Genomic DNA, 72,089 nt, shown 5'->3' on the forward strand with positions numbered 1-72,089 from the left:
AAATAAAAGTATTTTTTCTGCACTTATGAAGAAGAATATTTTTCTTGAACAGTGTCATATATGGAAAAATGGAGGTTGTATTAGAGATGCAGTTGGATCAGTTACTTGTATTTCTACCAAGTTTGGCATGTACTTGCACCCAATTAATGGTCGAATGTGAAATTATCAATCTTCAAAATTTAGGGAAATATGTGGCTGGGGCTGTCTGGCAGGTTGTACTTATACATAACACCACATGGGTGCTGGTTGTGGAATCACATATAGGTGGTAATTTGCAATTAGCACCCATTAGTGGTATTGGTGGGGAAAAAATATCAAAGCTGTCGTTTCGGAATCAAAGGTTTCATGAATGAAAAAAAAGTCGGGTCGATGCATCGACTCGAATTGAGCTGATGCTTCAAGCGGCCCCCATCTCCCCAAGATCGATTCATCAAGAACAAACACACATAATCATAGAAGCTTCATCGCCCGCGAAATTGATCCACATACCAACTGACACATATATCAATAATAAAATCAATAGTCAAGAATACGATCACGTAAACTAATATTCAAGGACAAAATTGATATCGACATATCAACACATCAAAATCGAAGAACATGTACAAAGAGCAGGACGTCGAAGGACAGAAGGCCATTGCCGCTAGTCCTCCACCTCAGCATGGTTGAAGTCCACCATCGAACCGACTGCATCATCTAGAACCAACCACCCTCAAGCTCATGGCGGCCAAATCCAGTGCCCGTGGAGGTCGGATCTGGTGGTTCTTGAGCTCCAGATGGTCACTACCACTTCCTGCCCATCAAGCCATTGTTGAGTTCCAGGCAGCCAAATCCGCTGCCTCCCACTCATGTGCCGGTCTCCCACAGTGGAAGAGTACCGGGAGCCCTACCGATAGAGGAGACGTTGCAGGCGAAGAGGTGTGCTGATGGTGGTGGAGAATAAGGGGTGAGCGAGAGAGAGGGCTGGAATTAGAGAGGGATAGAGTGAGCGAGAGAATAAGGACTCCAACTTCAAGAATGGAGTGAGACAGCCTGCTGGTTCAGCTTGGCACCATCCCTAAATGTACCTTTTTTAAAAAAATCTAGTACTTTTATCCTACATATGGGAGTCGGTTTATTAGAAAAACCAGTATAATTAGGTGCTAGTTGTTTCATGAACCGACCGGCACATATAAAATATTATAGTTCCCAATTTTTAATTTTAAACCTGTGTGAGGGGTCGGATAGGGAAAAAAGCCCTATAGGTGCTAGTTTTGTTTGGTTCATGGGCAATGTTGGATGGGATATGTCAATCCATATTTAGTTGGATAGAATGATCTACGTTGATTGTTTGGTTGAGTAGAAGGGATAAACCAATTTTTTGTTTAGTTAGATGAACGATGATGGTTGGAATGGAAATAGTAAACTACATTAAAGACAAAATATATTAATTATTACTAATCTTACCATATATATCAGTATTGATTAACAACAAAATATACAAATTATCCCTAATCATTCCTATTCTTAAAATGATAGTCACTAAATAATAACAAAACATGCTAATTTTCATTAATTAGTTGCTAATGATTGTTGTTAGCAAAGGTGGATAGCCTCTTCTGGACAATTTGACAGGATACACCCATCCGTCATCTTTGAGGAATATTATTTGGGTGGCCGCCCTATCAACCCCTTGCCTGTGAACCAAACTATATAATAAACCTGACGGTCATATCCCATTCATCCTCATCCATATAACTAAACACACCTTTAGATGGACCGATAACTATTAGATCGGTCCATAAATGATGGTCCTATTAACACCCAAATTTTGCACCTAGAAGGAAAAATAGGAAACATGGACAAATTTGGAAAGTGACCTAGCTTGCCATGCGAGGTCGGTCTAACCGATGTTCTTCGCCCAGTCAGACGGGCAGAGTCCGACTCCAAGTCCAATTTATTGATTCTCAAGTTTCCTTATTCAGGATTGACTTTTCTTTTGTTTTAATTGGTCTTTAAACCTAATAGAACATAGAGAAGGCCCTGCGGAGTCAAAACCAACCCAATTATAAGGGTTATGACGACCGATTCGATTCTAACCCCGACCACAATCCCTACAATTTATCGAATCATTCTTTTACCTTTATTTTTCAGCCATATTTTCTACTTTGCCCTAGTTTCGTCCATCTTTATCAATTTGTGTCGTAAATCACCCGTCTTCGCTATGAGAGTACGATACTCTTTGTAGGTTTGTCCCGTAAACCTTCCGATTCGCCTACAAGATGCGTGTTAATCTTCAAATTGATCTAAATCGGTTTAGAGGTTGATTTGATCTCTAAATCGGCTTCGCTAGCTAATTTAGTATCTTAAACCCATCTTTTTTTAGAGTTTTCTTGATCGAAGTGGTTGGTTACTCCGTTAACACCGTAAATCTTTAGATGAGTCCATGTTGATTGAAAAAAGTGCCAAAAGTTCTGTACTAGTGTTGTTATGAATTCAATGAAAACCAACTAGTTCAATAATACTCCCTCCATCCCAAAATATAAGTCACAACCACTTTTCTTTCATACTCACTCCATCTACTTTTGATAGTCATATTTCATCTTGGAACACAGACCAAGGATGAGTAATTCTACTTATTATCCATTTAAACATACTACTAGTCATTCGTCGTAAACAAGCGATACATTAATATTTACATTTCTCGATGCCCATGTAGCCAATCTTGTGTAGAAAAATGGAGAGTTATGCATTAAATCCGAGAAAGTCATTAAGAGGATAGGTTGTTGAATTGAAATATTCCTATCAAAAATAAAATTTTCAGATTTAAAAATGTGACTGTCAAAAGTAGATGGAGGGAGTATCTCATAATATAAGGCGTGCATGCATGTTGCATACATTAATCAGTACCTCTTGGTCCAATAGAATTGATTTGTTTTAAATCCTATACCATCAAACCTCCCAATCATATTGCTTGCATGCATCAAGATGATCAAAACAAGAAGGTGATTATTGTTTTCTTGGTCTTTATGTTATAAGTGGTTGAGCCTTATATTTTGGGATGGAGGGAGTATTTTAAAGGGCTAATTATATATGACGTGTAATTAATGGACCGGGGTTTAATTAGGCCAGATGGAACAGTTGTTGAAAACTACTTACTATCGGCGACGCCTGCGTGATCAACTTTTGGTTTTAATTTCTCCGTCATGTGTACGAGTCTATAAATACTAGTAATAAATATAAATACAAGCGCTCTGGTACTGTCCGGATATCGTATGCTACAGAGGTAAAATCTGTACATGCAGAAGTGCACAACATATCTTTTGACACGTGCATTTGCAATGTTCTTGTTGTTGGATCCAGGAGGTTTATACGTACCTAGGAAAAATGTATGCAAATGCGTGGGACAGATGGTCTTTACTCTGGGTACAGACTGCGAAGTCTAAGAAGGAGATTGTTTCAGATGAAAATGTACGCACAGGCATGTGGAACTTTCTCATATGTTGTAACATACATCTACGGTAAAGCTGACTTTGGATTCGGAGTAACGTCCATCAGTCCCATCATGCATGTGCATACATTTTCTTGTATATGCCTCTCCTAGATCAAAAGAAAATATTGCACATGTCAAAACATACGTACGTTTGTATGCATATAAAGTTTTTACTTCCTCCGTCCCAATACAAATGCAGTAATAGGTTTCAGTGTCCAAAGTTTAACCATCTGTCTTATATAAAGAAAAAATATGATTAGTATTTTTATTGGTATTAGATGATAAAACATGAATAGAACTTTATGTGTGGCTAACTTTTTTTGAAATTTTCATAAAATTTTCAAATAAGACTGATAGTTAAACGTTGAACACGGTAGCACATGTTATTTTGTTCGGACCGTATCACGCTCCGTAAACTATGTACACAAAGTTTGAGAAAATTTTCAAAAAAAATCTATACCTAATAAAAAATACGCAAATCTTCCAGTTTATTTTGGTCCTTTTGTTTTTGTTTCCTTCCGTTTTTTTTTAGCTGTTTTTTTTTCCCGAATCTAAACTGATCTGTTGTACCATGCTCCTCCCGCCGCCACCCGAGCCGAATCCACTGCCATCATGTCGATCGTGCGTTTCCTCCTCCAATTGATTGCAAAAAATTGATTCTCCGCTCCTCCCTCACCATTTTTTCCATGATTTGCCTTTGGATTCAGCTTTAATTCGCCATATTTAATCTCTCGTTGTAATATCCCGTGTTTTAGAGTATGATTGGGTGAAATTCGAGGGCGAATTCGATTGAAGGGGGGAAGAATGTAATGTCCCGAGTTTCGAATTACTATATTTCAGGAAATATTAGCACAAACGCGCAAAAGTTCAACTTTTAAACCGTTGTTCGAATAGGCGATCAGGAATTGTGGGTGCGTAGAGCTCGCCGAGTAGTGCAAAATAGACTATAAGCTTATAGAAATCGGAGTCCGAGCGAAGTCCCCGGAATTGAAACGAAGTTGGCTGTTGATCTTTTTTTTTAGTCTCTATATAACAAAAAAAAACCGAAAAAAAGAAGAAAAAAAAGGGAACGCTCCTGCAGCCAAACCTTAACCGCCACCACGCCTTCTGTCCTGTGCCCTTGCCATCTTTGCCACCGCCACGGCCATAGCCGGAGACCACAGCCATCGTCATCCATCACAACCGGTGTTTCCTTTCCGTTTTCCTTCTTCCTGGTGAGTTCCTGCTGCTGCTCCTTCTTCTATCGTTGCCGATCTGTTTTGCTGCGGCTTGTGCTGCTGCGGCTGCTGCCGAGCTGCTGTTGCTGTTGCTTGTCCCTTGCTGCTGCTGCTAACCTTTTCCTTGCTGCTGCTGCTGTTGCTCCTAACGTGGCCCTGCTGCTGTTGCTGCTGCATGATGAGAGAGAAGGGTACCGAGAGGGTGTACACGAGGAAGAAGGAAAGGGAAAGCAGAGCAACGTTGAGGAATTTCAGTGATTTAGTAAATTAGAGAAATTTGTCGCAAGGTAGTGCTCCGCCCCTACAAAGGCAATTTCTCTTTAGTCCCTACAAGTATAATATTTAAATAGAATTTGATTCGATAGCTGCTCGTGCAATTTTTGAGGTGCTTGAATTTAGGCTGAAACCGTATTTTCAAATTTGGCGTTAAACCATCAGGATTCTGGTTAGTTGTCCTAAATAAAGATTGTAGTCAGCGTCGATATCTTTCCAACGGTGCTGGTTTCACTTGATTCCGATAAAAGGTTTAGGAGAAACAGGAAAAAATAGTACTGCTGACCGGGTCCGGAAATCAGGACAGCAGTTCGTTTTCTTTAATCTGGGATTTTCAGAGGCATAATCTGATTTTGTGCTCAACATGAAAGTTATAGACAATTTTGTCTAGATGTCCAAAGTTATATTATTTCCTAGATTCCGTTAGACAGTTTGCGAGTTACACATAATGTTGGAAATATGGTCATATATCGGCATATTTTAATCCAAAATGTTAAGACAATAATCATAGCATGAACATGTTGACGAAAAAAATCGAACACACCGGCCTAGGAGATCTGCTTAACTCCTGTGCAGGTCCAAAGATTGATAAGATGCGGGCATGCCAGTCAGTTTGATCCTGCAACTGACAAGATATGCAAATAGTAGATCAAAACAGCCGATCAGCTGATAAGCCGATGGAGTAGTTCCAGCCGATAGCCGATAATAGCCGATGCCGATACCGGTAGATAGCGATAGGGTTTAAGCAATCAGCTATATGTCCAATGTAGATGATGATATAAAGGCAATCGGCTGATGATGATATAATAAAATAGCAATATAATCCAGGATAAACCAATCGCCTAGCAATGATATGATAAATAAGCATCGATCCGAAGGTTAAAACACACATCGGCTGGAGGTCCGATGTCATGAAATCCACAAGATTAGATTAAATAGTGAAACCTTTGTTGTCATCGGCTAAATCCAACTTATATGTATATGCAATCCTTATGAGCTGATGCAATGTCCAGATAACTCACCGGCTGCAACCCCGATAAAACCCTTATTGGCAGTCAAAAGAAGGCTAGAGATCATGGTTCTAAGCATGACTTAGTAGATCAAACTTAACTGATGCAGCACTAAGTATGAAAAGAAACACAATATCTAGACAATCAAGCCGTTGATTGATTTTCAGGGTGGTAGAAGCCTAGGCTAATCTAATCTAGCAAGGCGATTTAGCCAATACCGGTAGAAACCCTAAAGCGAGAGACAGCCGATAGAGCTAAATTGAGATGCTAGGACTAGATTAACAGAGACATATGATAAATAGGTAGGCAAATATATCATCCAAACCAGAGCAATCCAAGAGGTCGAATGTACTGATGCAGCCTTGAACGACGCCGACGTAGACGATACAATTGCCTGGACCAGCGGAACATTGGACTTACCCCTTAGCCGGAGATCGAACACCGATGCAGCCCCGTGTCAGGTGCCAAGTCCCGCCGGATGATAAAATAAAGTAAAAAAGGTAAAAGGTGGCGATACGCCGAATTGTATTGATCGTGAAGATATATTACATAGACCTCGGGTGTACATATTTATACCCATGGGTTGACACAAGTCCTTGTCGGACAAGAAAGAAACTTTTCTAAAGGTAAAAGGAAAAGATAAAGTCTTTATAGGACACTAAACACACTTTCCTAAAGATAAAAGGAAACTAACAAACTATTCCTAATTAATAGATAACTTGCCATGCCGCATTCTCTTTGAACTCGGTCTCTTCTGGATAAGCTTCCTTTAGTAGATCAATTTCCTTAACCGAATATAGCAAGAATCCGACAACTAACTACTTAATAACTCTCATCGGCTAATCTCAGGACTTAAAAGCCGATGCTGACTCCAAGCCGATGACTACACCGGGCTTACCAAATTTCACTGTTAACAGAATAGTGTGGGGTGATCTAGTGATAACATGTAGCATAACCAGAAGCATGCTTAAAGAATCATAAGCATCATGAACATACCAAGAACGCAATGGAATTGCGACTAACAGGACAAACAAACAGAGGTATCAAAGAGTGAGTTAATAGTAGGAGAATGACATACCCCGAGAATGGCCCTCCACTGGATTGTGAGGCAGAACTGCCTCCGTTGATGTTGACGTTCGCAGCGGGCTCCGGCTCCCGGCACGCCATCTCCAGAGATGGCGGCAGCGGCTCAGGCTCCAGGCACGCCATCTCCAGCGGCGGCGGCGGCTCCAGGTGCAGACATGGTGGAGGACGAGGAATAGAGAAGAAGTCGAGAGCAGTCGTGCGGAAGAACTCCCCAAAAACCTGATCACCCGCCTACCCGGTGCAAATCTCAGGCGAAGGTGTGGTTCCGGAGGCCCTGCTCGTTCCGATCTCTTGTGCGCGCGAGCAATCAGAAGCGAGGAAGCAGAACAGAGGCAGCAAAGGCGCGTGGAGGAGGAAGAACACCAGCGAGAGGAAGCAAGCGAGAGATTCTGATCGGACTAGCGGCCTCCTTATATAGTAGGAGTGATATCTGCCAGTTGCCGCATGCGCATCGTGGGATCGTACCGGTGTAGATCTCAGGCGCAGGTGTGGTTCCGGAGGCCCTGCTTGTTCCGATCTCTTGTGCACGCGAGCGATCAGAAGCGAGGAAGCAGAACAGAGGCAGCACAGGCGCACGGAGGAGGAAGAACACCAGCGAGAGGAAGCAAGCAAGAGATTCTGATCGGAATAGCGGCCTCCTTATATAGCAGGAGTAATATCCACCAGTTGCCGCATGCGCGTCGTGGGATCGTGGGATTGTGCACGCGCCGTTACGGAGGCAATCGTGGGATCGTGGTTGCAAAAAGGATAGAGGCAGACGCACGCAAGCAAGAGATTCTGATCGGACTAGCGGCCTCCTTATATAGCAGGAGTGATATCCACCAGTTGCCGCATGCGCGTCGTGGGATCGTGGGATCGTGCACGCGCCGTTACGGAGGCAATTGTGGGATCGTGGTTGCAAAAAGGATAGAGGCAGACGCACGCACGCCCACCACGCCATGGCTCGCCCGGCCGGCTCAGCTCGGCGTGCGCGCGCGTGTGGCTTTCCGATTCCCACCTCAACTGGTCAACAGGGAGCCTCCAATAACTCCCTATTTAAGTTGAGATACTCCTCGCTTAATTCCTGAGGTGGTATTATTATCCTTCACACTTATTATGGGCCTTTGAGATTTAATAGAATAAATCGGGCCTAGCCCAATTATTCTAATACATAAAATAGTAAGGTAACTGCTATAGGTTATGTAATACAAATCGGTAAAAAGTCTATATGTTCTAGGTTATCGATTTTAGTAAATATCCCTTGTAACTGTCATTAGTTGAGTATAGTGGTTTATGCGTAGTTTTGCTCCACAGGTGTGGAGGGTTCCAACGTTGAAGGAGTTGAGTCAGATTATCTAAGGAGTTAAGGCAAGTACAAGACGGACTTATGTGATGGACAAACTGAGTTGTTTTGTTTGGTTTACTTGCATAATTATTATTCAATTGCTTGATATTATTGATCTTATGGCTCTGATGTTATGCTACTTATTCGTGTTTCAATCCATATTCAAATTCACGACGTTATTCATGTTTCATTATTTTGGATGTTCTATTTATATTATTGAAGAACCATGCGTAGTCATGGGAGTGCAATTGGGTCTTTATTCATGGTCCTTGAGAAACGCTGATCACGCTTGTTCGGCTTACCGGTAATGCTAAGAGGATATTCATACCTGCCCGAGAGGGAACTACTATCTTTTGACTTCTTTGGTTTAAAATAAAGTAAATCCAGCCTTTCATATTGGTTTCTTATTGCATTAATCATGTGTATATTTTACTAGTTTAATATTATACTTGCTGAGTATTCTTTACTCACTCTTGTGTTTAATTTGATTTTTAGGTACCTAATGACATTGATTGGCATGGGGCGGGAGTAGCACCCTTGGACTACACTTTATTATTGCACACTATTGAAATTTAGTTTTAGACTATGTTTCTGCTTAGCACAAGTTTTGCGTAGAACTTGTAAAGGTCATTTAAAGTTCTGGTCCTTATTTTCACATGGAATTTGTGGAGCTAGGATGGTTTGGATTGTGTGAGTTATATCGGTATTGACTTTTTTATAACTGCCTGTCGTGGATGTCCGTATTTTTAGGGGAGACTCTGCCGAAATTTCTAATAATTTTGGGACTTAGTTTTTGAGTGTATTTTGGTGTGGCACTCTAGGTACGTGGTTACCTAGGGTGTTACACTCGTCACCGTTGATGACCGATCGGTGATCTTCCCTGTCTTTTTCATCCTGAATTGTACGCTTTGATTTTAGGAAAACGGAAAGAGGAGATCAAGTGCATCAAAAGCATTTATCCAATTTTGGAAGATCAGGAAAGATTCGGCTGGATTTGATGAGGAAGATCTGCTCTGGCATCGTATAGGCACGGGACTATCTTCGGAGGTTGAAGACAGAGTCTATTGTGGGAGCTAGGCCTGCGGCTCCACTTGGGAACTGCGCCGAAGGAAAGCAGGCCGTGCGGAGAGAGGTAGCATACTAGCTTAGGGCTAAATAAGAAGAAAGGAATGGGTTCAGCCCAAAACCAAAAATAAATTTCTATTAAGTTTTAAATTATAGTGTAATTATAGTGTATAGCGATTTCAATATTAGGATTTTCATTAATGTTTTCAATCGTAATGTATAGCGAGTGAGACAAGCCTATCTGACTAGGCAACCGATATTTTTTAAAAAAAAGTACAATTCTAGTAGACTTGTTAATTGTGGTCAATTTTCTAGATTTTGCTAATCCACCGATTAGATTTTTGTTGAAAACTAATTGTTAAGGTGCACGTACATACTTTACTTTACAGACGAGTGATATTTTTTAACTATTTTTTATTGTTGACCTCATAATCATCGTAACTTTTGCTTTAATATTTGTTTGAGATAAAAATTTCCATGAGACACAACATATGAGAATCTACACATTATATATCATCCACGTGTCACGATCGGTTTCTGTGTGAGTCCACTTAAGACTTTGGAAACGAGATCACACGCTTGCAACATGAGAGTTGATAGATTGAGAAAGCACGCGTCACCACTACGATACTATGGGTATATAAGCAAAAGTATTTTTCTTCCGTCCTGGTTATCATTAGTTTTATAATAAACTTACCTATTTTAAATACATGTGTTTTTAATCACACCAATTTTGGTCCATCTACTCTGGCGTGAAAGTGACCCAAGGCATTCACCGTTTGTTCCTCCTATGACACAATCGTTATGCTAACGCGTCAGGAATATAGTTCATATCATACACGTACATGTGGAATAATTGTCCAAACAAACAGAAAACCTTTGTCATTAAAAAAATCGTTCAGTTAAACTTTATCTAACACGACATTAGCCTGTGCAACACACTGGCATTTTGCTAGTAATATACATACACGGATACACCAGTTGAAAAACGATTTTGGCAGGCATATCACTCTGCATGTGGATCAAATTTTTGGACCAAAACCCCCACCTGTCATTTCACCCTTTCTGTTATTTTTCTCTATTTCAACTCGGTTCTCGCTTGAAGAATGAGCTCAGCTCACTATGCACGCAATGGCTGCATGACCTTGGTGGGTTTTATCAATAAATAAATAAACATTAAGAAATCGTTGCTTTTTAACTCTTATATATTTAACTAGCTAAAATATATGTGCATTGCAACAGTTGAAGACAATTTTCACGATGAATAAAAAAACTATATCAATTTAATCAACAAATCGAAACAAGACAAAAAAACAATAGCAAAACAAAGTCGGAGATCATATATAATATTGAACCCGGTTGCGCTCGCTTCATGCATCATCACACGAAGAATCCCTTATGTGCATTTGCAAAGTAACAAAGTTACCATATACACGCCTTTAACAATGATAAATTCAAAAGAAAAATATTTATGAGAGAAATTTGGAAGAGAAAATGAGGAGAAAAGAGAGGAGATTGGAAGGAGAGGGAGAGGATTAGGATTATCGGAGAAAACAAAAGGACAAAATGAAAATGAGAAAAAAACGGAAGAAAAAGAAAGACGTCGATCGAGATGGGGCGTAAGCAGCGCCGAGTGGAGATGTGTGGGATGGGGCGGCAGGATGGTGTGGGCCGGTTGGGTTGAGCTTGGAGGGTGAGTGGTTGGGCTGGTATAGAGGTGTACAATAGGTATTCTAGACTCATGTCGAATTGGAGCAACATATAACCAACTCAAACACGGAAGGCGTACCAAAATTTTGGCGGACACATTTTCAATTTATATAATAGTAGAGATTCATATATACCGAACTGGGAAACAGTTATCTACCGAACTGGACTTGGGTCGGGGCGAACGGCCTCTGCCAGGGTTCGGCCGAACCTGGGACGGCTCCGTTCGCTCCGGTTTTCGTCCTGGACACTCATTTTCGGCCCCTCAATTCATTGGTATGAATGCTTGGCCCATTTGGAGGTGTTTAATTGGGTTTATGGGTCCAAAACTCCTTAAGTTCGGATACGAGTTTGATTCTCATCCTCCTTCATGTATATTTCCTCTCAACCTTGGTAGTTTGTCACCTGCATACGAATATATACCAACACTCATAAAAATCGTTAGAAATAAACCCCACCACTATGTTGGATGTTTTATATTTATTGTTTATGTAGATATTGACGGCGTTAATTTGGTACTTAACAGCCGTCAACATCTATTCGAACCATATTTTTAATCCATCTACTATATCCTTATAGGCAAAAGTCCATTTTAGACCTCAGAACTCTTATGCTTGTCCAAATACACGCCTAACTACAAAACCAGATATAATGCACCCCTCAAAAGTCAATACCAGATATTTTAAACCCTAAAGCGGCAATAGAGTAGTTTTGGTACAGTTGAACACCACTTCAGCATGGGTCCCACCAGTCATACCATCTATCTCTTCTCCTTTCCTCCCTCTTTGGGTAAGCTTGCCAATGAGTGGAAGCAGCCGACAAGCTCCCTCCCTCCGTCCCTGGCCTCCTCCTCCCTCCCTCCCACCACACGGAGCTCTCTACCTCTCTCCCACCGTAGGGTCAACCCTCCTCCATGGAATCTAGTGGCGCACAACTAGCACAACCGTGGCACGTGCCGAGGTCGCTGGGCCGATGGCATAGGTAGGATCCAGACGATGTTGGCATTGAGGGCGCTTGCACCGGTGTTGACGTACATGCACAAGGTGTGTGTGGCACCATGGGGGAGAAGCTGCGGGGAGTGGCGGGGTGGGATATGACAGGGCGAGCGGCAACATAGGCTCTAACAGAGCAGTGCAGGATCTAACAAGATCTTGGGGCTACGATCGCCTGTTGGGCCTTCCATCGCCGCTTTGGAGAGAAGGGGGCGGAGCCATATGCCTTTCTCTGTCTTTTGCATGGCTTGTTGGCTTCTCCACCGTCGAAGATGCCATGAGCCCCGTGTTCCAGCGCCATCACCATCACCACTCATGACGAGGGAGGCGGAGCTTGATCTCGGTGGAGAGGAGTTGAAGCTCAAGTTCAACCTCGCCTACTGACCTCCGGGAGCTCAGGGAGGCAATACCGCTACCCTCTTGGTCGAGCTAGGGAGGCTGCCGTCGATGTCGCTCTCCTTTGGGAGCTTGGGAAAGCCGCCACTACCACTCCACTGCCGCTCTCCTCGCCAATCTCAGGATGGTCGCCGCGAGCTCAAGTGTGGATGTCGGTGGGGGCGGAGGAGATGGGTATGGAGAGGAGAAGGATGGAAAGAAAGATTAAGGATAGAAAAGAGATAGGAGATGTGTCGAGGGAGGATATCCCGACCACGGTATTTGTAGAATATGGGGATCATTGGTCCTAGGGTATACCCGAGATTGAGGTAAAAGAGATGGGAGACAAGGACTTTTATATAGGTTCGGGCCCCTTAACTGACAGGTAACAGCCCTACTCCATTTGACCGAAGCCGGTGGTGCCCTTATATATTAATATCTCTCGAGTACAATATTTGAGATGATCTAATATATTCTTTGTCGGCTTGGTGGTATGGAGCTCTCACATGTAGTCGACAGTTGTTATAGTCGTCATCCTTGAATATGAACACGGCGTGATTGAAGGTAGTTCTAGATCCCTTATGTCAGCCTTTATGGCGCCTACATTGGGTTTGTCTAGATCTGTATTGGCTTGTTAGCCTCTCTGACTTGGCTTCCCTTGGTTTGCCCCCCTCCTCCTAGGGGTCTTGTATTTATACCCTCATATGCCACCTTGTCGAAGTAGATCTTGGGAACACAGGTATAGATATGATATGAGTAGTCCTTGTAGTGCGCGAGTAGAACTTTGTTTCTCCTTATCCGAAACACCTTCCATATATGAGGCAATGATTCCATGTACGATTTGGTATTATGGTGGGCCCCGCGGAGCCCAACCCAAGACTATTGGGTATGTCTGATTTATAACACTGACGAGATGGATGTAGAAAATGAGGTACTCCCTCCATCCCCTAATATTAGGCATTTTGACATTTTACTTGCACTGTTTGACTATTCGTCTTATTCAAAAAAAAATTAGAATTATTATTTTATTTGTGACTTACTTTATTATCCAAATTACTTTAAGCATAACTTTCCGTTTTTTATATGTGCACAATTTTTTTTGAATAAGACGAGTGGTCAAACAGTGCAAGCAAAATGTTAAAATCCCTTATATTAGGGGACGGGACGGAGGGAGTATAAGCTATAACATGTGGCCTTGTACTTTTTAAATATATTTGTGTTTGTTGAGTGGATCACTATGTCAGCGCCACAGAAGCAAACTGAATGGTATTTAAAGTTCAGGGTGTTAAATACCTAGGTGTCAACTTTGAGGGTGTGTCTTAGACAAAGCGAATAATTCGGGGGCGTAAAATGGACTTATCCATATACTAAAAGTCCATACACCATCTCTAACATCATGTTATTCATGTAGCTGTTCAAACAAATTTAGTAGTATTGTATGATCCGAAATATGGTTCTTTGTGTACATAGGATCTAATGCCCAAAAATAAAACCTTGCTCCAAAATCTTGCTAAAAAATATCTTCCCAAATAAAAATTTCCATATTCAAATTTTGGGATTCAAATTACATCTTGAACCAGTTCTTAAAAAAAAGGTGACATTCATCTCCCCAAAAATTCCTCTAATTCAAAACTTCATCTAAATCCCCATTGAAAGTCCTATCCTTCCAGTCCCTAGAATTTCTATGAGATTATTTAAAATAAGAAATATTCAGATTCCAAATAAAATTTCATACCATTCATATGTCAATTTTAAAATCAAACTTCCCTTTGAAATCCTCCTCGTTTTCCTCTCCACTCTGAATTATTCAAATTCAAGTTCTGCATCCCATATCAAAATATAATTCAAATATCCTCTCCCAGAGTTCCTTGAATTTATTTGAATTAAAATATCAAGTTTGAATCAAATTCCCTAAGACTAAACATTCAAATTAATCCATCTCTTTCCCTTCCTCAAATATCATCTTCTAATTCAAAATTGTTCAAACATACATTTTGAAACCGTCCTTTTATTCTCTGTCACTCTATCAGGCCAAATATCACATTCGAACTCAAATCCATATTCAAAATCCATTGAAATTCCTCCATAACCCAACTCTGAAAATCCAAGGAAAATAACCAATTTTACCATTCAATTGGGCCGTTACTTCCTAGGCCAGGCTAGGCTGCCTTTTCTCTCCTCTCAGCCCAACTCCCACTTCCTCCTTCCTTCACCTAAAGGGCCCCTTTTCCCCCTCCCTCCCCGGCCTACGGACTGTCTTGCCGAAGTCCGACCATATGTCTTGTCTCGCCCTCTCCCGCGTCGCATCACCTTCCCATCGGCATCAATGGCGCCAGCTCGGTCGCCCGGAATCATGGAGCAGCCCTCAGCTCGCCATCCTCCTCGCCACTTCAGCATTGGACAAAATTAGATGAAGAAACTAAAGCCATAATTATATGAATGAAAATCCTTAATAATACCAAAATTAGACATACGATGGTAAAGGAAATAATCATGGAGAATAATAAATCGGAATAAATAACATTATTACTGACATGAAATTAATAATTCCACATAACTGAGAAATTTCAAACCATATTTCCGGTTGGTTCTATTTGGCTAGAAATGACTCGGAAAATTAAGCATAAGAGATTTACATCTATCAGCCTCATCATTTTGCTTAGAGCGAGTTTAATAGTATAGTCAATTATTAACTCCAAATCATTCGTAGCCAATTTAATAGTGAATTCATACAATAGTTATCTATAAACACATACTATAGTATTAATACATGTTCCCACATGTCACACACACATTATATTTGAAGACAGTGTTGCAGCTAGCTCAAATCTGTAGCTTGCTACTCTTATCTCTCTTTTTTATCTTCTTGATATTTGTTTATAGTTGGCTTATAGTCTGGTATTGTACCTGCTCTTAAGCTTATGGTTATCAGCCAAATTTTGAATTTTTAACCTTAGATTTGGAGTTGATTTTGAGGTTTTCTCATCGAAGTTTATCTTTTAGCGTTAGCTTTTAGATCGCTAAGAACACCAATATAAAAGTTTTATTTATATATTATATTTCTCGTTTGTAAATATGTCGTCAGAATAAACCAATCGATGGGGGCCTATAATCAATATTGGTCAAAATAAATCTGGTTCCGTTAAGCAAGAAATAATATAATATGCATGATAATTTTTTATCTTGTTTTTCTCCCAAATTTTAAATCATCCAAAGGTGCAACAACTCATTATGTAATTGATAAAAATATTTAAATAGGCCAAGAAAATAGTAGAAAATTTAATTTGGCCCATTAATTAGCTTAGCACATCCGCATTTCTTCACCTATAGCATTGATGATTGATTAGCTTGCGGCCCAAAACTTCATCATAGGCGCAGCCTTTCTTACGGCCCAACCCAGGCACAAAAATTATACGGTCACAAAAGCTGTTGTCCACATGCTCGGCCCATGAAGCTAATGCAGTCCGAGTAGACGGCCGCGGGCGTCGGTTGCAAATGAGCCGAAACTGATACCTGGTGACACCTAACACCTGCTTCTCCAGTGATATGGGCGGTGATGACCGCACGACGGCGGCAGCGCGCACGTGAGCGCTCAATTGATGTCGCTTGTGCCGTTGTGCGCCTATTAGGCTAAGATTCTCCTCGACGGCCCGCGGTGGAGACCATGTGCTGAGGCGAGCCTCGGCACGCACGCATGGCCATCTTATGCCACGGGGGCCATACCGGTGTCACCGCGCACGACACAGCTGAGGCTGAGTAGTGTCATACGGGAGTTGGAGGCGCGGAGGTAAGTCATGCCACGCGTGGCGACCGGTGGCGATAGTCTCTGAGTCGGTAATTCAGCCTGCAAGTGGGTCGGGTCAACCCGTTAGGTCCGTGGCCCGAACCTAAATTTGTGGCACCAATAGGTTTTCGGGCCGGCCCATATTTTCTTAGGTAACAATGGGTCCAGAAGTCAGTTGACCCTAAGGGTTTTCGGGTCGGCCTTGTTCAAGCGCTCCGCTTGCTCGCGTTCGCATGGCGGCGGCGGCTTTAGGGCTCCCGGCCTGAGGCGGTGCGGCTCCACCGCGGATCAAGCCAGCGGCGGTGGCTCCCGGCGGAGGCGGCAGCGGTGGCGGCGCAGCTCCACCATGGATCGAGGTGGCGGCGGCGGCTCCCGGCAGAGGCGGAGGCGGCGGCGGTGGCGGCTTCAGCTTCGCGGTGTGCTCCACCGCGGGTTGAGGCGGCGGCGGCTGGGCGTGCTCCTTCAGTCCTCCTCACGTCTCCAACTCCCCCCAAGACTGGTACTGTGGTTCACATCGTAGCAACTAGCAACGGATTCTTTGGTTTTTGATTTTCTTATTCTTTTCTTTGGTTCTTGATTCTTTGGTTCCTCTTCTATGCAGTTCCTTCTTTCGGCGGCGGATGGAGGCACCGGGATGCACCGGCGGGCGGCGGCTACCTGCTTGGTGGCCAACCAGCGAGGTGCTCCGGAGGACACTCCACCGGCAGCAACAATGAGCTCGGTAAATCTAAATGAAATCAGCTACAGTGATAATTTTGTGGTCAGTAAATTTCTCGTGCTCTTCTTATCAACTGTCTATTTAATTTTCTGAAAGAGAAAGATGTCTATTTATTCAGTATTTGCTTGATTGCTTGCAAGATCTCTTCCAGCGTTTTGTCTTTCTATTTATCCAGTATTGCACAATGCCTATATGGGTTTGTTGCCCTACTTGCTAGCTTTCTGTAAAATTGGAATATGAAATTTCAATGTCTCTATCATGTATTCATCTTTATCTACAAAACCTAGACCTAGAGGATTCCATGGATGGTGGAAGCTTGTGAATGCCCAAACAAAGGATCTGGATATTGATGGTTAGTACTCTATCAAGAACTTGTATTATACTATTTATAATCTGAGCTAGTTCAACTCTTTTACAACATATGAGAAACTCTAGATGTACAAAAGGAATAAGCCTCATTTCTGGTATTGCAATGCTCTGCTTTCTGAAATAAAACGATAGCCTAAAAATAGACTGTACACACTACTGCTAGATAAATGAAGAAAATTAGTAAAATCTGCAAATTTGTGTAGCACCTGTTAGATGATTCTTGTATTCCTTAATCTCTGATTGTGAATACTATTGGGTGACTGCAAATTACTTCTGTTTTTCAAGCATGTTTTGTATGTCAAATACTCAAATGCTTAGAACACCTACTGCCTTGATTCCTCTGTCTGTCTACATATGCTCATGTCTTGATTCAGTTGTTACCCATAAAACATAAATGCACCATTTCTTTTTCTAAGAGATATTGCAGGTTATTACCTTTTTAAAACAATTATTGTATATTTTCTTCCTTTCATTATACCATGATCATTCGATCTCTCCATCATGTTTACCTACAGAATCTGGACCTGGGTGATTCAACGAACAGTGCAAGCTAGGGAATGCCAAATGATGCCCACTTTGATCTTGGAAGGCTGCATTTTGTTTGATCTCAATCTAATGAACCGGATATTTGGATTGTTCAAATCGATTTTTGTGAATGATATGAGTACATGCATGTACTTAGTTTTAATTGAACTGGGTGCCAGTACCCAGTGATTGATGTTTGTACTTTTGAATGCAAAAGATTAAGTCATTTCAGAATGTTTGCATTGGGTATACAGTGTGTTCTGGTATGGTTTTTGATTATTTATTTATTTTGCTGTAGTGCTGTTGATTTGCTTCACACAACCGAAATTTCTAGTATGTGTTCAGATATCATGCCAGTGTATGTGTTTTTTTTTTCCTTATTTCACTTTATATCTGACTTATATAAAATTAGTATAGTAAAAAATGATATCAGTTTAATATAAAATGATTGTTCATATTATTTTTGAATCTTGTATAATTGAATTGACGTATAGCTACTTGCTTTAATGGTTCACTGATTAACACAGCCAGTCAACCATTCACTAGACACGGTGGCTCAGACGCTCAGTTCATCCGGGCCGTGGCTACGGTGGGTCGGCCACGAACCTAATAGGCCGGCTCCACTTCCACCAGAGACAGGGCGAGCTCAGCCGGGTCAGAGGGTATAGGGGATGGGTCGGCCCGATCCGCCCCCTTTGTAGGCTGATCGGTAATGCCATAAGTTCGATTCGAGGTTTTTTTTTTTTTTTTGCTGTTAGATGGCATTATAAAAACACCTCACAAATCATGCGAATTCTGGACCATCGGATCGCTTTAAGATTTGTGCTGTAGTTCTAACCCTAACTCCTCTCCCTCCCCTCGTCATTCAAGGCCGCCGCCCCATCTCTCTCGCCCGCGGGCTGTCTCTGCCGCCGCCCCACGTGCCGCCGCCCGGATTCGCCCGCTTGCCGGAAGGGGCCAACGGCGCCGACGAGCCCCCCCTCCTCCCCTCCCCTGGCCGGCCTCCTCCCCTACCCGCTCTCCTCCCCAACGGATGGCGCGAGTGCCCCCGCCCCACCGTCTTCCCCGTCTCCAGCGGCTTCCCGCCGCCAGATCCGTCACTACTAGCCACCGCCTCCTAACCACTAGCCGCCGGATCCGCCGTCTCCTACCGGTTTGCCTCCGCCACCGACGCCAGCCCACCGCCCTCCTCCTTCCCTGTGGCTTCGGCGCCGCCACCGGCGCCTCGCCGCCCGCCCGTGTCCACCGCCCACCGCCGGGCGGCCACCTCCCACGGCCATCCCTCTAAGCCCGGGGATCCCCCTCCCCCCAACCCCCCTCCCATCCCCATCCCAACCCAGGACCCTAAACCCTAATTCCATTGCTGTCGTCGGGGTCGCCGGAGTTGGAGGAGAAGAGCTAAGGTCGCCGGAGCACGAATCGCAAAGCAAATCCCACGGTTAGTAATCTGCATGATTTTGGACTCAAAAATCATTCGACAGCCATCTAGCAATTCCTTTTTTTTTCGTGATTCGGTGTTTTCCATCATCTGAATTTGGAATTTTGGTGTGGTTTTGATTTGGGAACGTTTCAAACAGGGGTTTCATATCGAAAATGCTCAGCACCGCGCGTCTGATCGTGCCTTGAAAAATCGGTCGCCACGCGCGCCGTGCGATCGAGCCGCACAGATCGGACGGCTATCCATGCATCAGACGGTGACGTTGCTGTTAGCCAAAGCAAATACTAACATCTCTCATTTCTTCAAAAGATTTTTTTTTTCTCGTAAACTATTTATCTAATCTACGATCTGATTGCACCACTAAATTCGTTACAATTAAATCTTTACAGCAAGACCACACATGATTATATTTCGACAAAAAAATATTTTAGCTTTTTTATTGATTTTTTTTAGAATGTTGCATATGGCTCTTTTGATGTTTCAACCAGTAGTTTTACGATGTTTCAGGTAGTGTACTCGTGATGTTTCACTATGTACGGATCAAATTTTGCAGTGAATTTTGATATTCGTTGCAACAAATCACCCACATATTTTGGTAACCCTCTATTAAGGAAATTTGATTTATTTTCTGTTAACAAAAAATGTTTCACCTAGTGTACTCACATGTTTCACTATGTATAGATTTAATGTTGCAGTGAACTAAAATACTCCATTGCAACAAAAAAAACCCACATATTTTGGAAACCCCCTATTAAGGGAATTCAGTTTATTTTTTGTTCCACCGAAAAATGTTTCACCTAGTGTACTTAGAATGTTTTACTATGTATAGATCTAATGTTGCAATGAACTGAAACATTATTTTGCTATTTGCTGAAACATTGTTTTTATAAAAGGTGAAACAACACCCGATTTAAATGAGTGAAACATTTTCGCTCTAATTAGTGAAACAATTCCGATATACCTGGTGGAACATCGTGTAATATTTAAAAATAATTCAATAATAAGCTAATTTTTTTCGTCGGAATATATCCATGTGTGGTCTTGTTTTGAAGATTTAATTGCAACGAATTTAATGGTGTAATCGGATCATGATTTGGATAAGTAATTTAAGAGAAAAATCAGTTTAACGAAGTTTTGCACGTAAATCGGACGCTGACGTCATGCTCACGTCAGCGCCCGATTTTCCCAGCCCCGATCGGGCGACCGATCCGTAGCTCTCTCCGTTTCATATTTGATTTGAGTGTTTGATGGCATGCGGTTTGTGGGCCTTGCATGATGTACGCGTGCTACGTGGAACATACGGAAGATGCGCGCTCAACGCGGAGTAATCAAACGACAAATGGAAAAATCAGAAAAGCAGACGGACCCACGATGGACAACGAATGAAATCGGGTTGTGTCTTGACGATGGGAAAAATCCTATGTTTTAAATAGCGAGAATGATTATATCGGGCAACCGGCGCGGGGAGCCGGATCGGGCGCTCTCCCCGCGCGCTCCTCCCCCCAAGTGCGTCCATGCAGGCCCTGGTCCCACCGCGTTGTCTGCTCCCACCTACCATTGCAAAAAAAAAAAACACATATTTTGGAAACTCCCTATTAAGGGAATTCATTTTATTTTTTTCCATAAAAAATGTTTCACATAGTTTGCCCACAATGTTTCACTATGTATAGATCTAATGTTGCAGTGAACGAAACATTCTATTACAACAAAAAACCCACATATTTTGGAAACTCCTATTAAGGGAATTTGGTTTATTTTTTTCTACCGAAAAAATATTTCACCTAGTGCACTCATAATGTTTTACTATATATAGATCTAATATTGCAGTGAACTGGAACATTCTTTCACTATTTGCTGAAATATTGTTTTTATATAATATGAAACAACATCCGATTTAAACGAGTGAAACATTTTCGATCTACTTAGTGAAACATTTCCGATATACCTGGTGGAACATCGTGCAACATTTAAAAATAATTCAATAATAAGATAATTTTTTTTTCGTCGGAAAATATCCATGTGTGGTCTTGTTTCGAACATTTAATTGCAATGAAATTAATGGTGCAATCGGATCATAATTTGGATAAATAATTTAGGAGAAAATTCAGTTTAGAGTAGTTTTACACGTAAATCGGGTGCTGACGTCATGCTGACATCAGCGCCGATTTTAACCTTCTCCCATCGGACGCCCGAGCATCACGTCCTTTAAATAGGGATAGATATTGCGATATGGATAAGGGTGTGTTCGGCACCTCCTTTCCCAACCCCTCTTCCTCGTTTTCTGTACGTACGCTTTTAAAACTGCTAAACGGTGTGTTTTTTATAAAAAGTTTGTATATAAAAGTTGCTTAAAAAAATCAAATTAATCTATTTTTGAAAAAAAATTAATCACACGCTAATGGATCCCTCTGTTTTCCCATGCAGACTGTTCCACGCTGGGAGCTTAGCGAACACACCCTAAGAGCAGGTACAATAGCAGGCTATAAGTCAGCTGCAAATATATTTTAAGGTGATAAATGAGGAGAGAGAAGGGCAGCGGGCTACAGATTTGTAGCCAGCTGTAGCATGGACTCCAAGACACAGTGTGTGTATGATAGGTGGGACCAGATATTAATAGTGTAGTATGTAACTATTGTATGAATAAGTTATTAGATTGGCTATAGATAAATTGGAGCTAGTAGTTGATTATATTATTGAACTTGCTCTAAGTCGATACAATGCTACGGTATTTTCCAAGAAAAAAAACAAGGGTACGGGGAACCAGCCCATCGAATCCCACGGAAGCCCAGCGAGTGGAAGCCAAGCGACACATGCCTCTGCCTGCCGTCCTGTCTGCCGCCGCCGCCTACTCCGGGGAGTGGCCCGGAGCTGATCGATCCATGTCACGTGTCACTGGACGAGACGGCGACGATAGCCACGCGACGGCATCAGCGAAGCACCTCCGGAACCTCTCCATCCGCTCCGGCGGCAAACCGACGCCCACCTCAATGCCGCCGCCGCGGCCCTCCGCCACCGAGATCGCCCCGGTCTTCGCCACGGACACGACGTCCACCTTCGCCGGCCTCCCGAACCCGAAGTCCACGTCGTACACGCGGAACCTCGGCGACCCGGCCACCGCTAACGGCGGACCGTCGCTCGCGCTCATCCCTCCAACGTGTTCCGTGCACCTCTTCCAGTAGTCCGGATCGTATCTCGTTCCTTCGTCCACGGCGGCGGCGATCGCGGCGCAGGTCGTGAAGAGGCCGTCCTCCGCGTCGGCGGCGGCGATCTCCTCCTTGGGCGCCGAGGCGAAGCATGGCCCGACGCAGTTGCCGAGGTACTTGTCGGGGACGCGGGGTTCCATCCGCGCCCGGTGATCGGTGGGGAAGATGAAGTGGGCACGGCCATGGTGCTTATTATCTGCTTCGACGTCGCCTATTGCGGCTCGGATGTGGCATTGCCATACGACGGCGAACGTCGCGACGATGGACGTGCACCGAGGAAGCGGCGCACCGCGGCGCGCCGCCACGCCGGCAACTCTGTCCTTGATGCTCTGAAGGATCTCTCCTGACAGCGTGAAAGTGGCGAGGAGCTTGCTGTCGGCGACGTCGGGCGACCTGAACTTGTCAGACTCCTCCTTCGTTCGACTGACCATGTAGTCATAGAGGTCTTCACGTTCGCGGATGAACGTGCGGTCGATGACGGGCGGCTTCGGCAGCACCACGGCGCCGGCGCAGGCGGCGGCCCAGGTGTGGAGGAAGTGCGTGGAGCTCGAGCCGTCGCAGGCGGCGTGGTGCACGGTGACGCCGAGAGCGAGGCCGCGGCGCGCGGGCGGCAGCAGCACGGTAGCCTGCACGGCCAGCACTGCGCCGCCATCCGGGAGCTCCGGCACGAGCGGGGCGATCTTGGCGACCTCCCTCGGGTCGTCCGCGGCCAGCTCGTCGACACCGACGCCGTCGTCGTGCTCGGCGAAGGTGAAGGCGACGGCGTCGCCTGGCTGGTAGAAGAGCTCGTACCGGTTTGTCTTGCCCGGCGTGAGGCGGAGGCGGCCGGCGAGCGGGTAGAAGACGTGGAGCGCCCGGGACAGCGAGTCAGCCAGCCGGGACAGGACGGCGTCGACGCCGTCGTCGTCGGCGCCGAGGCGATAGAAGAAGACCCGGTCGACGGGCGGGGTCGGGAGCCAGATCGCGTCCAGGAAGGTAAGCGGGACGGTGCGCTCGCCCAACATGGGGACACCGTCGGGCGATGACGGCGCGACGCGGGCGGTGCGCAGGACGCAGAAGCTGCCGCCGCGAGCGCGTGGTGGTGGAGCTGCCATTTGTGTCGCGGGCGCCATGTCTCTCGGCGGCTTAGCGACCGATCCACGCGGGTGGCTGGGGAATGAAGTCCTACTTCTACCAGGATATAGGAGTCGTATATGGGACTGGAGTCCTACTTATATACGAGTGACATTGTAAATATCGAGGAGACATCTCCTTGAAGAGTCAAAATACCAACTTGGCAACCACTAGCTCAAACACACTAATGGCACACTAATGTTCTTCTAGAACCGGCGGCCCACCCGCATTGCAATTTGCGAGCATGGCCATGCAGCATTTATACCGTGAAACAGAAAATTTGGAAAATTTGGTAAGACTCCCCTGCGAAAGACTTCATCTCCTGTGCGACACGTACGTGTCCCGTGGTTATCTCAAAGCAGATAACTCCCTCAAACCCTCCTAACGATACAACCTAACGTCCTGACGTCGTTAGCGGAGAAGACGAACGGGCGTGGTGCGGCTGCGGGGAGATGGACGAACGCGGCGTGGGAGATGAACCGGTGCTCACGGGTGAGGTGCAGCAAGTGGGTGAATCAAACCCCACACTCAGCGAAGCCAGCCAAGGTGAGAAGATGCTTGTTTTACTATCCATCTGTTGTTGATTCTTCCATATGGCCGATAGATTGATGACTTAAACTCGATTTTTCATTCGATTTGATTCCATTTGCTGTTGGTAGGAACCGGTTTTACGTTCAACTCTGTTGGTCATCATGCTATGGGTGAAAGCTCAAATTGCAATCTTGAGGGTCATACTGTAGAGTTCAGATCAGATCGTGAGAAATCTGAACAAGTTACTCAATCAATATAAAGGTAAGGCATTCTTTTTGTAATAAAGTGACTGCAGGTTGTTAGCGTACATCCGTGTAGAAGTCAACTATAAACTAATATCCAAGAAAAAATCCAATTTGATATATGCTTCTATTGTACCTATAGGCTACCAATCAGAATGCTCCTTGCGAGCAAGTGCCGAAGGTTGGCATGACCTTTCAACCTGAGGATGATGCATACAATTTCTACAATTCATATGCTAGAAGAGTGGGCTTTAGTGTACGAAAGTGCCACGTTAACTACAGAGCAGATGGCACTTTATCATCCAAGTACATGGTTTGCAGTAATGAAGGTCACAAGAACAGTAATCCAACACACCAGCCAAAGAAAGAACGTGCTTGTACAAAAACAGATTGCAAGGCTCGTGTTCAGTTCTTTATTTCCTGGGAAGGTATTTGGAAGGTGCAGAAAGTCGAATTGGCACACAATTACCCTTTTGTAAGTCCTGACAAGTCACACATGCTTAGATCACAACGGCGTATGTCAAATGCCGATGAGCATATAATTAGTATGATGCAACAAGCAGGAGTTAAGCCAGCTGAGATATTTGATTTTTTTCAACGGTGGTTAGGTGGAGATGAAAATGTGCCATTCTTACAAATGGATTGCAATAACTTTATTGGTCGAGAGCGCAAAAAGTATTTGGAAACACAAGATGCACAAACATTATTGGAGTACTTGGATAACAAACAAGCAGAAGACCCTTCTTTCTTTATTCTGTGCAGTTGGACAAAGAGGATGGTCGAATTTGTAATTTCTTCTGGACAGATGGTCAGGCCATTGCAGATTATGCTTGTTTTGAGGATGTTCTCTCCATTGACACAACATTTCAAACAAACAAGTCTGAAATGCCATTTACTCCTATTATTGGAGCAAATCATCATAGGCAAACTATTATTTTTGGAGCTGCATTATTATTCGATGTAAGTGCTGATTCATTTGTTTGGCTATTTAGAAACTTTCTGAAGGCAATGTCGGGGAAGCAACCTGAAACAATTTTCACAGATCAGTGTGCTGCAATGGCAAAGGCGATTAGGATTGTATTCCTAAACTCAAGTCACCGTCTTTGCCTATGGCATATATACCAAAATGCTGCAAAGCATCTAAGCCATGTAATCTCCAATAATCCTAATTTTCTTCATGACTTTAAAAGATGTGTGTATGAAGAAAGGTCAGTGGCACACTTTAACTTCAATTGGCAAAAGTTGATATCTGATTACCACCTTGAAGACAATTCTTGGATACAGAACTTGTATGATTTGCGTGAGAAGTGGGCCACAATACACAAGGTAGTAACTGTGGATCACAGTAAGGACGAAGCAAGAGTCACCTTTAATTCAGTTGATATGAATATATCATGTTCTTGCAGGAAGTATACCTGTCTTGGTAAGTGTATTTTCCTGACATATTCCCCATTCTAGTTGGGATTAATATTTCACCTCTAACATATTCTGAATCATGTAGGTATTTTATGCAAGCATGTACTACGGATCTTCAACCACAACAGTATTATTGTTTTACCTCCTCAGTATATATTGAGTAGATGGACAAAATATGCAAAAAGAGGAATCTTTACATGCAAGAGAAAAGGCCAAAGCAACAGCTTAGCATCACAAAGTACATATCTTTGCCGAAAAATGATATCTGTTACACTAAAATGTGGAGTTTCCAATGAAGTCCTCCAACACTTGGATCATGGTTTTGATAAACTGACCATAGAAGTAGAAAATTTATTAAGCAAGGTCAATCTAGATGAAAATGAAGCTCCACAATGTTTTCTTGAGTGCACAGAAGAAGTTGCAAAAGAGCGCATATCAATTAGAGCTCCTCCTCACAAAAAAGGTCCATTGCAAAAAAGATCTGGAAGTTTGCTTGACAGAGGAAAGAAAACAACAAACAAAGGTATTCTATTTTAACTTGCTTGTCTTTTATTTTTTTTCATTTTCATCGAGTTCATTAAGTACCAATTTTGCCTTATGAACTTTGCAGGAGAAGAAACCACACAGCCATCAAACATAAATATAGCTGGAGCTTCGCAGCCAACTGTAAGATCAATAAGAATTAAATCTCCATCATAATGCGAGCGTACTTTAAAAATTTTCTTGTTTTCCTACAATATGAAAAGGTTCAGGAACCACTTGACTCAAATATTGTGATGCCATTTGGTGACATTTCGAGGATGTTCGTTCCGCCAATTCGAGGAGAATTCACAAATCTATTATTTCAAGCTCATCATGAAACTACTGCAGCAGCATCAGCTTCTCGGCGTTTAGAGTTTGAAAATCAAGACCCCAATTCATCGACATCTTATGACTGATGTTAGAATCATTTTGACTTTGTCAGAGACACGAGCATCAAAATCTTTCCACTTTGTCAGAGACACGAGTATCAAAATCAAACTTTGCAAGTTCTGTTGTCTTGTTATTTTGGGTTTTTGCATATGGATATTAAGACATCTTCTAATCTGATGAAATTCTGTACTGCTTCACTGTTGGAGCTTGTTATCTTAATTCCCAATTTATATAATCGCCAATAGTCAAGTTTGTTACCGGAGCTTCAATAGCAGAGCTCTGTAATTAATTTATCTAATCACCATACGAGCTCACTATATGTATGATGCTGAAGATGCCACTATCAGGAGTCATGGCTGTATCATCTCATGCCGCCGGCGCAGCCGCGGCAACGCCACAAACTCGCCGTCCCTCACGCATCGCTGGCGTCGGAGCTTCAGCCTCACATTCCTGCCCTAGCTACCGCAAGGCCGCTGCTGCCGCAGCCAGGGCTTTCGCCGCCGCCAACACTTCATCAGGAATCACCGGCGCGCCCGGGTCACCAACACTCCATCTCCCTGCAGCCGCGCCGTGCCGCGCCGGTTCGTCTTCTCTGCTAACGACGTCAGGACGTTAGGTTGTATCGTTAGGAGGGTTTGAGGGAGTTATCTGCTTTGAAATTACCACGGGACACGTGTCGCACAGAAGATGAAGTCTTTCGCAGGGGGCGTAAGACTTTCAGTCTTACCAAATTTTCACGGTTATAAATGCTGCGTGGCCATGCTCGCAGATTGCAATGCGGGTGGGGCCGCCAGTTCTAGAAGAACATTAGTGTACCATTAGTGTGTTTGAGCTAGTGGTTGCCAAGTTGGTACTATTGATCGAGAGCTCGAGAATGATTTGGTTGTAGCGTCACTGGTGACGATGGCCATGCATTGTTTCAGGAGAAGCCAACTGGTCTTTTGCTGCTGCAGCTTGGGTGAATTTTGCGGCCGCGCGCGCGCGGAGCTCATCGTCATGCAGTGCAGCTTGCATGGTCGATCCGAGGACACGATACGGCAGTGATACGCGGCTTGTGGTGCCAAGTGCCATGCGCTGGTGCGCACGTATAACTCGTGTGATAGCCCGGTTGTCGCACGTATAACTCGTGTGATAGCTCGGTTCAAACGTGTCCCGCTTCCCGCGTACGTAATGGTCGTTGATTTGCTGGGGAGAGCTGCTTTTTTTGGTGCATCAGGCGACTGGAATTAATTCCAACACTTTTGGCGCGGGGTGCAGCAGAACAACGGTTGCCGCGCGCCCAAGTTTGACTGACGACGACAAAAGGAGTGTGAGATGTGAGTTTCATGGGAAGGCCAAGTGAGGGTTAGATATGACAGAGGGTAATTATATATTTTTACAATTTCTTTCTTATTTTTGTTGTCTAAAAATAATGGAATAATGTTTCAGGTGTCTCAAAGTTAAATCTTATGGTAGTCCATCAGCAGCGATATGTTCCTGCTGTTGTAGTTAATCCATTTCCTGAATTCTCTATAGACATCTTATTCTTGTCAACTTCTCTAGAACCAATGGTCAAAAGTTTCTAGACTAGTGTACTTCTATGCATCAATGGCAGTGTTTATTCCCTTTAAACTTCCAAAAATTCTGTCACATCAAATGTTTATACACATGCATAGAGTATTAAATGTGGGAAAAATAAACAATTGCACAGTTTGCATGTAAATTGCGAGACGGATCTTTTGAGCCTAATTACGCCATGATTTGACAATGTGATGCTACAGTAAATATTTGCTAATGATAGATTAATTAGGCTTAATAAATTCATCTCGTAGTTTACAAGCGGAATCTGTAATTTGTTTTTCAAATGTGTATCCGTATACTAAAAAAAATATTTTGGCACACCAACTAAACATGGCCGATGTGTAGTAGTAGCAATAGGCAGCCAGCGGTAGTACTACTTTCTACTAATGGGGTGTTTAGATTCAGGGTGTAAAGTTTTGGCGTGTCACATCGGATATTCTATTGGGTGTCGCATGGAGTGTTCGGGCACTAATAAAAGAACTAATTACAGAGTCCGTCAGTAAACCGCGAGACGAATTTATTAAGCCTAATTATACCGTTATTAGCAAATGTTTACTGTAGCACCACATTGTCAAATCATGGAGCAATTAGGCTTAAAAGATTCGTCTCGCAAATTAGTCGCAATCTATGCAATTAGTTATTTTTTATCTATATTTAATATTTTATGCAGGTGTTCAAACGTTCGATGTGACAGGGTGAAAAATTTTGAGGTGGGATCTGAAAAGGGGCTATATTCATGAAGCTTCAAGTTTGGTTGGTTGTTCAGCCTATAAATATAGGCAACTAGTGTATGTGTAGATTGCTGATGTTTCGTCCAGGAAAGATTCGACGCCACGTCTCCAAAGTGCGTTGCCTGCGCGAGTTCTCGGAGCCAAAAGAGGGCATGCGATCTCCACTGAAGGCGAGGGAGCACGGCGCATGGAGAATGGCTGGGCGCTGCATTGTGTAGCTCGTGGCCTTAGCGTTGCGTGGCTTCACGCGGCGGCCGCCAGCCCTCCCACAATACTTGCACTGTTGTATGAAGCTTATCAGGTTCTTCGTCTACGTGGCACATGAGGAATAGCAAAAATTTGTGGCGCGCTGTGAACGCCCTAATACAAGCAAACAAGTTACAACAAGCAGCCCCATATTCAAGGCAAGCTCCACTGCATCGAGTACTCCCCTCTGTTCCCTTGGCTAGCTCCACTTCATCCAGCACTCCCCTCTGTTCCCTTGCTTACAAATATACACCAACAACAAATTAGAGCGCCCAAGTTCAAGTAGGGCGTGACGAAGTAGCTCGACGTATCGGCATTGTATATTGAAGCTATAGGTATGGCTTCAAGTTCGAGCGCCACAATGACGCGGTCTATGGTTCCTGTATTTACAAGAGAAAGTTATGATATATGGTGCATCAAGATGTGGACACTGCTACTATCAAGGATTATGGGATATTGGAAAGTACTCTTTGATGATCAGGACACAACTAACTCGGATATAACCATGGTTACCTTATGTATTAATCAACCAAAGGTGCATATGTTTTATATTAGATTTACTTGTTATATATTTGAACAAACGTTGCTACACAATGAGTTTTGTGTGTTTTCGTTTGCAGAGGTATTTGCTTGGGCAAAAGAAAAGAGACCGAGCGTAAGGAATGCATGGATGATTGAAGAAGTTGATTGGGGGACCAAACCAAGACCTTCTCCAAGTCTTCTTTTATATCACCATGTCACTTTTGGTCCATAGAAGACAAGAGATAAAGTTCTACATGTTTTGTATTCGGATTCGGGCCTCCTAACAGCATCAACTTCAAATGGACCTAGCCACTGATCTAGAAGGAATTTCAGGGCCCATGAGTACTTGTTGGAAAGCTTATGGAATCTACTTTCAGATGGTTTTGGTCCCACGTCAAAATTCATACTGAGCTGTCGGGAATCTGCAAAACAAGCCACATATCTCATCCAGTCCAAATCTGATTTGGGTTTTTGGGCCTTGTAATTGTGTCGTGGGCTTAGCCCATGAGGGTGTGCGCCCTAGGGCAACCCTAGGACGTCCCTAATCATACTTAATCAGTAGCCGTCATCGTTTAGAGCCGGGTTTTGCTTAGATTATTCTGCCAAGAATAGTTTCGCCGCTAGATCGGTTTGTAGAACACCAAATTTGAGTGCTTAATCATTCATATGCAATTGTGTTGCAATCTATCTTGTTCTTGCTTGTGTTCTTCGATTTCGCATGCAGAGATTAGCTTTCTCGGCGAGGTCAACTGGGTTTCGGCACAGTTGGTAACCAGAGGAGACGTGGTGCTGCAATTGCGGGGCTCAGTAGCGTGTTCGTTCAGAAGCCGGATCGAGTTGTGTCACGACTCTACCCAAATCGACTATTTATCAATACCTATCGGAAGATCGGGACCTAACACCCTCATCACTCTTATAGCGGAACATAATAAGTCTCTGACGGAGAATCGAATGACGGACGCCAAAGCCTTGTTCTTGATCCAATAAGGAGTTGTGGAAAGTCTATTTCCACGTATTATTGGCACCAAAAAATCCAAGGAAGCATAGGATAAGTTGAAAGAGGAGTTTTAAGGATCTCAGAAGTTACTTGCAGTGAAGCTTCAAACTTTGAGAATGCAATTTCAGAATTTACAAATGAAGGCGTCAGAAAAGGTAAAAGACTATTTCTCAAGACTTATTAAGATCGTTAATCAGATGCGCCTCTATGGTGAGGATATTAAGGATCAAAAGGTCGTGGATAAAAATTTTAATCAGTCAGCCTAAAAAATACGAGTACATTGTTGCTGCTATTGAGGAGTCGAAAGACTTGTCGACTCTCACAATTCAGCAACTAATGAGCTCGTTGGAATCTTATGAAGAAAGAAAGCTTCAACGAGAAGGGAACTTCGTTGAAAACGCATTTCAATCAAAGTTGAGCTTCAGGCCTCAAAACTTAAGGTTTTGCGGGAATTTTCAGAAAAATGGATTTCCAATGCAAGATCGTGGTTGTTTTCAAAAAAAAAAAGGATTTTCCAAGTAGAACATGATGCAGAAGGAAGACAATCAAGAAAGAATAGAAAAAGTTACATCTAGTTCAAATTTGTGGTGTGACATTTCCCAAAATCTAGTCATACTACAGATATGTCCTGGAAGAAAATGACCTGCAACAAGTGCAAAGGAAAGGGTCATATTGCAAAATATTGCAGAACTCGAGAAATTAATCGGGCTAATTTTTCCCAAGAAAAGGAAAAATATGAAGAAATGATTTTCTCTTGTCGTACTGCTTAAGAAGAAAAGGATAATGTTTGGGTTATTGACAGTGGTTGTACAAACCACATGGCTGCTGATCCAAATTTATTTCAAGAAATAGATTCATCATATCATGCAAAGATTCACATGGGTATTGAATCTATATCCCAAAGTGAAAAGAAAGGTACGGTTGCTGTCCAAACAGCAGACCGTCCAAAATTTATAAAGGATGTCTTGCCGGTACCCGATTTTAAGCAAAATTTGCTAAGTATTTGGCAGCTTCTAGAACACAGGTATGCAGTTTATTTTGAGGAATTTTCTTGCAAAATATTGGATCGTAAAAATAACCGTCTGGTTGCAAAATAAATATGGGGACGAACATAAATTTTTTGTTGAAGATAAATCATCCTACTTAAATGGCTCTCAGAAGTGAAGTTGATATTTCTAATCTATGGCACAAGAGGATGGGTCATCTTAGTTACAGAGCACTAAAGCTACTCAAGACTAAAGGTATGGTACAAGACCTTCTATTTATTACACTGAAGTTTGACCCATGTGGGTTGTGTAATTGGAAAACAAATTAGAACTACCTTTCCACATAGTGGAGCTTGGAGAGCAAATGCACCATTGGAACTAGTACACACTGATATAGTTGGTAAAGTGCCAACAATGTCACAAGGAGAAAATTGATATTTTATCACATTTATCGATGATTATACAAGAATGATCTGGGTATATTTTCTAAAAGAAAAATCAGCGGCCCTCAATACATTCAAAAAATTCAAGTCTATGGTGGAAATTCAGAGTAATCGAAAAATTAAAGTGTTATGCAGCGATCAAGGAGGAGAATATATCTCAATAAAATTTGAGAAATATTGTGAAAATGCTTGCATCCGAAGACAGTAAACGGCTGGCTATAGTGCTCAACAAATGGAGTTGCGAAAAAAAAAATCGGACAATTAATGACATTGCAAACTCTATAGTCCAAGACATAGGTACGCCTAAATCTTTCTGGGCTGAAGCAGTTAACACTGCAATTTATCATATCTTACTATAAAGTCATAATCCACTAATCCTAAAGCTCAACATGCAAAAATGCCACCTCATCATCCACTAGCAATAATATGCAATCATGCAGCATCATGTATAATTCATTGAATTCTACAAATCAACATCCAATCATCTTCCTTCACACTATTTTTCGCAATACTATATATATATATATATATATATGTGTGTGTGTGTGTGTGTGTGTGTGTGTGTGTGTGTGTGTGTGTGTGTGTGTGTGTGTGTGTGTGTGTGGATATACTATACTACAGATGGGTTGTGTTGTATTAAAACGCAACCCACCCCCTACACCCCCCATCCCCCCAGCAGAAAAAATCAAGGGCGAAGCCAGGAAAAATAGTCACCGGGGTCTACTAACTAATGATACTAACAATATATCTATAATTTGCAATGACTTAAGGCTATGCATAAGATGGAACAAAATTAACATGGCATATTATGATAAAATAAAGAGTGTTGCAGTAGCGGTTACCTCTTACATGTTACAAATCTTGTCTACGGTTCCTATCCTCCATCTTGTGAAAGCGAACAACCACATCATTGATTGGAATTGATGCTAGCATTTCCGGTTCGACGAAACATATGATACAATCATTCATGAATTGATCACCAATACGATTCCGTAGAGTTGTCTTCACAATTTTCATTGCTGAAAAGCTCCTCTCCACTGATGCAGTGGCAATAGGAAGAACTAGTACTAGCTTGAGGAGCTGATACACTAAAGGAAAACCAAGATGTTTCCCTGTATCCACCATCAGTTTAGCAAGCTCAGAAATACTCTTCAATTTGGCAAATCTTTCATCAGCTCGTACATTATCAATATAAAAATGGAGCTCACGATCAAGATCCCTCAACTGTGTTGAATCAAAATCATCAGGGTATGACTTAGCCAACTCTATCAAGCTCTCAACGCTAAAAGAATCAAAAGAATTCCTAGGATTAAAGGCAGCGATGTTGGTGAGCAATTCAGAATTGACCTCATTGAAACAATCATTAAACTCTGTAAGCTGCAAGTCCATAATAGGATTCAAGCAATCATATCGATAATGTTGATAGTTGGTACGGTTTGTCTTGTGTCTTGGTTTATGCCGATCAATATAGTCTTCGTCCATATCCAACTTAGGAAGTCCATGTTCTTCGCAAAACGAGTATATGGTCTCCAACAGAGAATCCCAACCATCATCTCTAATTTGCTGAAATTTTTGCTTAGTTAATTTAACCTCTACCATTGCCTCCAAGATATCTTTATCTTTCCTTTGCAATGATAGTGATAAAGAATTTGCATGCCCTAAAATAAGCAACATTAAGTGTAAGTGGAAAACAAAGTCAAAGTCTTTGAGATAGTCCATAAGACCACGAGCTTGACGCCTCTTTGCATTTGGACCTTCTTTTTCAACATATTGGAGCACTTGAATAACATCAGCAAACAAATTATTTAGGCTCTTGAGAGTTTTATAGTGAGAACCCCACTGTGTGTCACCAGCTCTTTGGAGGGACTGCTCTTGATTTAATCCAGTTCCAGTACTCAACTGTCCACTTCCTATAGCCTTTGTAACTCTCTCTTGCTGACTTTCTCGAATCATATCCTTCCTTTTGCAAGAAGCTCCAACAACAGTGAGCAACAGGGCTATCATGTCAAAAAAGTCACTAGCATCATCATTCTTTTTAGCCATTGCGACAATAACCAACTGCAATTGATGAGCAAAGCAATGGATATAATATGCCGAGCTATTCTCTCTTTGGATTAAAGCTCTTAAACCATTAAATTCACCCCTCATGTTGCTGGCTCCGTCGTAACCTTGCCCTCTTATTTGTTTTAAGCTTAATCCATACTTACCAAATAGAATATCAATATTAGATTTGAGACATGAAGCTGATGTCTCCTTCACATGAACAACAGCAATAAGTCTCTCTGTTATTAATCCAAACTTGTCGACGTACCGCAAAACTACTGCCATCTGTTCCTTCCCAGACACATCAGCTGACTCATCTACCAACAAACAGAACACATCACCACCAATTTCTTCAATGATAGATTTCACTATGATCTGCATAAAAAAATTCATTAGCTTATCATGTTAAAATGGCCATGAAAGATAATATCATTTATGTAGAATTAATTAAAATACAACTTTCCCTCACCTCAGCAAAACAATTCACAATATCCTTTTGAATTTCTGAAGCCACCATTTGACAATTTGCAGGTGCATTCCTTAGAACAACCTTCTTTATTTTCTCATTCTGCTCTGCCAAAACATATACCAACTCTCTAAAATTTCCCTTGTTTTTAGAATCTTTCGATTCATCATGGCCACGAAAAGCTAGCCCTTGATGCAATAAGTACCTTGCAGCAGTAATTGAATTATTCAATCTAATAAGATACTCTTCTTTACTGACATTGCGCTGCTTGTTGAAGCCAGCAGCAATTGATTGGTTAGGCTTCAGCAAATTGTTACATCTTTTCACTGCAGTGTTATGAAAACTATCACATCGTTTGCCTACATGATCTCGAAGCCTTTCTGATTTGTTCCAGCCATCCCAACCATCTCTTGCAAATGCATCATTCCCACCTTGGCCCTCATTACAATCTCTGAACAAGTAGCAATATAAGCAAAAACACTTATCCACCTTCTCGCTATACTCTAGCCAATCATATGTCTTGAACCATTCAGGATTGCATCGACGTGACTGGCTTGCAATAATTTTCTGTGGATAATTAAAACCAGGTGGTGGTCTAAAAGGACTTCTAAGCAAATACTTTCGCCTTATCTCATCTTGTAGCTTTTGGCCTATGTAATCTGATATTTTCCTTCTATCCGCTGGATCATAAGGAAGCTCATCAAAATTTACTTGATTTCGTGAGATACGCGAAGTAGGATTGGTTGCTGTACAACCAGCATTTGATGTGTCAGCTCTTCTACAATTTGCTCCACCACAATTCTCATTATCACCATGACAATTCTCATTAGCACCACGAGGGGGTGTTTTTCTTTTCAAGAATCGATCCATCATAGTTTGCTTGCCTATTAAATAATTATTAAACAATAATGATCATGAACACAATTAAACAATATAGACAACAAATGCACAAGCACCCACTCTTATCAAAACCACTAATTTCTTACCATCCATTATGCTGGGAAGAAAATTTTTCTGAATATATGATTCAATATTTCAATCCTCCTCGTTCATGAAGATCACTCCATCAAGCCATGTAACACAGTAACAGAATACAGAAGTCTGAATAAATTGAAAAGTGCATATTTCAGAACCCTAAATTCCTAAGATTAGGTTTCAGAGATGAGAAACCAAGAAATTGGGATAGTCCCCACAAAAAGAAAAAATGGGATAGGGATACTTACCTGATGTCCTGATCAAACAGCAAAACCTCGCAGCTTGCCTGCTCACGCTCGCCGTCGCGGCGTTGCTGATCGCCCGATCCTCGTCTTGACGTCTTCAATCTTCACCAGTTCGCCCGTTCGCTGCCCGTCCGGCCGTCCTGCCCACTCGTGCGTCGTGCCTCTGCCTTGCCTAGATGTGCGACTCGAGAAGATCTGAAGACGAGAAGTCGAGACTCTGTAATTACTAGAAAACGAATATACGATATCTAAACAGGGGAATTTGTGGGGACTAGTGGGAGTAGTGGGCTGCCAGCCTTGTGGGCTCAAATCCAAGCGTTTTCTCATTATGTGGGCTGGGCTGATCTAGCTTTGATATTAATTTGTTTGTTGTACCATTACTGCTAATCACAATCTGGGCTTTAACTAATTAATTCTACTGGGGTCTAATATTTTTTTGACCGGGGTCAGTGCCGGTAAAATAGAGGGGGTATAACACGTTTGTTGAAAATCGTCGGGGTCTATCGACCCCGATCCTTTGCTGTGGCGTCGCCCCTGACCAGTGGTGCTCCGCCGCTTTCGGTGGCTGGGTCGCCGAGGTTCCGCGTGTACGACGTGGACTTTGGGTTCGGGAGGCCGGCGAAGGTGGACGTCGTGTCCGTGGCAAAGACCGGGGCGATGTCGGTGGCGGCGGCATTGAGGTGGGCATCGCTTTGCCGCCGGAGCGGATGGAGAGGTTCCGGAGGTGCTTCGGCGAAGACGTCGCCGTCGCGTGGCCGTCGTCGTGATCCAGTGATAAGTGGCATTGAATATATGTCAATAGCGGGGCCGCCTAATGGGCGACTGGTCGCGCAGGGGCGTGGGCGCGCGCCCCGCGCCGCGCCCCGCCCCGTCGCAGGCGGCGTGGTGCATGGTGACGCCGGGGGCGAGGGCGCGGCACGCGGGTAGCAGCACGGTGGCCTGCACGGCCAGCACCGCGCCGCCATCCGGGAGCTCCGGCACGAGCGGCGCAATCTTGGAAACCTCCCTGCGAACGTCCGTGGCCAGCTCATCGAGACCGACAACGTCGTGCTCGGCGACGGTGAAGGCGACGGCGTCGCCGGGCTGGTAGAAGAGCTCGTACCGGTTGGCCTTGCCGGGCGTGAGGCGGAGGCGGCCGGCGAGCGGGTAGAAGACGTGGAGCGCGCGGGCTAGGGAGTCGACCAACCTGGACAGCGCGACGTCGACGTCACACGTCGCACCGCCGCCGTCGCCGAGGCGGTAGAAGAAGACCCGCTCGACGGGTGGGCGGATGAGCCATATCGCGTCGAGGAAGGTGAGCGGCTGAGTGGCTTCCGGCAGTGGGTTGCAGCCGGCACTGGCCGACGACGACGGCGCGACATGAGCGGTTCGCAGGACGCGGAAGCTGCCGCCGTGAGCTGGCGATGTCATTGCAGTACGTGGGTCGGCGGACCGCGGATCGAGCTCCCTGGATTCTAGATGGCTAGCGACGTAATGTGTAGTACTGTATTAGTCCCTCCCTCCCTATTTTAATGTAGAATGACAGTGTTTAGTTCTCTTCAAAATTTCAAAATTTTAAAAATTCCGTCACATCACATGTTTAGACACATGCATAAAACATTAAATATGGATGAAAAAACCAATTGTACAGTTTACATGTAACTTGCGAGACGAATCCTCTGAGCCTAATTATGTCATGATTTGACGATGTGATGCTACATTAAACATTTACTAATGACGAATTAATTAGGCTTAAAAAATTTGTCTCGCTGTTTACATGTGAAATCTGTAATTTGTTTTGTTATTAGTCTACATTTAATAATTCAAATATGTATCCGTATACTTTAAAAAAAATTTGGCACGCGAACTAAACACGCCAACATCATTGATTTTATTTTTGACCGTTCGACCATTTATATTATTTGAAAAATTTATATAATTATTATTTATTTAATTGTGAATTGATTTATCATCAAATGTTAGCCAGTATTCCTGCAAGTTGAATTTAGTGCACAGATTGACTGCCCCATCACGAGATGTGTACTGCTTCTTACTATTCATAGAAAAACCTGCAGATATTTTAAAACGGATGAGAGGCATAGATTAGGAGGTCCTTAATTAACAGCCTAAACGTTTTTATCAAAGGGCGATTTTGTCTTTGGAGAAAATTATGCAGTATCTCGGCCCCTCCCCTCTCGTCGTTCTTCTCCATATCCGGCACCATCGCTCGACCATCTTGTCAAAGTCACCATGGCGGCACCCACCGGCGGCGGTCCGGGTGGTCCCTGACCACCAAAAAAAAATTAGCGACCCAATATGATTTTTTTGGGTAAAAAAGAAAAAGAAAAAAAAATCCCGTGAGGCTGAAGCTTCCAAACGAATTAAGCGACGCCGTTTCCGCTCCCTCTTCGCTACCGCGACTCCATCTCCTTCTCCTCGCGCGATTGTAGCAGCGGCGCCATCACGCGTGCATAGCGCGGCGATTTGTTGCTGGCTGCTCCTTCTCTTCCCTACTTCCTGGGGATCAAGTGACGATGGGCCAACAACGTACAAGCAAAGAAGCAAGAGGGCGCCGGAGTGCTTGCGGCTGCGGCGGCCGACGACGACGTGCAGTGATCAGCGCCTGCATGTAGGGCATTGGCCAACTGGGATCTGCGCGAGCTGCAAGGGAAGGAACCAACAAAGAGCACTAGGGCAGGTGATAATTAATTACTCCTACTGATTAGCAGATTAGAACCATATTAGGCATTCAATTTTCAGTTTTGACCCAACTCATACATCTAAAATTCTACTATTGTATTATAGATGTAGATGTAGATTCTTAAAACATAACAACAGATGTAGATATTTCATCTCATTTTCAGAAACATGCAAAAAAAAAATGCTTCTGAATATCCTTTCCGAGTTATGACAGAAGAGTATACTCTAAACAAGATACGGAAGAAGTGGATCTATTACCTATATTTATATTTTATATATTAACATTATTATATTCAAGATGTTTAAAATTTTTTATAAGTCGGACCACCCATACCTTAAATTTTAGATACGCCACTGATAGCACTACCCACGAACAAAACTGTTGTAGTCGCTAGTGTCTACATGGATCCCGTTGTCGTGGTTAGAACTGCAGATTGATCCCAACAATCAACAGATCAATCCTTTGGCTAGCACAAGATATATCTGGACTGGGAGTTCGTACTCAAGACGCCCACATAATTAAGCCCTATTACTTTTCCTTCACTGTCGTCTCATCTACGATATTTGCTTTGAAATACCTTGATTCGGTTGCTTCAATGGCAGTACGGTTAAGTAATCCGGTCAGTTATCGATTCTGGACCAGCATCGCCATGAATTGGAAGAAGCTTGGATGGCAGTTTAAGTGGAGAGAGAGAGATAGAGGAGAAAATAAAATATCAGGGTAAGTGAACGAACACATTGATTCTTGCTTGCTCGACCCATGGTGCTGTGCCAACAATTGCCGTTGCTTAACTTTTCGATGCATTTCGTACACGATAATGATTGCAGCTTGGAATGCATGCATATTTCATTTTTAGTTTGTTTCAGATTATCAGGTGATGATCGATTTGTTTTTGTGATGCGATGCAAATGCAATAGAGATCTTGTTGTGCTGCGATGCAAATGCAATAGAGATCGCTGTTGTTAATTAGTGGTTTTCAGTTTGTGAAAAGTTGCCGGTGATCAGTGTTGGTGTGGGCTCCGGACTTATAGGATCGGAGATAACTCCCTCAAGGATGAAACTACCCTCCCTAAATGAAGTTTACACTATCCTTCTAATCTGGTCATCTTCTTTAAAAATTGTGTAGTTTTTAATACATTGAAGAGCATAGAAGCACATCACATATTTATATTTGCACAAAAATTTTGAATAAGACGAATGGTCAAACGTTGGTCCAAAAGTCAACGGCGTCGTACATTAAAATAGGGAGAGAGTATAATTTATAGGGAAAATAGCAAAAACCAAGTAAAAGTCGCTTCAAGTTTGATATTTTATCACAAATTATTTGTTGCAAATAATCATTCGGACTTGGTTTTGTTGAAAAACCACCTAAGTGCACACGTGCTTAACCAAATCAATATGTTTTCATAATTGTGAACCGTCAATATGGTTTTACCAAAATTAAATAGCTTTAAAAGTATAGCCTTAACACTTATTTTAATTTGACAAATAGAATTGCTTATGAGAGTTCAAACATTGTTACACCGAGGTTCTCAATTTGTAGAAAAAGATTTCAATGACAAATGAAAAATAAATATAATGCAAACATTAGAAAAAGATTGAAGCGGCTAGCTTAACCTGTGGTGGTCTATATCAGCGACAATGGGGTGATCCGGTTAAGCACGTACGCTATGCGGTTTTTATAACAAAACCAAATTGGTCAAGTATTTACAACAAAATGACTTATGAAATCAAATGTCAAACTCAAGTGATTTTAACAAGGTGGGGCAGATTTCTGGTCGCCTGACTCTTGCCCTCTCGTGTGCTGCGCGATGATGGTAGGGAGGGAGGAGAAGAGTAAGGAGTTAGAGTTGGAAGTAATGCTAACCCAACAGTGGAAAAGTGATTTCATCCCTCAAAGGGATATCCTCTTATTTTGTGCATGCCATCTAAATAGTCATCAAAAAGTTTGAAAAAAATTGGCAACATAGATTAATATGAAATATATCACTCCAGAAACATGCACGTTTAAATTAAACTTCTACAAGTCGTAAAAAAACAACAAATATAGCTGAGAATGTACGATAACTATTTCAGTTTATTTTGTTCTTTTGCTACAACTTGTAGAAGTTGAATTTGGTCTTGGATGTTTGTGGAGTGATATATTTCATATTAATCTATATTGTTATTTTTTTCAAATTTTGTAATAACTATTTAGATAACATGCAAACAACGAGAGAATATCCCCTCGAGGAATGAAAATACACATCCAACCAACAGTCTAAAATTTGCTAGAATTAGAAGAGTGTTTTCTATCAAATGTCAAATAAATAGTCCCATGTATATGTTCTTTTTTTTAGAATTACACACTACAACGCAGATACTCACAACGCACGCACACTTACCCCTATGAACACACGCAGGCAAACCCTACCCCTATGAGCATCTTCGAAGACAGGGCTGGTAAATCTTGGAGATTGACGAAGTCACCACAGGTGCCTCGCTGTCGACGGATACGTCGCCTACCACTGAAAGCACAATACCATTAAATCCTGGAAAAGCCGGTAGTGCTAAAACTGGCACCTATAGGCCTTTTCTCACCTCCGTAGGTTGAAATCACAAAACACCGACACCTTTAAGTAATTATAGGTGTCGGCTCTAAATAAAAACTGACACCCATTCTATTTTGTGTCGGTTTTAAAAAAACCGGAACCTATAATATTAAAAACCGACACCTATAATAAATTATAGGTGCAAACCGGCACCTACGAATTTAGCCGAGCTGGTAGGCCCCACTACGATGCGTCGAGGAGATAAGGTCCTTAGCGTCCACTTGCACAGTCGTACTCTCTCGATTTCTCTCATTCTCTCCGCTCTCTCTCCCCTCTCTCTCGAGCACCCTCTCTCTCTCTCGAAGGTGGAGGCGGCGGTGGAGGAGCGGCGTGCGGTGGCTCATCTCTCACTTGCTGTCCTCTCTCTCGCTGCCCGCGGCCGGCGGCGGTCATGCCCTCCCCTCCGCCAGATCTAGGGAGGGGCGGCCCAGCGGCGGCCGCGGTGGGAGGCGGCATGCGGCGGCAGAGGGGAGGGGGGATGTGGCGGCGGGATGAGAGGCGGTGGCAGCCTGGCGGCGGCGCCCTCCCTTCTCGACTCTCTCTCGCTGTCCTCTCTCTCGCAGGGATGAGAGGCGGTGGTTGGTTGGCAGTGGCCACGCCCTCCCCTCCACCAAATCCGGGGAGGGGCGTCCCAGCGGCGGCCACGGCGGGAGGCGGCATGCAGCGGCGCCCTCCCTCCTCTCTTTCTGTGATGATTTTCTGTGATGTTCTTCAATGTTAGTGAATGATTTCTATGAAAGATTTATGTGATGTTCTTCAATGTTTCTTGTTATGTGATGTTGTTTGATTGGGAATTGAGGATTGTAATTGATTTGGAGTTCTGTGATGCGGGGTGGATGAGCTCGATGCATCGAGCCTTTTTTTTTTTGGCTCGCAAATGGTTTTAAAGATGCTAGTTTTTAAAACGGAATTGGTGCCCGATCACTCTTTAGTGCCGCCTCCATAATGCAGGTTGGGAAAACCAACACTTTAAGGGGTTTCCCAACCAGCACTATTCATGTGTTCTGTGGTAGTGTTAACAAACACGTCATAAATGGTTACAATACGATACTAATCCTTTTCAAATATGACCACCACAAACAACAGAAAGTTGATACAATTTAACTTACAGATTCAAAGTTAAATTACACTAGTATAGCTGGTATAGCGCTGACCAGCTACTCTCTACCAATAGATATTCAATGCCCCGACGACGACAGCCACGCGATATCATCGCCAAAGCACCTCCGCAACCTCACCATCTGCTCCGGTGACAAAGCGATGCCCACCTCAATCTCAATGCCACCGGAGCAGCCGCCACGGCCCTCCGCCACCGACATCGCGCCGGTCTTCGCCACGGACACGACGTCCACCTTCGCCGGCCTCCCGAACCCACGCCGTACACGCGGAACCTTGGCGACCCACTACGCTGGGTAGGGCTACCTGTGACGGGCCCAAAGTGTCACCTCTGACGGATATAGCTCTGGTCAGAGATTAGTGGTCACTGATGACTCTCCTCACCTTTGACGGGTGTAGACCTGTCAGTGGTGAAGGCTACCTGTGACGGACCACATATAAAACCCGTCACAGGTGACTGTTATCTAAAACGACCCATTAATTTGTGGCCCGTCACTGATGTCTTTAACCCAGCAAAAAAAAATAAAAGAAGCAGCGTGCAACCCGTCACTGGTGTGAAAAACAAACAAAAAAAAATGGTGCACGCTGCTGTGGTGGTGCTCGTTGTCACAGGCTCAGAGTTGCTTTGCTCACATTCATCATCACACAAAAAATTCAAACCGATAGATCTCATATAGAAGTATTCACACAAAGTGGATGGCAAGAATTTCTCAATGCACAGACAACAATATCATATCAATGCAAAAGTATAGGGGGTGAGAGGGGCACACCGCACACCGGCGACAGATCTGGCGACCGGCAGGCGAGGGATGGCAGCCATGGCGACCGACCACATCGGCGGGGAAGAAAGGGTGGAGGCGCTGGCGGCCGGGAGGTGGGGGAGGCGTCGATGGCTAGATCCGTGTCCTAGAGGCCAGATCCATGTCCCGGAGGCAGACTCGGCGGTTGTCGTCGGTGGTCATCATCGTCATCGCTCGAGCTTGGCGCCGGTGACCCCAAGCTCCTGGAGGCCGGCGGTCGGGGATGGAGATGGCCCCCGCCGGTCGGGGATGGAGGCCGCGGCGCTGCCGCCCACCTCCTCCTCACCTCTGCACGCCGTCGAGCCCTCCTCACCGCTGCCACGCATCGCTGAGCCACACACCAGATCGGAAATAAGAGAAGGGGGAGGAGGAGAGAAAGAAGCGGGAGGAGGATGTGGGTACCGCCGCCACCGCTCGCCGCCTAGCGCCGCCGCACCACCTCGCCGCTTTGCCTCGGTACCACCGCTGCCGCCCAGCGCCGCCACCGCCATGCGCCGCCGCACCGCCTTGTCGTTGCGCCTCCGCACCACCGCCGCTGCCACGCGCCGCTGAGCCGTCGCCCAACGCCGCCGAACCACCGCCGCGCGTCGCCGCCGCCGCCACGCCGCCGCCTCTCTCTGGGGCCGTCGGGTCCTCCGCCGCCCCGCAAGAGCCTCCCCTCTTGTTTCTGTGAGTGTGGATAAGGGAGAGAGATCTTTTGTTTATGTGGATAAGAGAGAGTGTGTGAGGGACAGAGTGGATAAGGGAGTACATATTAGTATACTCCGCCCCTCCTCCCCACCTATGACAGGCTCCAGTGATGGGTCCGTTTGAGGTGAGTTAACCTCACCTTTGACGGTTTATAAGGATGCAACCCGTCACAGGTAACTAGTTACCTGTGACGGGCCGGATGTGGAAGCCGTCAGAGGTGAGATTTACCTCACCTTTGACGGTTTCTACTGTGGGACCGTCACAGGTGACTAGTTACCTGTGACGGGTTGCAGAAGGATGCCTCACCGATGACGGCGTCCCGTAGGACCCGTCAAAGGTGACCCTCATCACTGACCAATACTAAAGCCCGTCACAGATATGCCGTCAAAGATGTGAGGATCTGGTGTAGTGACCCCGCCACCGAAAACGGCCAGGTCATCACCTCTGTGCTGCGCTCCCTGCACCTGTCCCAGTAGCCTTGATCACATCGCATTCCTTCGTCGACGGCGGCGGCGATAATAGGCCATCCGCGCCGGCTGCGGCAATGTCCGTTCTGGGCGCCGAAGCACGTGCCCATGCAGTTCCCGAGGTACTTGTCCGGTCGACTGCCGCTGTGTCTCCCGGTCGCCCGCGGCCGCGCGCACGAGCCGCTGAGCCTGCCGCTCCCGGTCGCCGCCGCGCGCATGCCGCCGGGGCCGTCGCCGAGCGGCGCGGTGCCGCCGACCGTGCCCGCGCCAGCCGCGCTCTGGAGAGGAGAGAGAGTTGAGAGAGTGAGAGAGAATAGAGAGGTGAGAGAGTGTGAGAGAGAGTACAGAAAAGATGGATTGGGATGGGTGGATGAGATGAAATTTTGAAGTGTTGACAAAGGAAAGAGAAGAAGGATGGACTTTTTGTAGGCATGTTTTTAAGACGTTCGTACGTGAAAATTGGTTTTCACGTAAGAGGCCCACACGTAAAAATCGGCTTATTTTTACGTGCGGACCCTTAAGAGACCCGCATGTGAAAATCGATTTTCGCATACGGACGTGAAAACGGTCCGTATATAAACTAAATAGCTTCTCGTCCAGGAAAATCGTTTCTCTACTAGTGTGCAATCTCCTGCGAAAATAGATGATTTTTGTAGGCAGGCCTACGGCCATTTTCGCAGGCGACATCTCCATCTTCGTAGGCAGTGATTCATCCGCCTGCAAAAACACATTCAGCGAATAAAAAACAAAGCCGCACACGGGCGCCGCCGTAGGCCTCCCCTTCTGGCCAACGGCTCTCCTCCGTCCGCCGCTGCTCCCACAGGCGTCGTCCTCGTTGCGTCGGCGCCATCGTCTCCCACAGGCGTTGTTGTCGTCGTCGTCGTGTGTCTCCTCCTCTACCCATAAGCAGCGCCGTCATCGTCTTCGTCGTCGCGCGTCACCGTGAAAGGGAGGAGCCGAGCTGAGTCGCACCTCGCCGGGAGAAGGCGGGCGAGCCGGCGGCGGATCCACAAGCGTTGGCGCCGTTTGTCGTGGCCAGCGGCAGAGGTGGCGAGGAGCTGAGCCGGCAGTGGATTTGCTGCTGCTGGTGAACAAATGAGAGAGAGAGAGAGGAGTGGGAGGAAAATGAGTGGTGGGGAAAGGATAGGGATAAAACTTTGATATTTTTTTGTTGGCATGATTTTTTACATGTTCTACCTGCAAAAATCATATTTTCCAGACGGACCACTTAAGAGGTCCGCATACAAAAATAAAGGTTTTTTAGGCGGATCTCTTAAGTGGTCTGCTTGGAAAAATTAATTTTCGCAGGCGGAAAGAGAACTCCATCCCGGTTTACATTTTCATGGCCATTTAGCTCCGCAGGTCATATCCATTTGGAACAAAATCTATCAACATCTCAGTTGTATTATCCTCGGATCGACCAAGCTGCTCCGCATCTGTATGACGATGAGCTCCGCGCGGCCGCAAAATTCCGAAAGCAGCAGCAAAAGTCCAGTTGGTTTCTCCTCAAACAGTGCATGCAAGGCCATCGTCACCAGTGACGCTACAACCAATCAATCTCGAGCTCTCCGCCAATACAAACTTGACAACTAGTCAAACACAGCTTTCTAGAACCTTGCATGCGGCCGCATTGCGATTTGCAAGCATGGGGCATGCAGCATTTATACCGTGAGACAGAAAAATTGGACTATATAGTAGGAGTACGTCACTACGTCCTGTATAGGACTCCATCTACTCACATCAGCCACGCGCGCGGATAGCTCGCTCGCTAGCCGGGAGACATGGCGCCCGCGACACAAATGGCAGCTCCACCACCTCGCGGCGGCAGCTTCCGCGTCCTGCGCACCGCTCGCATCGCACCGTCGTCGCCCGACGGTGTCCCCTCGCTGCGCCAGCGCGCCGTCCCGCTCACCTTCCTGGACGCGATGTGGCTCCCGACCCCGCCCGTCGACCGGGTCTTCCTCTACCGCCTCGGCGCCGCCGACGACGACGTCGACGCCGTCCTGTCCCGGCTGGCTGACTCGCTGTCCCGGGTGCTCCACGTCTTCTACCCGCTCGCCGGCCGCCTCCGCCTCACTCCCGGCAAGACCAACCGGTACGAGCTCTTCTACCAGCCAGGCGACGCCGTCGCCGAGCACGACGACGGCGTCGGTGTCGACGAGCTGGCCGCGGACGACCCGAGGGAGGTCGCCAAGATCGCCCCGCTCGCGCCGGAGCTCCCGGATGGCGGCGCGGTGCTGGCCGTGCAGGCTACCGTGCTGCCCCCCGCGCGCCGCGGCCTCGCCCTCGGCGTCACCGTGCACCACGCCGCCTGCGACGGCTCGAGCTCCACGCACTTCCTCCACACCTGGGCCGCCGCCTGCGCCGGCGCTGTGGTGCTGCCGAAGCCGCCCGTCATCGACCGCACGTTCATCCGCGAACGTGAGGACCTCTACGACATCATGGTCAATCGAACGAAGGAGGAGTCTGACAAGTTCAGCTCGCCCGACGTCGCCGACAACAAGCTCCTCGCCACTTTCACGCTGTCAGGAGAGATCCTTCAGAACATCAAGGATATAGTCGCCGGCGTGGCGGCGCGCCGCGGAGCGTCGCCGCCCCCTCGGTGCACGTCCATCGTCGCGACGTTCGCCGTCATATGGCAGTGCCACATCCGCGCCGCACTAGCAAGCGACGTCGAAGCAGAGAACAACCCTCGAAACCATGGCCGTGCCCACTTCGTCTTCCCCACCGATCACCGGGCGCGGATGGAACCCCGCGTCCCCGACAAGTACCTCGGCAACTGCGTCGGGCCATGCTTCGCCTCGGCGCCCAAGAAAGAGATCGCCGCCGCCGACGCGGAGGACGGCCTCTTCACGACCTGCGCCGCGATCGCCGCCGCCATCGACGAAGGAACGAGATACGATCCCGGCTACTGGGAGAGGTGCAGGGAGCACGTCAGAGGGATGAGCACGAGCGACGGCCCGCCGCTAGCGGTGGCCGGGTCGCCGAGGTTCCGCGTGTACGACGTGCACTTTGGGTTCGGGAGGCCGACGAAGGTGGACGTCGTGTCCGTGGCGAAGACCGGGGCGATCTCGGTGGCGGAGGGCCGCGGCGGCGGCATTGAGGTGGGCGTCGGTTTGCCGCCGGAGCGGATGGAGAGGTTCCGGAGGTGCTTCACTGATGCCGTCACGTGGCTATCGTCGCCATCGTCCAGTGACACGTGACACGTGGCGCGCGGCAGGCAGGCAGGCAGGCAGGCACGTGTCGCTTGGCTTTCGTGGGCTTCGATGGGCTGCTTCCGTCAGCTATCACGTGCGTGCCCTATGTGAGCCGTCGGATGGCTTGGACGATTGATAAGTGCTGAAGGCACGCTATATGCACATGCACCCCGGACGCTTTGCTCTTTTTTTTTTAAGAGAATACCGTAGTATTGTATCGACGTATCCGTATCCCAATATCCATCCCTATTTAAAACATATATGGATTTTTCTCATCGTCGGCAGATAAATTTGTAATGAAAAAAACAAATTAAACTACAGCTAGTTTAATCTTTCACATTCGCAGTATCAAAGAGCAGGCACGAACTATAGAAATGGATACACAGTAGTGAGGGTACATAAAGCCGAGAAGCAAAGAGCGAGAGAGAGGATCGGAGTCAGCGAACGCCGAACATTGGACAGAGGGCAGAGTTGCGTCATCCACTCCGCCTGGATAAAGTGGCCGGCCGCACTTGGTACTCGCATGCATGCTCGCTGATTGGTTGGCAGGCAGCTTGCACGCTGGACCCGCATGACCACATGCATGCATGCCCTGCCCGTGTGGGATATGAAGATTTCTTCAGCTATAAAATAAAATGAAAATCAAGAAGCTATTTTTAAGCAATCATGAAATAATTCTCGTCTAGCTTATTCCCCCTTCTGCAAGATCAGAAGTCAACCAGTGGCTGCAGCTGCAGTAGGAGCGGAAGGTAAGATTAGCGGCTATGGCAAGAACAAGAAGAAAAAGAACAGCAGGTTCATAACCTGCGGTCCTGCGCGCGATCGATTTGCAGCAGCACCAAGGAAAGCTCGGCGTCGACCAGGGGAAGAGGCCGGCACCGGAGAAGCCGCGGCAGCAGTGGCCGCACGTCGACCAGCTGCAGCTTGCTCCTCGCTGATGGCTCCCGACTCCCGAGTCCCGAGTGGCCGATCGTGTCCCGATCACGGAGACTTCGCCGCGGCATTCTCGGCGCGCGTCGTTGTCGTTGAAGTGGACAACTCCGTGGTGACGGTGGGACACGTCCCCGACAGCCGCCTCCGGCGACGGCGACCACTGACACCACTAGGTCCACTAGCTAGCTTGTCGACGACCTCGCCACCATCGGCGCTAACATCGCTGCGATATGTCCTCCATCGCGGCGGTGCAGATGAAAATCTCCACCTTATAGCAGTGTCAGTCAGCGGTGCTCGACCCCAGCAGCCTCCTCCGTCTTCTCCTCAAACTGCGATGATGTTTTGGTCTAGCCCAACTCCCTCGCCGCCTAACATGCATAGCCGACGGAGCTCGTCGATCAACTCGCCCTCGCCTGCGAAGCCGGAAGCTGAGATTAGGATTAAGAATTCGGAACGATTTTGCTAGATATTTGTCATCAAATTTCTCCCCCTAATATTTGTAAGATGTAATTACAGTACAATCGTAGTATAATTACACTGTAACTTGCATGTAATTACACTGTAACTATAATGTAACTTGTATATAACTTTCAAGAATATCTCGGTAACATGTTATTTCAGTAAAATAGAGGTCGTGAGAACAAATCCTTTCACATATGTGTGTGATGTGATTTTTTTCTTCCTCCATAGAACAAATCTTGTAATAGATCTAACGATTCAAAATTACGTGAAACTTACATACAAGTTACACTGTAGTTACATGCAAGTTACAGTGTAATTACATACAAGTTACAGTGTAATTACACTACGATTGTACTATAATTACATCTGTCAAATTTTTAGTAGAAAATTTATCGACAAATATATAGGTGGTCCCATTCGGAATTAGGCGGTGCCCGACGGCCAAACAGTCACGGGTATAGCTGGCCAAAAGGTTCGGGGGCCAATCGATGGCCCAGCCCACGGCATGACCTTTTGGCCCGGCCCAGGCATGGCACGGCTAGAGTGCTGAATGGTCTATGCGGGCCTGGCCCGATAGTTGTGCCTGGGGACGGTGGGCTGGCTCGTTACGGCACGAAACACCAGAGATGTTATATAGACTTATTCACCATATATATGGCACGACCCAAAGAGGATGGAGGCATGATAGACTTATTCTAGGCATATATAAGACACAACCCAAAGTGCAGGGAGGCTAAATGGACTTATTCCAACCATAGGTAAGACAGGACCCAAAGAGGAGAGAGGCAAAATATACTTATTTCAAGGATGAGCATGATAGACGTGCCTTCGGGCCGGCCCAGCACGGTCAGACTCTAATTGGGTCGTGCTTGGGCCATAGGTGGAGGCCGTGGGCGGGCATGGCCGTGCCGGGTCGTGCCTGGCCGAGCGGCCCACTTAGCCATCTATAGTTACGGGTAGCTTTGGACTTGTGTGCTAATTAAAGCCACAAAACGAGCGATGGAAAAAACACTGCGAACTGCATGAGTGTAGAAAAAGAATAGAAACAAAGGTGAGAGAGAAAATAAGGGTTTAGATTCTAAACTCTCTCGAGTAGTCGAGTGAAGATTCTCTTGGTTATTTGCATATTATCTAAATGCTTATGAAAAAAATAAAAAAGTGTACGACATGCGGGGCATATGCTATTAAAAAAAGTGTAGTGAACTAAACACATACGTTTCATAATGTAAGACTTTCTAACATTATAGATGTTAATGACTCTTGGCATATATATGTGTCTAATTTCATTAAATCTATAAAAAATAGACATTGCTAGAAAGTCTTACATTATATCACAGAGGAAATACCTAATAAATTATGGCACCTAAGATTGTGGCATGGCAAAGTGTGGTCAAACACCCCATATTACGACACATCTAGACCTCAGACATTGCACATTCCCCATCAAAGTTCCAATTCAAAATTTGATGAGTTAACCGCTCTTTACACACATGCACCGTACACAATATTCCATTTGTACATTTAATATTTTATAGTTTCTACAGAAATTTATATCTACAAAATTTCCGAGAAAAATGATATTGCACAATTGCATAAACATTATATTTTACACAATTATAAACATAATGTTCGGTTTTGAAAAAAAGTACTTTTCATAAAAAACACATGTCATAAAATTTCTAAATTTATTTATTTGTGCTTTTGTGGACAAAAAATAAAAATATTTCCAATAAAAACATAACAACACAAGGCAAGCTCCGCACGACCGCCGGCATGGGATTTGTATCACTGACGTCAGATCCGCACCGTGACGCCTCGCCGCCGTAGTAAGGCACGCTGAGCTCCACCAAAATTCCGGCCACCATGCCTCGCCCTTGCAAGAGTGAGGTCGGCGGGATATGATTTGGGGAAAGACAGAAGGAGAGAAAGAGAGAGTGAGGTGAGAGGGATCTGGGAAGGAGGGATAAGAGAGAGAGAGAGAGAGTGGGCTCTATTTATGTAAAGTTAAATCGTATTCATACAATGGGACCCACCGTATGAGAGAAATTATTGCTTTTCCACATTAGGTGCATACATTGTGATGCATTGACGGAGGACTGTGGGAGATGGTGGCCCGGTGGTAGGTGGTGGACACAGGCGAGCAACGAGGTGTCAGCGGTGGCATGGAAGCCACGGGGATGGAGGAGAGTGGTGGGCCGGTAAGGGCAAAGCGAAGGTTCTTGTTAGAAGATAGGGGCTAGTGGTGGCGGATCCGATGGTAGGGAGGCACCGAAGACAAGGAAGCAGGCGGGGTGGGAGGACCTCAGCACCGTCAGCTTGGGGAAGGGGGAGGTGATGGAGGAGGCCAGCCAAGGGGCCTCGTCGGCGTCGTTAATGCCGCCCGGCCAACTGGTGAGACCGAGCGGTGGTGAAGAAGGTGGGGCAGATTTCTGATTGCCTGACTCTTGCCCTCTCGTGTGCTGTGCGATGATGGCGGGCAGGGAGGAGAAGAGTAAGGGGTTAGGGTTGGAAGTAATGGTAACCCAACAGTCTAGAATTTGCCATATTTAGGAGAGTGTTTTCTATCAAATATCAAATAAATAGTCCCGTATATTCCCTCCGTCCATAAATATTTAATGCCATTGACTTTTTTAAACATGTTTGACCGTTCGTCTTATTAAAAAACTATATATATACATAAAAGTGTATTTAACAATGAATCAAATGATAGGAAAAAAATAATAATTACATAAATTTTTTGAATAAGACGAATGGTCAAACATGTTTAAAAAGTCAACAGCGTCACATATAGGGACGGAGGGAGTATTTAACAAACACGTCATAAATAGTCACAATACGATACTCATCCATGTCAAATATATATATCCACCACAAACAATAAAGTTGATACAATTGAAAACTGAATTTTACAATCTTACAGATTCAAATTTAAATTACACTAGTACGAAGTAGTATATAACCGGTATAGCGCTGACCAGCTATTGACAGCCACCTTGCTATCACTGGATCACGACGACAGCCACGCGACGTCATCGCCGAAGCACCTCCGGAACCTCTCCATCCGCTCCGGCGACAAAGCGATGCCTACCTCAATCTCAATGCCGCCGGAGCAGCTGCCACGGCCCTCCGCCACCGACATCGCGCCGGTCTTCGCCACGGACACGATCTCCACCTTCGCCGGACTCCCGAACCCAAAGTCGACGTCGTACACGCGGAACCTCGGCGACCCGGCCACCGACAAGGGCCAGGTCGTCACCTCTGCGCTGTGCTCCCTGCACCTGTCCCAGTAGCCTTCATCATATCGCATTCCTTCGTCGACGGCGGCGGCGATCGCGGCGCAGGCCGCGAATAGGCCATCCGCGCCGGTTGCGGCGATGTCCGTTCTGGGCGCCGACGCGAAGCACGTGCCGATGCAGTTCCCGAGGTACTTGTCAGGGACGCGGGGTTCCATCCGTGACCGGAGATCGGTGGCGAAGACGAGGTGGGCACGGCGGCCATGGTTCCGAGGCTCTGCTTCGACGTCGCCGCCCGCGCCTAGTGCGGCCCGGACGTGGCACCGCCATATGACGGCGAACGTCGCGACGACGGACGTGCACCGCGGAGGCAGCACGCCGCGGCGCGCCGCCACGGCGGCGACCCTGTCCCTGATGCTCTGCAGGTTTTCCCTTGACAGCGTGAATGTGGCGAGGAGCTTGCTGTCGACGACGTCGGGGTCGGGCGAGTTGGTCGTCCTCGTCTTTACATGGTGGATATCTTCACGTTCAGGGATGGACGTGCAGTCGATGACGGCGGCGGCGCCATCGGCGTCGCCGCGGCGCCTGAGCAGATGGCGGCCCAGGTGTGGAGGAAGTTCGTGGAGCTCGAGCCGTCGCAGGCGGCGTGGTGCACGGTGACGCCGAGGGCGAGGCCGCGCGGCGCCGCCGGCCGCAGCAGCACGGTGGCCTGCACGGCCAGCACCGCGCCGCCATCCGGGAGCTCCGGCACGAGCGGCTCAATCCTGGCAACCTCCCTCGGGTCATCCGTGGCCAGCTCATCGACAGCGACGCCGTCGTGCTCGGCGACGGTGAAGGCGACGGCGTCGCCTGGCTGGTAGAAGAGCTCGTACCGGTTGGCCTTGCCGGGCGTGCGGCGGAGGCGGCCGGCGAGCGGGTAGAAGACGTGGAGCGCGCGGGCTAGGGAGTCGACCAACCTGGACAGCGCAACGTCGACGTCACATGTGGCACCGCCTCCGCCGTCGCCGAGGCGGTAGAAGAAGACCCGCTCGACGGGTGGGGCGATGAGCCACATCGCGTCGAGGAAGGTGAGCGGCAGAGCGGCCTCCGGCTGCGGGTTGCAGCCGGCACCGGCCGCAGGCGACGACGGCGCGACGCGAGCGGTGCGCACGACGCGGAAGCTGCCGCCGTGAGCTGGTGGCGACGCCATTGCAGTACGTCGGGCGCGGCGCGCGTGTCGGCTGATCGAGGTCTCTGGATTCTGGATGGCTAGCGACGTCATGTGCGCGCGTGGGCGATAACAAAAACTATCATAAAAGTCACTTCAAATTTGACATTTCACCCCACAAATTATTTTGTTGCAAATCATCATCTCTACTCGGTTTTGTTTTGAAAAACCACCCCAGTGCACATGTGTTTATCCAAATCAATATGTCTTTATAAATTGCAAGCCATCAATATGGTTCTTATCAAAATTTACCTTTAGGAGTATAGACTTTAACACTTTTTGTGAGATTTGATAACTAGAATTATTGATGAGAGTTTAAACGTTGTTTCTCTATATGCAGAAAAAGATTTCAGTGACACGTAAAAAAAAATCTAATGCAAACATCAAAAAATTTTTTTGAAGCGGCTAGCTTAACCTACGGTGGCTCTATATCAGCGATAACGGGGTGATTCGGTTAAGCATTTACGCTGGGTGTTAAGTATTTACAGTAAAATAACTTATGAAATCAAATATCAAACTCAAGTGATTTTTAGAATGATTTCTATTATTTCCCATAATTTATACTAAGGAGCTTTAGTTCAATTGTGACAGGACCTCCACTTTTTCTTATTATCCTCCAGGGCTCATATATGCTTGTGTAGACGAAACTTGTCTTGTGTTAGATCGTTGAAAGTAATATATTCAGGAGAGCCAACCAGACAAGAGACAACACATCAAGCAACACAACTAAAAAATTAGCGTGCCTCTAACGTGTTCACTACTTAAATCCTGCGTATCAGCTTATGGCCTTTTTTATATACAGGTTGGTGAATGATTAATTGTTTTAAAAAATATAATGAAAAAAATTCAGCATGTAACAAACTGATCAAATCACCCCCAGATCATGCAATCAACTACTCCTCCGTCACAAAATATAAAACCTATGACTTAATTGGACATTTCCTACTATGATTTTTTGTGGCCGTCGTGCTTTGTTCTTTTAACACAAGGGCTGTGAAGCCCACAGCATTCCTGGGCTGTAGTCATGTATGCATGGCATGGGCCCATGCCTCGCTTCACATGATGGGCACTGAGAGAACGGGAGATCGAGAGCATTAGTTTCTTCGGTAAAAACGTACTCTGAATCAAAATGCCCTTGCATTGCCACTGGTGAGGATAAAGAATCAATCACAAGACAAAAGATAGTGATAATGGTGAATTTGACTATTTGGCAGAGACAACATATTTAGAGTCAGAGACAATATAATTAGGGTTGATTGAGTAAAAATCCTTGAACATTTTGTGTAAAGATTCCTTTGGTTAACTGAAGTTTCCGTTATTTTTGGACAAATGGTTTATCTGATACGATTGTGAAGCTGCAGAAAAGGCAAACATTTACGGTATGAGGTCATGCATCTGAGGTACCCTGATTAAACCTAGGCAAAACTTGCTACAGGATACTGAAAAAATATGTAATTGGCTAGGAGACACCGTAAAAACGTTACACGGCTGATGGACACTCCAAAAAAGACACCGGAGGCAATATTTTATAATTTCCGGGTCAAAAGAGGTGATAATTTTTTGCAAATGGCGAGATTGCCCCTGCCATGGAACGCTGCGGCCGCCTCACACACCGCCACCTCCTGCTCGCGCTCCAAGCCACCGCCGTGGCCTCCACCGGTCTGCACGCGGCTGCTTCCTGCTCGCGCTCCACGTTGTCGCCGTGGCCGCCGCTGGCCCTGCGTGTGGCCGCCGCTGGCCCTGCGTGTGGCCGCCTCCTGCTTGAAATGGGCGACGCATCGATCCATCATGGTGGGTGAAGACGGAGGCTATCACTTCTTGGCGTCGGCAGCTTCGAGAACTCTCCCTCATGCCGCCTCCAGCTTGCGCTCCTCCACTGCAATCTCCTCCTCCTGCCGGAATCATCCACCCACACCGACCTCTTCAACCCCGTCCTCTCTGCGGTCGAGTGCGTCGCTGCGGCAGCGCTGGGCTTCTCTGTGCCGTGCCAGGCGTCAATGACGGTTGCCGCCACCGCGCCGACGAGCCCACCCTCTTCTACATGCCACACTGCGAGGCGTCGCTCTACAATGCCTTCTTTGCCATCAACTGGGAGCCACCCTTGCTACTCCGCCATGTTTGCGTGCTGGGCAACAACTTCCACAACTACGCGATCCAGGCGGAGAACAGATCAGGCCCCGCCGCCAAGGCCAAGCTCATCCTCACGGCATTGCAGTTTTCGGGTAGGGGAAGATGGCGCCAGGGGCAATCTCGCCATTTGAAAAAAATATCACCTCTTTTGGCCCGTAATTATAAAATATTGCCTTCTGTGTCTTATAGCCAATTACATAATTTTTGGAGTGTCCATTAGTCGTGTCATATTTTTGCTGTGTCTCCTAGCTAATTACACATTCTTTGATTGTCCTGTAGCAAATTTTGCCTTAAAACAAAGGAAAAACATAGAAATTTCAAAGGATTAATACCCTACGGGAAATAATCCTACGAAGCCCTTTGGTTTCAATGGATTGATTCATATCAATTCCTTTTAAATTCATATGGAATAGATTATTGTAGACGAATTTTAAAGGAAAATAAGCATGAGGTTTTACCTAATGTTTTATTTTTCCCGTATGTTGAATTCCTACGTTTTTATGTGTGACTCTCAAACGACAGTTTTTCTATGTTTTCAAATTGAGGAATCCAGTGAACATGATATTATATTCTTATGTTTTTCTAGTCTTACGTTTTGACAAATGACAATCCTATGTTTTAAGGGTTAATTTGCTCCGTGCCATTGCAAATATGTCTACTCAGATAAATGTCACTACAATTTATCTATTTATAACCGTGCCACTCAAATTTTACAAAATTAAAATCATACCATCGCACGTTTTCTATCTTCTCCTCCATCTACGCATTGGGTTCACTCATCAGTTTTATACTCTTCCTCCGTCCTCCCCTCTTCTCTTCCTATCTGTCCACCACTTCTCAACCTTCTCTCCACCAATCCATCTCTCCCCGTGCCGGAGTGCGCAGCTAATGGCAGCCACCGCCCAACCGTGCTCACGCGTGGGAGCAGAGGGCTCCTCGACAAGCCGTCTCGAGAGGCTGGACTCCAGGTTGCCCACGAGCATGGTGTCGCGCCAAGGCTCTCAGCGAGGCGGACATGGTGCAGCAACACCAAAGCTGTCGTCGTCGACCAACGCGGTTGCCATGATACACAGCCACATCAGGCCGAACTGAGACTCGTGACGTCCATGGCCGCGACCGCCATCACCGCCCATCGGTGGGTCGCCAGGGCCACGTGCTCCGGCACAACGCGGGCGGTAGGGAGAGGATGGATTGGTGGGGAGAAGGCTGAAAAGCGGTGGAGAGAGATGGGCAAAAAGAAAAGAGGGGAGGATGAAAGAAGATGATGAATTTGATGGCTGGACCTCACGTGCAAATGGAAAAGAAGATGAAAAACGTGACGTGACAGCGATAGTATGGTTTCAATTTTATAAAATTTAAGTGGCACGGCTACGTATAGCAAATTGTAATGACATTTATCTGTATAAACACATAATATTATGGTACGAATCAAATTAACCCATGTTTTGAAGGTTATAAACACATAACGAGATCGCAAAAATTATCAGCCTGCTACGTATACACTATATACAGCACATGTTTTGGTATGGTGTTCATCTAGACTGAAACAATAATGTGCGATTTTACCAATGTGCGGAGAAATGCTTATATGTGACGTTAAAACAGTACTTAGGGAAAAATGCTAATTATTGGCCGTATAAAACTGCAATATATCAACAGTGAACGAACCATTAATTACATAACTAATTGATGTCGTAGACGTTGCTTCGGAATGAATGGAAAATATATGTTGCATATTATACTAGTAAAAATGATGGGAAGATATATGTTGAAATATTAAAAAAATAATGTGCGGAGGATGATTAAAAATGCTTGTATGCATGCTAAACTCTAGATTATAATAACGTAGATGATCTCCCGTGTTTTATTGCAGGATATATGTTATATATTGGAGAAATAATAAAATGATTTGGATTGAAACATTATGAAAATGATTTGAGAACGATGATGTAGCTATGTATGCTCAGATTTAGAATGAAATAAATTTTAAATATAATTACTATATCCTTACATATTGAGCTTCGTGTGTCTAATGGGTTGATGTGTCGTGCTTGCATGTAAGTTTTAGGAGTGCTAATAAATACTATGCTTGCATGTTGAATTTTAGATGTTTAGTTGATATTAGCTTGATAGAAAGAAGGGATTATGAATGATATGTTATTCTTGCATAAGCTTTAATATGCAGTGGAATAATACTCCCTCCGTCCTAAGAGAGTATTGTCCAGGGTAAAAAGACGTGTTCTCTTCTCAGGGTGTATGGCACTGCTACAAAATTTGACTTTAGAGGTAACCAAAATCAATTTTTGCTGGCAATCATGATGACCGCCTGCGACTGAACGCCTATGACAGTCCATGATTGTAAGCGAATATGGTCCGCTTGGGAAAATCGATTGTAATAGATGAAAACCTTAACCACCTGTACGGAGGATTTCCGGAGAAAAACAAAACAATATTCAAATTCTTGAATCGTTCGTGCAAGAAACGTTCTAGATCGGCATCAATATCATCCAAATTTTTTTTTAGAGAAAAGGTCATAGACTCGGCTTTTTACTGAAAGCCACATTGGAGTGTTCAGCTGGGGTTGCCAATGACAAAGAGGAGTTCAACAAAATACAGACCAGGAACAGCAACCAGACTGGCGAACAAGTAGCGAACGATCTAGATTCCAGCCGAAACTCTAAGCTGACAACGACATGAGCCAGGGGAACATCTATCTGGGAAACAAAAACTCTAACGACTAAGCAACAGAACGATAGAATTTTAACCCACACCCATTCTTGGAGATCTTAGACTAGTCGACACCATCTTGATCCTGTCAGTCATCAGCTCCAGCCTTGCTTCTTCTTCAGGACGGAAGAGCTTCTTCCACTGCAGCAAATTTGCAACAATTTGAAAAGTTAGAGACAGGGGGAATACAACAATTTATCTCTAAACACCATATTATTTCTGGTTAGCCACAAATTCCAGCACACAACAGCAAGTAGGCTAAGATGCAATCTAATCGAAGTAGGGGAATTATCACTATCACAAAGCAAAAAGAACTCGTCCAAACTCCTAGGAATAATGTTCCAGCCTAAGGCATCTCTGCAAATACACCAGATAAGTCTAGCCATAACGCAATTAAACAAGATGTGATTGGTAGTTTCCAAATGTCCACAAAGCTGACAGAACTCTGAACCATTCCAGCCTTTTTTTTAAGTTGTTCCGCAGACTGAATTCTATCTCTAATGGCTAGCCAGAGAAAGTGTTTAATCTTCATGGGACAGGGGCTTTTCCACATCTCAGTATTCACCTCTCTTATACCCCTAAAGGTCAGGGTCCTGTACATAGATTTGGTGGTATATTTCTTGTTAGTAGCTAGGCCCCAAAGTAAAGTGTCAGGAACAGGGGAAGTCTCCAGATTATCAATTACTTTCTTGAGTTCCTCCCATTCAGTTATTTCAGCTGGACCAAAGGATCTTCTGAAAGAGAGACAATCAGTGCCCTCACTAGCAATCTAGTAGACAGCCACCTCTTGTTGGTTACAGATAGCAAATAAGGATGGAAATCTAATTTTCAGAGAGAAATTGTCCACCCAAGTATCTTTCCAAAAATAGACATGTGAGCCCTCACCAACTTTCCATTCAGCACCCAAAATCACCCATTTTCTAATATTAAGCAAACCTCTTCAAAATTGGGAGCCAACACCATTTTTTACCTGGAACACACCTCCTTCTTGTAAGTATTTCCTCCTTTACACCTCTAAACACAAGCTCAATATCATCCAAATCAAAATATAAATTCATGCAGATGGGACAACAGCTCATGAGAACCATCAAAACACGACGGCCTCCGACAGCATCCAGATCGTGATCGTCGTGGTCATCATCTCCCTCATTGCAACTGCCTCCGTCACTCCCCGAGCACAGCCGCCACAGCTCTCCCGAGCTACCATCGCCCAAGCGCAGGAGACGACCAGGCACAACGGTCTGTATCCACCCGATGGTGTCATCATGGACTCAAGGTCGACCTTGCCGAGCGGTAACCCTACAGCTGTTGGATCCGGCACCCTCAACGCTTGCCTCCACCAGATCCAACGCTCACCGGCCCCGTCATTGCTGTATCATATGTTAGAGAAAATGGATTAGGCCTAATTTATTCCTAATGAATTTAATTTATAGGCCCACAATTAATGTTAAGAGATTAATTAATGTCACCTTAAAAATTTATGTGGAAGGTTTCAACTTAACTAGGTTGCTATTGGAGAGCACTTGTTAACCGGTAGAGGTGGTAGTGGGACTACCACATGCGCACCAAGCCGGCTGGGGAATCAAATCATTCCCGGATTGATTGATTCCGTTATTACTCCAATAACAGAGACACACTATGCAAACCCATCACCGGGTGAACAAATCAATCCCGGATTGATTCCACCTCTCTTCGCGCACCGACTCCTCCTCGGTGTCTACATCTTTTCTTCTTCTGTTCCTGCGCTGCACCTCTGCTTCCCCAGTTCCAAGCACTTGCACGAACAAGTGTTTAGGACAAACAGGTCTCCCGAACTCAGCTCGCTTGAGTACCTACATGGGTATGCGGGCGTTTAGTTTTTGGGGAGCGCTTCCTAGCGCAACTGCTCTGCTGCATCGGTTCTGCACGGCGTCGTCTTCTTCGTCTACTTCCTCTACATCGCTATGTCTACTGGAGGAGGTAACGGTAGAGGCGTTGGTAGTAATGACGCTCCTAGAGGTGGCGGCAATGGCGCTCCTAGAGGCAACGTCACTGGAGAAGGCGAGAACGTCAACATCAACGGAGGCAACAACACCATCAATGCATCATCCAGTACCGAAGCGTTCTCCGGGTATGTTACATTTTTAACTATTGTGTGTTAAACATGTGTTTCTCTATGATGCTTTTCTAGTCATTAGCATGTTCATGTTTAGCACTTTTTCTAGATCAATTCCTGCTACACATGTCATGTTTATTGTCTTAATTTTTAGGATTAAAATATGACTATATTTTCCACGTGCTCCACCTTCTCTGTTTCACTGTCATCGCTGCCCTCATGTCGATGTTGAGCTGGAGCCGGAATGCCGGATCCACCACGTCCCCCGATGTGGGAGGACACATCGAGAAGTGGGGGCTGGTGAGTGGTAACTAGGAGATAGGTTCATTAATTTTTTTTTTCAAAGTGGCCTCCTCTTTTCCAGGTGGTTGGTTAGGTTAGGGCAAGTACTATGGGCATCCAAGCACAAACCTCAAGATGCCACATAGGACTATATAGTGAGGTGGAGGAGAGAAGAAAGATGAGAGAGAAATAGTCACATCTCATGCAAGGGGCAACCCCTACACAAACTTCAATAAATATGTGAGAGTGTTAGAGATATTGGGGATTGTGTGCTAGAGGCAACCTATTATACATGTCACCTCTTAATTTAATTATGTATATCATGTATAAAATTGGATGTGATGGTCACCTCTACTATAAAACTTGCCCTTAGGAGGTCCACTTGTAAAATAGAATTATTTTTCTGGCTGTGGCCTCCTAAACCGATAGTCTGCAAAAATTAATTCTCATACAGTTGTGACCACATACTCCCAGTATGCTTTTGTCTGTGTTTAGTTCTTGAAAAAAGTTGAAAGTTTGGAAAAAGTTGGTAGTTTGGAAAAAAAGTTGAGAGTTTATGTGTGGAGGAAAGTTTTAGATGTGATGTGATGTGATGGAAAGTTAGAAGTTGGGGGTAAACTAAACACGGCCTTTGTTAAGTCCATCGTTGAGAATAAAATGGAGTGTCATGAAAAATGTTTTTTTTATAGTAGTGTGTGAGATGTAGGCATGGACTGCTTGGAGCCATCATAAAGACAAGAGGTAGTTGGGACTTGGGACTAGTGTGAGACGTGACCAATTTTTGTATTTTGAGTTTTAAGTGACAGTGGATTCAAACTATATATCTCAGAGATATAGATAAGTACTAATCTACAACAATCTATTATTACAAACAATTATAGCCACAATGAAAAAAATTATTTATATACATGATAAGAGATATATTTTTCGACGTGATAGTTAAGTGGCTGCAAGTAGCTAGGGCGAATCAATATACAAGGGGAGTATGCTTTATTTTATAATTTTCTGCCCCTTGTAATATCTTTATCAATTTAAGTTGAACAGTTAGTGATTTTTCTAGATATCTACTCCCTTCGTCCTATAAAAAACCAACTTAGTATTGGATGTGACACATCCTAGTACTACGAATCTGAATATACATTTGTCTAGTTTTATTATACTATAATGTGCCACATTTCATTCTAGATTCGTTTTTTGGGACGGATTATACCGTTGAACTATTGAGTGAGTATAAATTATCTCCATATACCGAAAACCAGAAATATTTCACCCTGAGCTATCAATACTAGACGAATTACCTCCCTAAGACAAACCAGAGTGGTTTTGGTTCTACAAGGCAGTCCGGTCATCATTTTTTTATCAACGGGCCCACCTGTCAGCTCTCACCCTCTATCTTTTCCACCTCCTCTCTATATCTCTCTTTCCCAAATCCTCTCTCTTCTCCCTCCCCTCACCTCCATCTCTCTCTATCACTAAATGGGGAGTGCCAGACGGCGGCGAGTTAGGGACGGAGCGATGTGACAACAACGAGGGTGGACGGCAGGACGGCAACTGGCGAGGACAGTGGGACAGCGGCGGGGGTGGACGTAGTTCGGGGCGGCGCGATGGCGATGGCGGAGGCCGCTCGGGGCATCGAGGATAGCGGTGGATGGTGTTGGGCGAGGGCGGCAGGATGACAGAGGGGGCAGAGGCAGCTCAGGGTGGCGGGCGGTAGCGAAGGCCGCTTGGGCGCTGAGGACAGCAGCAGATGGCGGCAAGCGAGGGCGGGGGTACGGCGGCGAGGGGGGGGGGTATGGAGGCAGCTCGGGGTGGGCAGGATGGTGGCGGGAGGTGGCGAAGGCTGCTCGGGGCAGGCAGATGGCGGCGCGGTGGCGGCGTGGCTAAGGCAACTTGGGGCGGCAAGTGAGCGCCGTCGGGATGGTGCAGCGCTGCCGGCACGTGCCTCATCCTCGTCGTTGGCATCCGTGCGCGCGAGAGAAAGGTGTGAGAGAGGAAAGAGAGAGAGAGAGTAGAGAGATCTGACGGGTGGGCCCCATCGATTATTTGATAAAAGAATTGTTGAACTGAACTACCACGTAGGACCAAAACCGCTCTCAAAGCTATTTGAGGGGGTTTTCATCCGGTATTAATAGTTGAGGGTGAAAGTTATCTTATTTTTGAGTTTAAGGGGTAATTCGTACTCACCTAATACCTTAGGGGCATAATTCGAGTATGGACCAGTGAAGTGAAGTCACTCGCGGAGATGCAAGTATTATAGGAGTAGAAGCAAAGCTCGATCGCTCTGCAGCTAGCCACGAGCACACAACCCTGACCTGTTCTGCGGCGAGACCATGGCGTCGCAACCGGCCGCTCACGCCGCTGGCCTCCGCGTCCTCCGCACAACGCGCGTCGCGCCAGCGCCGCCCGCCGGCGAGCCCTCGCTGCCCGAGCGAGCCCTGCCTCTCATCTTCATGGACGCGGGGTGGCTCCACGCCCAGCCCGTCGAGCGCGTCTTCTTCTACCGCCTCGGCCCCAGCGACGACGACGATGTCGACGCTGTGCTGTCCCGGATGGAGGAGTCGCTACCCCGGGCGATCCACGCCTTCTACCCGCTCGCCGGCCGCGTCCGCCCAACGCCCGGCGAGACCAACCGGTACGAGCTCCTCTACCAGCCCGGCGACGGCGTGGCGTTCACTGTCGCCGAGCACGACGGCGTCGGAGTCGGCGTCGACGAGCTCGCCACGGACGAGCCGAGGGAGCTCGCCAAGATCGCGCCGTTCGTCCCGGACCTTCCCGAGGGCGGCACGGTGCTCGCGCTGCAGGTGACCGTGCTGCCGCCCAACCGCCGTGGTCTCGCTGTCGGCGTCATCGTCCACCACTCCGCCTGCGACGGGGTGGGCTCGACGCACTTCCTCCACACCTGGGCCGCTGCCTGCGCCGGCGACCGGATGCTCCCAGAGCCGCCTGTGATCGACCGCACGCTCATCCGTGACCTACCGAACATGCACGACGAGATCACCTCATCCACGAACGAAGCCAAAGATCTGTTCAAAGCGCCCGACGCCGGCAAGCTCCTCGACGTCCTCGCCACTTTCACCCTGTCCAAAGAGCTCCTGCAGGGCGTCAAGGACGCCGTCGCCGGCGAGGCCGCACGTCGCGGCGTGCCGCCGCCTCGGTGCACGTCCCACGTGGCCATGTACGGCCTCATGTGGCACTGCTACCGCCGGGCCAGACGGGACGACGGCGGCCGTGCCGCCGCCGCCGCCCATTTCATCTTCGCCGTCGACCACTGGTCGCGGCTGGTGCCCCGCATCCCCGACAAGTACCTCGGCAACTGCGTCGGCCCGGGCTTCGCCTCGGCGCCCGAGGAGGAGCTCGCCGTCGCCGACGCCGCGGGCGGCGTCTTCACGGCCTGCGCCACTGTCGCCGCCGCCATCGACGAGGCGGTGCGCGGCGAGCTCGCGTACTGGGAGGGGTGGAGGGAGCGCATCGTGGAGGCGTGCAGGGACGACGCGCCGTTCTCTGTGGCCGGGTCGACGAGGTTCCGCGTGTACGACGTCGACTTCGGGTTCGGGAGGCCGGCGAAGGTGGAGATCGTGTCCGTGGCGAAGACCGGCGCGGTGTCGGTGGCGGAGGATCGTTCCGGCGCCGGCGGCATCGAGGTGGGCATAGCTCTGCCGCCGGAGCGCATGGACAGGTTCCGGAGATGCCTCGCCGACGCCATTGCTTGGCTTTCCTCGTCTTCCCAATGCAACTAGCGTGGGAAAACTGCAGTACGTGGAGTAGATTTCATCAGAGATTCGGTTTTCATGTCTGTTTGCTGGCTTATACTCTCTCTCTAAAAAAAATAATAATAAACCCTAGGGATGGATCGGCACATGTTTACTTAGATTCATTCCTATGGATCAATTCTTTTTCTTAAGGACGAAGGGAGTAAGTCGAAATAAAATTTAAAACTTTTTAATTTAATTTTAGTGATTGTATTTTCATCCCTTCTGGAGTACTTTTAAACTGCTGGTAATAATTATTTACATAAAAATTATTTTTGCTGCCTTGTAAATTTTTTTATAGCTTATTTTGTTGCTCAACCGATCAGACAATTTTGAATGGCATTTCATTTGAAAGTGGATTTTATCAAGGGGACGTCTTTTCATTGTTTGCATGACACTTAGAATAGTTATAAAAATATTATAAAAATTGAGAAGATGTATTAACATGAGATATATCGCTTTAGAAACATGTAAGGTAAAATTCTACTTTTATAAGTTGCAATAAGAAAAAATATATTAAAGATAGTTAACGTATATTCAGAGTCATTTTTTTTGCAACGTGTTAAAGTGAGAAATTTAATTGCATGTTTGTAGAGGGATCTAATACAAATTAATCTATCTTATTAATTTCTTTTTCAAATTTTTCATAGTCATTTGAGTGACATACAAACAATGAGTGGATGTCACCTTGAGAAATGAGTGGATGTCACCTTGAGAGTTTAGAATAGTTTCGCTATTTTATTTGTCCTAGGATGTGTTCTTAACTCAAGGTTCCCAACCTCCATTCTCTTATTACCCACACGCACGTATCCTGAACTACTAAACATTATGTTTTTTTAAAAAAAATTATTTAGAAAAAGTTTCTGTAAAAAATCATATCAATTTAATTTTTAAACTATTTTGTTAATACTTAATTAATTATGTGTTATTTTGTCATTTTGTTTTACGTGTGAAGGGGAGAGATTTCCAAACCAATCCAAATGGACACACCCTAAATGTAAAGAAGTGAGTTTCGTGTTGGGATTTTACTCCAGCATAGCTCAAGCTACTCCCTTCGTTCGGATTAGATACATACAACAAATTTGGATAAGTTTGTTCAAATTGTTGTACTAAAATATATTCCATCCCGTTCTAACTTGTAATATTTTGAGACAGGACTAGTACATGGTAAGCTTGGTAATATGCAAGACCAATATATATATTTATTTATGCTTATGCCTCTAATACTAAGTCCATTAAATACTTGTAAGCTATTATATTTGTATTTACTGCTACATCTGTTTTAAAATATATAACTTTTACTTACGAATCTGGTTTTAAATTTTTATATTTTAGATAGAAGGAATAATGTTTATGATTAGCAAATGATAAATCGGCAAATGTATATGTCAGAACTCTAAAATTCGTAAAGGAAATATGAATAAGCTAAAGCTCTTATTGAGTTTATTAACCCGCTTGAGTTAACTTGCGAGCCAGAACCAACCTAGACTTTTAGCGCACTATATTAAGCCGAGCCTAGCAACTTGTGTTGATATAAAAACACGAGGCCTGAAAGATCTGCTTAACTTCAGTGCAGGTCCAAAAATCTTGCCTTTAGATTCGTGAGCGTGCCAGTTGATTTGATCCTGCAATCAACAAGAAATAAAGACAAAGAACCCGCGGTTAAATCCATAAACGATAGCCGATCGGCTAGTTGCCAATGACGTATCATTTATCTTTGAGCCGATGTCATATGTAAATCGATCGGCAGTCATGAATAAGTAAGAAAGGACTAAATTTACTCGATCGGCTGTAGACATTAACAATATATAATCCTTATGTCGATATGTACTTAAATCAAGTGATTGGGATAGATCGGTCGCCATGCCGAGACAGTATAAATCACTTAGATCGAAATATATGTTAACAACAAGACTACATATGTTTATAATATAGCTGATCAGATAGATCTAGTGTGTATCGGTTAATACTCCGATACTACTCTATATTAAGATACCAAAGCAAGTAGAATATACCAAACGAAAGTCTAATATACTTAAATGCAACAAGATCTTAATATAAAGGGCAGATTTAACATGTCAATCAAGCATACAAGATAAAAGTAGTTAAATCAGGTAAGATCGGTTGAAACCTCGATGCTCCTCTAATCGGCAACCAAAAGCAGGCTAGAGATCGAGATTCTAATCACGACTTATAAGATCAAACTCAACTGATGCAGCTATAAGTATGAAAAGAAGGACAATATCTAGACAATCAAGCCGTTGGATGTTTCATAGAGTGGTAGATATCCTATATAATCTAGGTCAACGTCGGTATTTAACCTGATCGGCTGCCTTCTGGTAACAGACGTTAGCCGATTGAAGGTTAAATAGCGATATTGCCGGAGATTATATAAGATATATGATAACTCGATGAATTACATAAATGAGATTAGAGTATCATAAAGATGGAAGCACTAATCCCGAGAACGCAAGCCGCCATAAGAAGTTTTACCTCTAGTTGAAGATCGAATCCGATGCAGCTCAACCCGAAAGCAAGAACTCGTCGAAACAAAACAAAAGTAAAGGGTGGCGATGCGCCGAGATTGTATTGAGCGTGTGTTAGATTGATTACATGGGGCTCGGGGTCTATTTATACCCGAGATTACAAAATATGTCCATGTCACACACGACTCTTATCTCTAATAAACTCTAAGATACCATAAGTCTTTGCGGCAGACTTTTGTCCAAACATATCTCTAAGGAAATTTCATGAAATATCCTAATTAATAGATACAATTGCCTTCTCAGGACTCAATCCATGCGTGGCAATCCTCATGAAGCATGTTAACTCAACCCAACAACGTATGTCGTGTCACATTGTCGGATTTGGCTCAATCGGCTAACCTTGTCTGACTCGAACTCTGCCAATTAAAGCCACAACTAATTCGGACTTAGCCGATTCCCGCTCTGTTTCCTGGACAATCTCTATTTTGGATTCCGCTTCAGTCTAATCTCCATCTCCGATGACGATTACCAAATTTGGTTGTTAACAACTTGTTATGATACTAAGCTTAGCTAGTACAAGCCTTAACAGTTACTCCTCCCTCCATTCTAGAATAACTTCGTGTATTCAATATAGGAGGGTAATTCGGTCGACCGTGATAGTTTAGAGGGTATTATATACCTTTTCCTTTTAGTAATCATTGTATCAAAATTTATAAAATCACAAGATAAATATATTAGAAATAGGTAAAAAGAGATAATTGTATGAGGATTTGATAAAGTATGGCGATGTTATTTTTTTTTATTTTGTGTTGATATGTATGACATAAGTGAAAAATGTCCTATAATAATTTTTTTTAAGATCCTTTCATTTATTTAAAATAAGTTTATTTTTAGAGTAATATAATTATTGCACCAGAGTTTATAAAGATAGAGAATAATTATATTAGGAGTAGACACTACTAGAAAAATGAGTTTTTCCAGGCAGTCCAAACGTGTTTTCACAGGCGGCTCAGCTCCTCACCATCGATTAAAGGCTAGTGAAAATCAACATCTTCACAGGCGAACATTCACCGCTTGCACAAATCAATTTTCAGAAGCGGCTAGGTTAACCCGACCGCCAGCGAGTAATTAAGGAGAGGGTGTGTGGCCGGGAGGGAGAGGAGGGTATTTTAAGGATTTTTTTTAGGCAGACAGTGCTCTTAACCTGTCGCTTGTGAAATTTAATCTTCACGGCCGATATGTTAAGTTGTCTGCCTGTGAAATTCTGGATATTTTTGCTGGCGGCTCTCTTAACCTTGGACCGTAACTCCCTTCCCCTCGTTACATTTTCACTGGCAGTGGTTGTGTATAGCCGCTTAAGAAAAAAGTAGGTTGATGCTATGAAAAATTGATTTTCGTAGCAGTGAGATAAAGTAAGAAATAGTTGCATTGTGATTTGATAAAGTGTGATATTTTAGTTTATTTTATTTTATATTGTTATGCATGAGATGGGTGAAAAATAAATTTATTTCGGACAGAAGTAGCAGGTGATAGCCATCGTCGGTATTTTCGAATCAGGGACATGTTGGCCATTTTTAGTTCCGAAAATAAAAAATTTTACGCTGCCACATCGAATATCCCTATCAAATCTAATTAAAATCCGGGTAGATTGGTTAAAGAAAATCTGTTCAGTGAGCTAGGTTACCAGAGAAAATTAAATTTGACGATATGCAGATATTTTCCGAGCGCCATCATTCTGAGCTGCAGGAGGGGCATGTGAACTGAGCGGGTGTCAGCACTGAGCGTCACGAATGATGGCGCTTGGAAAATAAGGAGCCGTTTAGTTCGCGAAATAAAATATTAAAGGTTTTTTTTTTTACACGAATGAAAAAACTAATTTTAACTCGTCCAGAAACCGCGAGACGAATCTTTTGAGCCTAATTAATCTGTCATTAACACATGTAGGTTATTATAGCACACTTATGGCTAATCATAGACTAATTAGGCTCAAAAGATTCGTCTCGCGATTTTCTCCCTAACTGTGTAATTAATTTTTTTAATCTATATTTAATGCTCTCTGCACGTATCCAAAGATTTGATATAATGTTTTTGAGAAAAACTTTGCTAATGCTTGCGTGCCCCACCCACGATGGAACACGATGGAACTACACCCAACAAAAATTATCAATCTGCTACCCCCTCCAATCAAAAATAGGATTAATTTGATCCATGCCACTATAAATCTAGCTATTCAGAAAAATATCATTACAATTCGTATATTAGTAACCATTCCACTGGAATTTTACCAAATTAGCACTGTACCACTGCCGTCACATTTTTCATCCATTCCCCCATCTTTTCCGTCTTCTTCCTTCCTTCTCCCATCATCTTCCCCGAGTCAAGCCGGAGAGGGAGCTTGCCGGCAAGGTAACCTCGAGCGCAGTCGAGCGCAGCGTGGATCCTAGCGTTGGTCTCCTGCAGGGCGTGGTCGAGCAACGCAGCTGGGTGTCGAGTGTGACCAGCTGCTCTCTTCTTCCCCATCGTGGCGGGCCTCTCCGACCGCCTCCTCGCCGCCTCGAAGAGGTCCTGGAGGTCGAGCAGCGCCTCGTCGAGAGGGCCCTCGAAGCGCATCTCCTCCGCCTCCGCCTCATACACCGCGCGCAGCGCCGCCGCCACCGCATCGGTCAGCCGCCGCACGCAACTGCGGCCGATGGCCTTGGTCTGGCCGAGGAAACCCACGACCTCCTCTACCCTCCTCACGGCGTCGTCCCCACGCGCCACCGCCTCCTCGATGGCGTCGCACAGCTGGTCCACGTGGCCGACGAACCCCACCGCGCCATCGGCGTACGCAGGGTCCGCCGGGAGCGCCGCCACGGCTTCCTTGGTGAGCGCGGACACGCGGCGGAACGCCGCTAGGAGGAGCTCCGCCGGCGCGATGGCGTGGTCGATGCGCGCGCACCACCGCCTGGGACTAGAGCTGGGAGGACGACGGCAAGCAGCAAGAGCACCTCGCCGCTGTCTTCGAGTCTTCGTCGCCGCCGCGCCACCGCCTCCTCGATGGTGTCGCGCAGCTGGTCCACCCGGCCGACGAACCCCGCCACGCAATCAGCGTCCGCGGGGTCTGCCGGGAGCGCCGCCGCAGCTTCCTCGGCGAGCACAGACACGCGGCGGAACGCCGCTAGGAGGAGCTCTGCCGGCGCGACGGCGTGGTCGATGCGGGCGCGCAGGGCGCGCACTGTCACCGCCTGGGACTGCAGCTGAGAGGACGACGGCAAGCAGCAGGAGCACCTCGCCGCCGTCTTCGAGTCTTCGTCGCCGCCGTCGGGTATGCTCGCGCCGTGCCGTGCCGACGCTTGCTCCACCGCAGAAGATGGGAGAAGGAAGTAGGAAGACGGAAAAGGTGGGGGATGGATAGAAAACGTGATGGTAGTTACACGGTTCTAATTTCGTAAGATTTTAGTAGCACGGTTACGAATAGATATATTGTAATGGTATTTTTTTTAATAGCCAAATTTAAAATTACAGTGGCATGGATCACATTAACCCAAAAAATAATGTGTAATTTTACAATGCCCAAAAAATTTTATATTCGATGTTAAGGCTAATCACTGATAGTAGTACAAAACTGCAATATCTCGAACGGTGAACGAGTCATTATACAAGTACTAGGATCTATTTTAGATTTAAGACTACTTAAAGCTACTTCATCCGTTTGTCCGATTATCATAAATTCCCGCTTTTTCTATACTGATAATGAAGACGTAAAAGTCTGCTGACATTGCAAACAACAATATTTATATAAGAGTAAGTATAGTAGTGAGAGCTTACTATATAAAATTATATGGAGGAGAGAGAGAAAAAAAATTTAAGGGCGTTGGCTCTCATGCAAGAGCTGGTTTAGAGTAAGTATAATAGAGGGCTATAAGAAGGCTGAATGCTGAGGTAGATGATAGAGGAGAGGAGATAGATGTGAAGCGGGCTGTTAGTTTACAGCTGGCTTATGCATGAAGAGTTAGCCACTATATGAGTGAGCTGAAACATATGCTATAAAGATCTATACAGTAAGCAACTGGCTGTATTATTATCCTTGCTCTATATAGTATAGCCAACTACTAGCTCCAAATCAATTAATAGTCAATTCATATAATATTTAACTATAAATATATATACTACATCATTAATAATTGCTCCCACCTTTCATACAGACACAACCTTTTGAAGTCTGTGCTGTAACTGGTTACAAATCTGCAGTCCGCTTCTCTTCTCTCTGCTCTTCTATTTCTATCTCCTCTATATAAGTTAAGTTTGTAGTTGGTTTATAGTCTATTACTGGGTCTGTTAAGCTACAAAGGCTGCAGCAGTGTTGAAGCCTGTAGTGAAGCAAGCGCAAAAAAAAGCAGCGGCTAGTTGCAGGCAGCTACTATACCTGCCAGGCGAGCAGGCCCATTGTACCTGCTCTTATCACAAGCTACAGATAAATACATTAAATATATAGAAAGGGTAGAAGAAAATTATAGCCAATCTTATAGCTAATCTATTATATATATTGGCTTTAAAATATGCTAATAGTAAGAAGTGAGCTTTACTGTTATCCTTGCTCTAAAGTCTACAGTGTAGAGAATTCAGTACTTCCTCCGTTCCATTGTTCAATATTTGACCATTTGTTTTATTTGAAAAATTTATGAAAAAAATAAAAATTCACATATAAAGTACTATTAACGTTTTATGATAAAAAAGGAATCGTAAAAAGTTTCAAATAAAACGGATGATCAATGTTGGATACAGTATGGTAACCATAACTGTACTTGAAATGTAATAGGACGAAGGACTCCTATATAGTACAATTTTTCATGTGATAATTAAATGGCTGCGGGAGTGCAGGTAGTCAGGGAGAATCAATTTTTCACGTGATAAACGGATGATCAACGTTGGACACAGGAACCTTTCTATTTTACTAGTATATTTTTCTGTATGTCAATTATTGATTTTTTTTTCCACGTCTCAGATTCGTTTTTATTGTCAACAGTTAGAGATTACTAACCTGTCCTAAATGGTATTTCCTCATTCTGATAATCGTATATATTTCTATAACAAGGCCAAGAATAATTTAAATCACATCAATCAACACGCCATATACTAAGTCTCTCACAATACATGTATCGATTAAAATACTATGCTAGTTACACCTTAGCATGCACACATTCGACCATACCGCATTAATTATATTCTGACGAAATCTGTGTCCATACGGTTACATGATGAACAATTTGAGAAATTTT

General features: G+C 45.2%; 4 protein-coding genes and 3 pseudogenes across 4 annotated transcripts; 3 read left to right on the forward strand and 4 right to left on the reverse strand.

Annotated features, from left to right (window-relative positions):
* The first annotated feature begins 12,691 nt into the window (after positions 1 to 12,691).
* Positions 12,692 to 17,373, forward strand: LOC127762543 (uncharacterized; annotated as a pseudogene).
* A 4,577-nt stretch (positions 17,374 to 21,950) lies between these two features.
* Positions 21,951 to 23,791, reverse strand: LOC127763547 (phenolic glucoside malonyltransferase 1-like). Its single transcript, XM_052288284.1, has one exon. It carries the CDS (start codon positions 23,668 to 23,670, stop codon positions 22,201 to 22,203), a length of 1,470 nt encoding a protein of 489 aa, XP_052144244.1. The 5' UTR covers positions 23,671 to 23,791; the 3' UTR covers positions 21,951 to 22,200.
* A 9,318-nt stretch (positions 23,792 to 33,109) lies between these two features.
* On the reverse strand, positions 33,110 to 36,771 carry LOC127762544 (uncharacterized). The gene is made up of 6 exons (XM_052287047.1): positions 36,495 to 36,771; positions 35,130 to 35,217; positions 34,851 to 34,971; positions 34,411 to 34,675; positions 34,037 to 34,236; positions 33,110 to 33,634 (listed from the first exon to the last, which is right to left on the reverse strand). Exons 1-6 carry the CDS (start codon positions 36,769 to 36,771, stop codon positions 33,110 to 33,112), a joined length of 1,476 nt encoding a protein of 491 aa, XP_052143007.1.
* A 10-nt stretch (positions 36,772 to 36,781) lies between these two features.
* On the reverse strand, positions 36,782 to 37,396 carry LOC127762545 (phenolic glucoside malonyltransferase 1-like). The gene has a single exon (XM_052287048.1). The coding sequence runs from the start codon at positions 37,394 to 37,396 to the stop codon at positions 36,782 to 36,784; it is 615 nt and encodes a 204-aa protein (XP_052143008.1).
* An 8,644-nt stretch (positions 37,397 to 46,040) lies between these two features.
* Positions 46,041 to 47,785, forward strand: LOC127763742 (phenolic glucoside malonyltransferase 1-like; annotated as a pseudogene).
* Positions 47,786 to 51,777: 3,992 nt separating this feature from the next.
* Positions 51,778 to 53,344, reverse strand: LOC127764370 (phenolic glucoside malonyltransferase 1-like; annotated as a pseudogene).
* A 9,582-nt stretch (positions 53,345 to 62,926) lies between these two features.
* LOC127764412 (phenolic glucoside malonyltransferase 1-like) lies at positions 62,927 to 64,393 on the forward strand. Its single transcript, XM_052289295.1, has one exon. It carries the CDS (start codon positions 62,927 to 62,929, stop codon positions 64,331 to 64,333), a length of 1,407 nt encoding a protein of 468 aa, XP_052145255.1. The 3' UTR covers positions 64,334 to 64,393.
* Positions 64,394 to 72,089: the final 7,696 nt, after the last annotated feature.

Source organism: Oryza glaberrima, chromosome 2, assembly GCF_000147395.1.
Source record: "Oryza glaberrima chromosome 2, OglaRS2, whole genome shotgun sequence".
NCBI classification, from domain to species: Eukaryota; Viridiplantae; Streptophyta; class Magnoliopsida; order Poales; family Poaceae; genus Oryza; species Oryza glaberrima.

Excerpts from the sequence above, each read along its gene's own strand:
- LOC127763547 (XM_052288284.1), bottom strand. The coding sequence starts at position 23,670 with ATGGCGCCCGCGACACAAATGGCAGCTCCACCACCACGCGCTCGCGGC.
- LOC127762544 (XM_052287047.1), bottom strand. The coding sequence starts at position 36,771 with ATGCCACTTATCACTGGATCACGACGACGGCCACGCGACGGCGACGTC. Across the intron at positions 34,676-34,850 it reads AGAATGAGAAAATAAAGAAG|ATCATAGTGAAATCTATCAT; the intron begins GTTGTTCTAAGG and ends TTTTTTATGCAG. Across the intron at positions 34,237-34,410 it reads GCAAGGTTACGACGGAGCCA|TTGGAGCTTCTTGCAAAAGG; the intron begins GCAACATGAGGG and ends TGCTCACTGTTG.
- LOC127762545 (XM_052287048.1), bottom strand. The coding sequence starts at position 37,396 with ATGACATCGCCAGCTCACGGCGGCAGCTTCCGCGTCCTGCGAACCGCT.
- LOC127764412 (XM_052289295.1), top strand. The coding sequence starts at position 62,927 with ATGGCGTCGCAACCGGCCGCTCACGCCGCTGGCCTCCGCGTCCTCCGC.